The sequence below is a fragment of the Mus musculus genome, chromosome 16 (genome assembly GCF_000001635.26).
Source record: "Mus musculus strain C57BL/6J chromosome 16, GRCm38.p6 C57BL/6J".
In the NCBI taxonomy this organism is placed as follows: domain Eukaryota; kingdom Metazoa; phylum Chordata; class Mammalia; order Rodentia; family Muridae; genus Mus; species Mus musculus.
Window position 1 is genome coordinate 58120465 of NC_000082.6, and position 72089 is coordinate 58192553.

The 72089-nt window shown below is 39.2% G+C and overlaps 1 long non-coding RNA gene across 1 annotated transcript; it reads right to left on the minus strand.

Moving 5' to 3' along the window:
* Window positions 1-26552: 26552 nt before the first annotated feature.
* On the minus strand, window positions 26553-28220 carry Gm41463. Its single transcript, XR_876119.3, has 3 exons — window positions 28122-28220; window positions 27656-27823; window positions 26553-26616 (listed from the first exon to the last, which is right to left on the minus strand). It is a non-coding gene; the product is annotated as a predicted gene, 41463 (long non-coding RNA).
* Window positions 28221-72089: the final 43869 nt, after the last annotated feature.

Here is a 72089-nt window from a genome sequence, read left to right on the forward strand (position 1 = left end):
TTATATGCCCCAGTACAGGGGAACACCAGGGCCAAAAAGGGGGAGTGGGTGGGCAGGGGAGTGGGGGTGGGTGGATATGGGGGACTTTTGGTATACCATTGGAAATGTAAATGAGTTAAATACCTAATAAAAAATGGAAAAAAAATCAAAAAAATGGGTCCAAAGTTGGGAAGGACTTAGAGAAAGAAGTAAGAATTAAAATACGATAAAAATATAAATCTCATGAATGTACAAAATAAATTCTTAATGAATTAATAAGAATATTCTATTAAAAGAATACCAGAAACTGCCTTGGTATTTCCCATTTTCTATCTTCCCTGTTTTTTCCATTGTTTTCATTGAATTTATTTTACATATATTTTTTATTTTCTATCTCCCTTCAATAGGAGACAAAATAACAAATAAAGAAAACTTAAAAAAAAAGAAAACTTTACAAATGAGATCAAGAGTAATTTTTGTTTGTTTGTTGCTTGAACTCAATGTTAAAATATAACCTAATACCTCTAACACTGAAAAAAATTAGCTGGGGGGCTGAAACAGCTCAGGAGAAGGCTGCTTGCCTAATAGTTGTAAGTTAATATTCATTCCCCAGCACTGCAAGAAAAAATGTTTTAATAAGCTGAACTATAAGCATCATATAAAATATTTATTTCTTTTCATCTTTTTTCATTTATTTAAAAGATTAATTTCAAAATTCTAAATGGGCTTTTAATTACCCAAACTTTATTGGTGCTTAATAACTCACATAGCAAATCATTTATGACTTTACAAAAATAATTAACATCCATTTTCTGCATGGAAAGGACAGGATTCAAACTTTGGTTCACTCTCTTGCTAGTCAGTTAATACTTCTGGCAAGTTACTTTTTAATTCCTCAGGGCCTCACTTTTCAAATGTGTTAAAACAGATGAGAATACCAACCTTAGCTGTGAGGATAAATCATATTCATTTAAAGTTTGGACAAAACTGATGGTGTTAGCAGCAGCAGAAGAAGAATTTCTCCTTGAGCCACAGTACAAGATCTTCTTCCTCACAAGACTTTTCAACAGGACATTTCAGTGGGCTTCCCAGGAGCTGAGACCTAAAATAAATAGAGATGGTGAGAAGAGCCTGGTACCAAGACCACTGGAGTGATGGACATCTTGTGAAGATGCAAGCCTTGTTGAAGATGGCCTAGCATGTCACTCTAGTCAAGAAATGGCTAAAAACTACTTAGGAGACCTATTTATTACCACAGTGATTCTAGATGCAACTGGGCTGGATCTGGAAGGTTTTTACCATAGAGTGGGCATACATTTGTGAAGAACCAAGACTATTATTGCCCTCTGGTATTTCCCAGGAGCCTGAACCACCCTTCCTGAATCCTTGCTGACTGCCTTGGGATGTGGAACACAGTATCTGCAAATGTGCCATTGCTCCTCTGCCTTGAGGACCCAAATCTGACATGAAATTCTCCCTTCCCGCGCATATGAGGTAATAAAGTTAGCATCTGTTCAGTCAACTCTTGCATCCTCTCTGTTCCTTATCTTGGTTGCCCTTTCTCCTCCCTTTAAATTTTCATTCTATCAATGAAGAGAAGACTGAAGCCCAGGACCTGATAAAGGTACATTGCTTAGAACTAGGGTTTGCATCTAGTGATGGCCATATGCTGGGATCCATCCCATAATCAGCTTCCAAATGCTGACACCATTGCATACACTAGCAAGATTTTGCTGAAAGGACCCAGATATAGCTCTCTCTTGTGAGACTATGCCGGGGCCTAGCAAACACAGAAGTGGATGATCACAGTCAGCTATTGGATGGGTCACACGGCCCCCAATGGAGGAGCTAGAGAAATTACCCAAGGAGCTAAAGGGAACTGCAACCCTATAGGTGGAACAACAATATGAACTAACCAGTACCCCGGAGCTCTTGTCTCTAGCTGCATATGTATCAAAAGATGGCCTAGTCGGCCATCACTGCAAAGAGAGGCCCATTGGACTTGCAAACTTTATATGCCCCAGTACAGGGGAGCGCCAGGGCCAAAAAGGGGGAGTGGGGGGTAGAGGATTGGGGGGGTGGGTATGAGGGACCTTTGGGATAGCATTGAAAATGTAAACGCGGAAAATACCTAATAGTAATAATAAAAAAGAGTATATATATATATAAAAAAAGAACTAGGGTTTGGAAAGACATGCTGCGAGGTGATATGTCTTAAAGACTTGCAAAAACCTTTATGATTTTCATTTTTAACCTTTCCTTTTCCTTGGAGCAAAGAGCCAGCCTTAGTCTACAGTGTTTATCTGTTCTAATAGAAAAGCCAGAAGGACTCTGGGCAGCCTTATAAAACACTGACTGTACTGTTCAGGGAAAGAGGGCTAACGTGTGTGTGTGTGTGTGTGTGTGTGTGTGTGTGTGTGTGTGTGTGTGTGAATTGACTTCATTTTAGATGGGGTTTGGATATAGGTAGGGAACCAGTAAGCACCATACTGAATATAAATAACTCTGGCGCAGGTCATGCAAACACCGTGGAAGGGCTGACAACTGCTCCCAGCCTCCATAAAGCCAAATTCCCTTTTAGATGAAAAAAAAAGGCAAATGTGATTATAGAATTATGGCTTATGCAGTGAAGCTTCATCTAGCCATCTTACCTCCCCAGGTCAATCACCAAAGGGCCAAACATGTTTTGACTCCAAGGTGGTACAGGACTACCCAGGATCACCCATGTCTGGCTGCCAGACCAAACTTTACCTGGCCAGAATCTTACAAGAATTAATTTTTTTTTTAAACAGAGAGTCACTGGCAGGACCTTAGGAAATGCGATTCCCAAGACTTGGAAAAGTGGTCCAACAGGAGAGATTTCACCCAGGGAAGAGGCACTTCCTTGTCTGGCTGGTGGGATGTGTAGAAGGAACGAAGCCCAGGAGTGCTCAGCTGGTTTTGAAAGTCCTTTATGTGGTTTGAGTTAGGTGAAAGGCTTTTTTTGGTCTCTCATCACTTAGGATTAAATAAATTTCTACATAAATTTCATTTACTTATTTATTCTGTGCTCCAAAGAGGTTTTGTGTGTTTGCTGGAACCTTAGACCAAAGGAAAATGAAAGGAGTGCAAATGGAAAATTCATTGCAAGACTTTGGTTAAGAAGGTAGCGGAGAGCTCTCTCACTAATGGGCAGCAGAAGTGTTTGTTTGTTTGTTCATAGCAATGCCTGACAGGAACCCTGTTTTCAATTAGGTATAGAGTTGCTAGCTAGATGGTAAGGTTTTTTATGAGCTGGGCATTTATCCTCCGGTTTTCTGTAGCTGTTACATTTCCTATAACTGTTTTGGACTTACTTGTTACTCCATATTTCTACCATTGAATGGATGACCTAGTAGCTAGATTAAATCACTATACAGAAAATCTGCCTTTCTGAATATCCTGATATGCAAAAGAAAGAAGGGCATGCCTTCCTTGTTCATTGGTTTAAATGAAGTGTTGAGAGTGCACACTGTTTAAGGCACTGGCATCAAGTTATGAGTTGGACAAGAAGCAAGGAAGGTATGTTTTCTGCTTTGAGAGTTTAGCGTTTGAAGGAGGACGATGGTGAGTGGAAGAGGGAAGGTGGAGGGGGATGGTCATCTAAAACTGTAATGTCGCAAAGGAGAAAGAGCCCAGAGACAGCAAGGATCAGCCAAAACTTCAGAAAGTTTTGCTTGAGAGAACCAACAGCAAAATGTTCATAGTGAAACTAAACTTAAATAGTTAGCATGATTATTAGAAGCATGTACAAGTTTAGAAAACACCCCTCTGTTTTTCTTCCTTACACCAAACTCCGTACTAAAGTGGATTAAAGGAAATGCACCACACCGATCATGCTAAAGGACTGCTGTGCTTCTGAGACAAAGGAGCCATGGCTACTCCTACTTTTTATAGTTCCAATCCACTAAACCTTGTAACATGCCAAGATAGTTCTTGAATTGAGAAATATGTTTAAAAAGTAATTAGTTAGATAATCTTTAATTTGAAATTCTTGTGTCATAAATTACAAAGCCCCAAATAAATCAGTGCAGTTTCTAATTGTGTATTCATTGTCTGCTCCAGTAATAGAGACATGGTCACTGTTCGACCTGGAATGAATGTATTTTATCATATCATTTGTTGACTGCATAAAAGCCTACAGTTCAGTTGACTTCACACATGGGATCCATAGACTTCTAGATCCATCCTGGCATACTACCTGTGCACACAAAACAGATTCGGTGTGCAGCTTGAAGAAATGATTTTAAGATGGAGATCCAAAGTGTAAACATTAGATATCTCAGTATGAAAATGGAACTTACAAAGCTTTGACTCTTCAGTGCCATCAGTTAATGACTTAGTCTGGTATTACTGTAGCAGAGTGAAGAGGTGCAGTTGAATAGAACATGCTAGAATAACAATAATTAAAAAGCGAAAGAAAGGTTGGCCTCGAACTCCAGATCCTCCAGCCTTTGCCTCCTTCAGCAATTACTACCAGTCTGTGCTACCATTCCACAGTCACACCTCTGACCCATGATTGTTCCTGTCTGAAAGAATTACAGGGATGGAAAATGGAGGGGAGCCTGGGGAAAAGAAGGTCCAGCTACAGGTCCAAAGTGGGTTCCAGCTCAAGGAGAGGTCCCAAGGCCTGACACTATTACTGAGGCTATGGAGTGCTCATAAAAAGGGATCTATCATGGCTGCCCTCTGAAAGACCAAAGAAGCAGCTGAAAGAGTCAGATGCAGATATTTGCACCCAACCAATGGGCAGAAGCAGCTGACCCCAGCTGTTGAATTATGGAAGATGGAAAGAAGCTGAGGAGAAGGGCGATCCTGTAGGAGGACCAGCAGTCTAATCTGGACCCCCGGGATCTCTCAAACACTAGACCACCAAACAGCATACACCAGCTGATATGAGGCCCCCAACACACATATTGTAGAGGGCTGCCGGGTCTGTGTTCATTCAGAGATGATCCACCTAACTCTCAAGAGCCTGGAGGCCCCAGGGAGTTTAGAGGTCAGATGGGGAGTTGGGTGAGGCATCCATGTGGAGACCAGGTGGGGCGGGAAGGGGGTGTGGGATGTGGAGCAGTCCAAGGGAGGATGGATGTGGGGGGCAGGGAATGGAATATGGAGTGTAAAAAATAAATTAAAAATAAAAGAAAATTTTTAAAAAGTGAAAGAAAGGAAGAGAGAGAAGGAGTGGGGGAGGCAGGAAGGAAGGAAGGAAGGAAGGAAGGAAGGAAGGAAGAAAGGAGGGAGGGAGGGAGGGAGGGAGGGAGGGAGGGAGGGAGGGAGGGAGGGAGGGAGAGAGGGAGGGAGAGAGGGAGGGAGGAAGGAAGGAAGGAAGGAAGGAAGGAAGGAAGGAAGGAAGGGGGAGGGAGGGAGGAAGGAAGGAAGGAAGGGAGGGAGGAAGGAAGGAAGGAAGGAAGGAAGGAAGGAAGGAAGGAAGGAAGGAAGGAGGCACAGATGGCAGTGTGGAGCATTCTCACTGACTCTGAAATACTCCCAAGTGAACATCACATCAAATAAAGGCCTATATCACTAAGCATGTTCTTTGTTAAGACAATGCTTAGAAGTCTGGCTTTTCTGGAGATGAGCCATGTGGTGCCTCAGAAGCACATGTGACTTTCCAAAAAAAAAATCCATTTCCAATCTAATATTAGTCTACTCACCAGTTTTTAGCAAAAATGAAAATGTATTTGGTTTTATTCTTCTAAAAAAAAAGTCTCCTAAACTTTAGGATTTTAAGACAATACACACTTGTTATAGTGTATCTGCTGTGTTCCAGGGCTCTAGGCCTTGTTGAACTGGATGGCTGTGGCTCAAGGCAGGGAGCCAGGCTCTCTCAAGGCTACAGTTGAGGTTTTGGCAGTAGCTGCTGTCATTTCATGGTTCTACTAAGAGAGAATCACTCACATGGTGGTTGGAAGTTCCTGGACCCTCCACATTGACTGTCAGGTAGAGACATAAGTTCCATATCCTCTGGGCTTGTCCATAAAAATAGCTTGCCATAACGTAATTGGCAACTCTTAGAGAATGAACTCAACTGAAATTGAAGTATATCACACATTTTTCCACAACTGATTTACTATATTAATAGCTAGATTTATTAATAGTAGCTAGATAATTCTCAAAGAGAAATTTTACAGTGACAAATGCTAGGAAAAGAGATCTTAAGGGGAACCTCTAAGAATCTGCCTGCCTGCCATACAGACATCAAAGGAAGACATAGTAACCCTGTTAGCTTATTTTATGAACACATTAGTAGAGTTTATAAATCCATCCACAGCACTGTATCCTCTATCCAGATAGACTTATTGCACCTCCAGGTATATGAGCGCTATTGGCATATAGAGTAGGTATACAGGGAGAAACACGTCTGTCTAGAAGATTAAATGTAGAAGAGTGGAACTTTCTAAGCTGACTTTATATCCACACATTCACCCATAGATTACAACAAATCACCGTTCTAAATGTGAACACAAACAAAACCATTTTCCCTAGCCTTGTGCTTCATATTATTTAAAAAAAAACTGATAAAGAATGTGTACCTTTTAGGGAAAAAATTTATTTTCCAAAGATTCTTGGCCTTTGAGTGTTTGTATCTGACACCTAAATATGAAGCAATTTCAAGTTGTTGCATCCAGTTTCTTTTTTAATGTGCATAGGTGGGAGTTTGGAGGAAAACTTTGTTTTCTTAGTTGTATCATATTTTATTATTCAAACCTCTGCCATTGCTCCTTCTTAGATTCTGGTCACCTCAGTAAGGGTCAAAAAAGCTGAGATTTTATTGTTCTAGTTGAAGCAGAGCTTTGAACATGGCCTCGCTTTCTGAACAAGACCCTTTCCAATGGTAACTGACTTTATTAATAAGTAATAAATTCCTCAATGATAACTCGATGCCTGTGCCATTTCAACTTTTAAACTCTTACCATAAGCCATGCTGCAAGTGTAATTTTAGATCCTTAAACAATCGTAATGAATACTTTCTCACCTGCTTCTAACCCAAACATACTTTAACACATTTGCATCAGTTTTTTTCCAAAAGAAATAAAATTTTGGGCATAACCCACATTACACCATCTCTGCCAAAAAGTTATAGTTCCACAACTTTTTGTAAAAAATTAAAATGAAGTCTGGATGGTCTAGTAGTCTGTACCTCTTTTTGTTTTGTTTTATTCCAAACCAAGAGGTTTGCTCTCAGCTGGACGAACACAGTGGATTCCCAGTCACTTCAAACACCAAAATGAGTCCGTCATCCTCAAATTCACAGGTGACGCCCATCAGGAGAAACTGTTCAATAGTTGTAAATCTTTGGACCTGCTTAATTTATGACTTAAAGAATTCAGAATTCAGATATTTTTGCACACTATATCTTGAGTTCCTTAACTCGAGATTCCTTTTCTGACCCCCCGTTCTTTTGATTACTGTGTTATTATTAGTGACATTTTAAAGCTCCCCTTCATTGTTGTTCAAACCATCAAAATCCAGTTTAATGCCTCCAGGTTCCCTATAGCCAGTCACCTGGAGAGTCAGTCTGTTGACAAACACCTGGAAACTGCTGTTGTTCTGCCTGCCACAACACTGGACTGTTCACGGCTCACACAGGACTATTGAAATGCCCCCTGACTAACTTAATTACCTTGCCTTATGTTCTCTACCCATTCCAGGCTACTCCATATGGCAGACAGACTGATATTTCCCTTACACACAGTTTAGTTCATGTCTCTGATGAATTTTAAAGCCTAGATTTATCTTCCACTGACTAGCAAATAAAAAGCAAACTCTCTCCATCCTAATATTCAAGGTTCAGAAAAATCTAACGTGACAAGGAAAATTCTGTCTTATTTCTTATAATTTAAAAGCATTTTCCCCCTGGTTGACCTGATATACTCTGCAAAATGACAGCTCGACCTCCTTTCTTTATGTTTATGCTATTTCTTCTATCTGAAATAACACAATTTCAATGTGGCAAGATGTTGACCAACTTGGAACCCCCGTTAACTGTTCTTTCATCAGACCTCTGATCAATGCAACAAATCTAAAAAGTAACTCAGATAAATCTGCTGGCACTATTTACCCCTTTTGGAGGCCCTGAGTGCATTCTACTTATTTTAATTGATATATAGCCACTGATGTGCATTTTGCTGTTTTGTATGTCCATAAAGGCCTTTGATTGTTTAGTTATGTGAACCATATTCCCTTTACTAATGTGATTCTTATTCCCAATGGGACTGAATATAGTTTTATTAATTAATAAGATTAATAAGATTACCCTACATATGGAATAGAATACAAATGACAAGACAAATAAAAAGTCAACTTCTTTTTACCTCAAGCATATTCAGAAATACAAAACACTCCATTCATAGCCTTCTTCAAAGGCCTCTTATTGGGATAACTAATGATTCTGATACCTTTATCTTATTCCTGGTCTTACCTATAAGAAGGTATTGAGTTTCCAGATAGGCAGGCCAGCCAGAGGACGAGCTAGAACTGGCACACTATATACTTCTGAATGTTATGATGTAAGTCTTATCAGGGTAGCACTGAAAAGGAGAAGCAGCAAGCTGCTTGGGTTCTCCCAGCTTTGATTTTGTATTTTTAGCACCAAGTAGTTAGTGTGTTCCTTCTACTGTTAATAATCAACTTCCTTCCAAGATCTCTTCCCAGATAATTAATCAATAGGGAAGACCTTCCTATATCCGAATCAGTCTTGATTCCTCTACCCAATCCACATATTCAAATTGACCTCAGTACTGTCTCATGAAATCCAGCTAGTTACTTCCTTTCATTCCACCCACGCAAAAAGCACAATATTAGAGCATCAATCGTTTTAATCTTACGCTTTTTCTTCAGCTTACAAAGAATCATTTTTACCATTCCTTTTTATTTCTCAATTTTGTCATGAAGTCCCACAGATAAAAAAAAAAAAAGTATGAACCATCTCATACATATTTTTTTACAGTAAAAATATGTTAGATATTCTTGTTGGGGGCCAAAAGTTATATCTTGTCAGTAATGCCTTGTGGGAAGACCATCCTGCCAAGCCGCAGGCAAGTCTTTCCACCCCACCCCTCCCCACCCCACGCTCTCAGGCTTCACCTCATTGCATTTGGATTTATTCAAAGTAGAATAACTGAGGTTACACTAACCAGAATGTTACTTGATCCAGTGGGAAGGAAAGAAAATGCATCTTAAGTTAGCACGATTACCTCGATTCAAACATGACCATGACTTGTATCCTAGTGGCCTACTATATTATTGGTCACAATGTAATTAATAGTGGGTGTATCTTGTTAGTCTGGAAAAGAGAACTGTTACTGGAGAATATCCCAACATGACTATTTGCTTTTAAAATACATGGCTGACATCAGCAGAGCCTTTGGGACTGCTCAACAACTCCTTTCATCTTTAAAGTAACACTATATTAAATTACCTGCATATAATAACTGCTGCTCTTGGTTTACTAGCTGGACTACTATGTAGTTGTTATCCCCTATACCATAGCAAATTACCTTACTACTTGTATTTCTATGAGGCTCAAAGCTATTTCGTGTATATACTCTTAACTATAACCTTAACAGGAAAATACTCAAGCTTTCTTTACTAGATATTTGTATCCTCAAATGCTCACTTCTCTGTCTGCTCACCTGGTTGGAACACTCACTTCCAGAAAGAACATTAAAGAGTTAGTGGATAATTTACCATTTCCATCAACTTCGACGCGGGGCACTGCTCAAACCTGCAGCTATTCTTTTGAGCTGAATCTTGAAGCAGAAGCAGAAATACAGCAGAGCCTCCACACTACCCATAATACTCATGGTCTAGAGCAAGAAGTACAGCTTTATGTGCTGGCTTATTAAAGTGTGGTGGTGGGGTACTTCCTTAGCACTAAGGACCTAAGCTTGGAGTGGGATCAAAGAAAAGTAATAGAGTAGGGTGAGTCGACACAGTAAAGAAACTGATAAGACTCGTCATGGTCAACCATCACAATCTTAGAAAGCATCCAAGGGTATAAAGCAAGTGCTTAATCAATGAAAATATTCAGGTTTCAGTACAAGGTTTGGGTGGCTTTTTACCTTAGTTGTGTCTATCTCCTCCTCCCTAGATCAGAGTTAGCCTTAGAGCCAATAGGCAGCATTTCTTGCTACGGTTCCTAGTACCAGTGACCACAGAACAGAATTGATTCTCATAGACTTGTAGTTCATTGTGTTGCTTGCCTGCTGGTTGAGTGATGGACCAACCCAAAGGATTTGTTTCTTTCTTGCCTAATTAAGAAGAACACAGGGCTGAGAATGCTCTGCAGTAGGCATTTGTCAAAACCATTTTAAGACAAATCTATTTGTAGCCACCACCCGGGAAGAAGGATGACAGAGAAAATAATAAACAAACCAAAAAACTTGGCAGAAAAGGCTAAGCAATGAGGTAATTCATGGAAGAAAAAATAAAGAAACCCTAAATAAATGGAAAGGCATATATGTTCATCAAAAGACCCAATATTACTAAAGGGCCAATAGCTTTCAAACTGATCTATAGACCTCAAGCAATTTCTATCAAAAGTCCAGTTCATATTTTGCTGAGATGGAGAGTAGATTGTAAAATCTGTACTGGATCAGAATAAATCTCAAATAGCAAAAAAAAAAAAAAATTTTTTTAAAGAGAACAAAACGTGGAGGAATTACTTCCTAATGTTAAGACTTACTATTGTGACATAGTAGTGAAAAGAGTGACTTCCTGGAATTGGCATAGGTGCATAAAGCAATGAAAAAAATCCAAGAGGCCAGAAGTAATGTTATACACTTCTAGTCAACTAACTTTTGGCCAAGGCCATTCAACAAGGGAAATAGTGGTGTCATTGGATGACTGTAATGAATGGAGTAACCACTTTCAAAGAATGATCTTATGTTCTTAGCTCACATGACTTACTAAAATTAACTCAAAATGAGTCAAAGACTTAAAGGCACAAGAGACAAAATATTTGATTTTCAGAAGAATATATTGGAGTAAGTCTTCAAGACATTGGATCTAACTATGCACAGTTTTTTTCTCTTAAACGTCAATGACCAAAACGTAGACAAATTGGACTTGCTTATAAATAGAATCTTATAGATTGAAATATGCTGTCAATAGAGTGTAAAGACAAGCCACATGATTAAATAAATATTTTAAGTCACTTATCTATTAAGGGCTATTATCCTGAATAAGATATAATTCTTATCACTCCACAGTGAAAAGAACACTAACCCAATTAAAATTGAACTGAGGATTTAAATGATATTTTTCCAAAGAGATATTCAAGTGGCTAATAAGCACAGAGAAAGAGTCTTATCAGCATCAGTCACTGGGGAAATGCAAACCAGAACTACACTAAGAAAAACAACTTTATCTCCACTAAGGAGGTGGCAGTAGTGGCTTCCTCTCCAAAAACCCCCATTCCACTTCCCCTCTCCCTTGCTTCTAAGAGGGTGCTCCCCAAACCACCCATCCATTCCCACCTCCCCTCCCTGGCATTCTCCTACATTGGGGCATTGAGCCTTCTCAGGACCAAGGGCCTCCCCTCCCATTGATGCCCAACAAGGCCATTCTCTGCTATTATGCAGCTGAAGCCATGGGTCTCTCCATGTGTATTCTTTGGTTGGTTTAGTCCCTGGGAGCTCTGGGCAGGCTACCGGGAGAGGGAGTCTGTTTGGTTAATATTGTTGTTCTTTCTATGGGGTTGCAAACCCCTTCAGTTCCTTCAGTCCTCCCCCCTAACTCCTCCATTGGTGTCCCTGTGCTTATGGTTGGCTGCAAGCATCTGCATCTATATTGGTAAGGCTCTGGCAGAGCCTCTTAGGAGACATCCGTATCAGGTTCCTGTCAGCAAGCACTTCTTGGCATCAGCAATAGTGTCAGGGTTTGGTGTCTGCATATGGGATGGATCCCTAGGTGAGGCAGTCTCTAGATGGTCTTTCCTTCAGCCTCAGCTCCACTCTTTGTCCCTGTATTTCCTTTAGATAGGAGCAATTCTGGGTGAAAATTTCGAGACACATGTTGAAAAAAACAGCTATTTATATAGCATTTGCAATGTTAGATATGATAAGTAATCTACTGAGATGATTTAAAGTACACAGGAGAATGTATACAGGTTACATGCAAATATTATATATTTTATATGAGAGACTGAGCAGCTGCAGGATTTGACAGATTCCTAGACCTAATCTACGAAAACTATGAGACAACTCTGCTACTTACTATAGTTCTGAAAGTGGGAGACAAGTTAAACTTTTATTCTCTTCAGCCCCCATAAGTGATCAACCATAAGGTTAAAGCTATATCAGACTTCAAAGTAATGAGCCACATTCAGTATATGCAGAGGTAAACTGAAGTGAGTCCTGATCATGTCTCCGCAAAGTAAGCCCATGGACTACTTGGGAGTGTAGATTTAGGATTTGATTGATCAACTTTGGATTCTCTTACAGTACCACTACTTGAATATAATATCAAAAGTAAGACCAAAGAAGTCAGAAGGTGTTCACAGCGTTCTGGATACTTTAAAAGCACAAAATGGACAAAACAGAAACATTCCTCTGAGAAACTTCATTCAGAGATCTAAACACAAATGCCATACAAGCATTTTCTGTAAATATTCTACAGAAGGGGTCATGACTCACCCAGGCCACCTGTGCTGTGGAACACGTGCGATGTGTCTTGCAGCAACCCGATCCACAGCCTGGTGGAACTGACAGTTAAATGAAGTTGAGGCTAAAAAGGGGGAAATATGTGAACAATAAAAATTGCAAAATGATTATTGCTGTGAAAAACACAAAGTTAGATAAGAAATAGAGGTGGGCAGAGCAGGAGCAGATACATCATGCCATATGATTGGTGAGAGCTGTAGGCATTGACAGTGAATCCTACAGGTGACCAGAAGTCAGCTTTACAAAAGCTTAGCTATAGAGACCCTACAACAGAAGAAAAAAAAACCCTCAGGCCTGTCCTGTGGCTGGGTGTGTGGGAGATGCTATTCTCCATGAAGCAGAGCATCCAGGCACCAGCAAAACAGTAGGACTTTCATTTTCTGGGTGAGAAAGGGTCACTACACATGGCTCCAACTGCATATGTAGCAGAAGATGGCCTTGTCATGCATCAATAGGAGGAGAGGTCCTTGGTCCTAGGAAGGCTCCATAGATGCCCCAGTGCGGGGGAATCTAGGGAGGGCAAGTGGGAGTGGGTAGGTGGGTGGAGGAACACCCTCATAGAAGCAGGGGAAGGGAGGATGTGATAGGGGGCTTCCAGGAGGGAGGGAAACTGGGAATGTACATTTGAAATGTAAATAGAGAAAATATCCAATTAAAAGAAAAAGAAAAGAAAGGGTCACTAGCAGGATCTCCAGACTGAGATGTAGCCACCTCAGCTTTGTGAAACGTATGCTGGCTGCTTGGTGAAAATGAAAAGAAGAGAAGGTGGGGAAACAGCTAATGAGCAAACCAGCTAGAGATGATGGCAGACAAACAGATACAAATGTAAATGTGGGCGTTTGGCCATTCAAGAACCCTCAGCTACCCCACTCTCTACTTCTTCCTGGTGCGTGTTGGTTTTATATTTGTTTGTTTGGTTTTTTTTTGTTTTTTGTTTTTTGTTTTTTTGCTAGACTAAGAAGACACATGCTTTTGCCCTTACTTACTGGACTGAACATTCTCTCCAAACACAAATACCAAAAATTTAAACAAAAAGAGTAACAAAGGGTGTGCCTTGGATTAAATTCCCTTGAGATCTGCTGCAGACTCCTGCAGACCTCGATGCAGGCTGACTTTCATGACTGGACTTTAGTCTCAATAAGGAAAAGCTCACCTATTTGGCAATAGCCTCTTAATTGTAACTTACAATATAAAAGCTATCCTGCAACTGTGGTCATTGTGGTCTTTGCTATATACAGTTGAGAAGAGAACGCGACGACACAAAAATGTCTAATGTTTTCAACAGCTCTGCCATTTGGCAGATTTCTAAGATGTTCAGATTCTAATGTTTGTATTAATTGCTAAAAGCAGACACTTTTCTCATTAATTAATTAAACCTTTCAAGCACCAAGTATAAGACGTTTAAGGTTCCCCCCCATGTTATTGTTCTCATTTTAATCAACATACTTTAATAGTAACTACTTTGAAAAGAAACCCCAGTTAATGACACATATAGATGACCAGTTTATTCATAAAATGTATGTTTCTTTGGTATTAATTTCATAGAAGGAAATAAGAAAGCTGCTATTACAATGTAATTATCCAACAATAGGACAGTGTTTAAACAATCTGTGAATTATTTATATTAGAGAGCACCATGCATCAATATAAGAGGATTCAAAGCACTGACTGAGTGTTAACATAGCAGGAAAATACATACATAACAAACTTTAGGGAACTTTGACAAAGTATCATATGAATTTGCGTGTCCTTTTGCTGTAGACAATGTTCAAATGTACACATAGGCATTTGAAACTGTCAGGGTGGGAAGCAAGATCACAAGACATTGACCCTTTTTGTTGCTTATGTATATTTGCTTTGCCTTCATGGTTTCTTGCTATTTACTGTACCAGGAATGGCTGGGCCACCTGTAGATAAGCATCAGGGGCTGCGCAGCCAGCCGCAAAAGATTCTCCTGCAGGAGGACCTAACTGAAGACTGCCTGAGAAACCAAGGATTGCTGAAGCAAACAGTGCTAGCCAATCGGGAACTGCTGTTTAGAAGAGATGCTCTCTTGGGACCAAGGGGGCACAAGTGGAGTGTGTTAAAGAAGCTTGCAGCAGTGTTCAGATGAGCTCGCTGTGGCATTTCTCACCTGCTCCGGGAGTCTGTGTCATTGACTCTGCGGCCACTTCGCCTCCAACCCCAGAGGGCAGGCAGGGTCAGGCATGAGTAGTCCAGGGAACAGGCAACAATTTACCACATAGCAGTTGTCAACTAAAGAATAGACAGAGAATGGAAGGATGAGTGCTAATAACTAAAGTGGGCAGAAGACTTTAAGAGCATCCTTCCTCAATACTTGAAATCTTGTTCATCAACTTCTTCATGAGTATGAACACCACAAAAGCAAAAGCAACCAAGCCCTCCTATTTAGTGCTAGAGAATTCTTTTATTTACTGAGTACAATTATGGCAGTAAAATAAAGCCAGAAAATAAAAAGCCATAGTTGTCATCTTTTATTGATTATATAAGCATTCTCAATTCAGGTCAATCTCATTTATAATTTTTATGGCTATATAAAACTACAAATGTTGTGTTTGCTTGTATCTATAGATTATTACAGACAACTTTCCCTGGATTTCACTAGTTTCTCCTCTCTGCTTATAAATTCTCTAAGACAAAGCTGAAAGTTTATAGAGAAAAGCTATCCCACTTCATCCAGGTATCCCACTTATTAAAAAATTATTAAAGGTTAATTATTCTTTTTAATTCCAAAAGGCCTGTGTGATAGTTATTCAAAGAAAAGGGAATTGCTTGCAGAAATAAAAACAGAATGACATTTTTCAGAAACACAGATTTGGAAATGTAGCAGCCAGGTGTATATTTGCTATGGAAAGTGGTCTATTGCTTTGGAACCTGCTCGTTTTATGCAGATGGTATTATTTGAAGTCAATAAAGTTGTTGGAACTGGCCTTCTTGTTATTGGTGGATAATTTGTTTGTGATTAAAAACCAGTCACAGCCAATCAAACTTATAAAATCTGAAAGTTCCTTTACACCAGAATGCTGCCTTTAATGATCCATAAAAGTATTTTTATTCTGCTTCTTTGCCTACAGAGCATATATATTAAAATATATAGCCCGTTGAATTTGGAACACTCAGCAGGACACTGTCTTACCATAGCTCCTTACGTACTGAAGCACCATGTCAACCTAGTTCTGAATGTGATCTTACTCACACAAAATGTGATGGATTACTCTAGCTTCTGTGATGATTATTCTAGCTTGTGTGTGACTGTGAAACCTCACTTGTCCTTTCAAAATTCACATAAGTAATATGTTCAAGTATTTGGAATTATAGATGGAAATATATAATCTGAGATAACCTATCCTATCTCTAACTGAAATAAAATTAATAGAATTTCTCTGAACACCAACTTCTCATACGTAAGCTGGCCACAACAATGCTTGCTCCCGAGTGGTAAAAATAAATAAATAATGTTTAGTAACGCCTGGCAGACACGAGGCTCTCCGAGCCTGGTAGTAATTAGTATTCCATCCCTTGCCAGCTTTGCCTTTCTTTATGCTTTGCCAACACACACAAAGGAGTTGCCAGCTTTTCCCATGCAGCTTCTTCATGAAGCAAGCTGTCAATCTTGTCGGTCTCCTAGGAGAGACACGAATGCAGTGGGTCGAGTCAGCACAAGCTTGATGTTCGTTAGGACTGGAGACCTGCAACGTAATGTGACAGTGGTCCTGGTGTTTGGAGGATTCTGACTGCCACCTGAGAATGAATCACTTTCAACATGGTCAAAACCGAAAGGGAGTTTCAAGGGGGCATACCCACTTCTCCAGCTGGCTAGCCACCAACCATTCTTACCTGCCGAGAGGACTAACCAGGAGAAGAGCTAAAATCTTTAACGTCAACAGGGCTCAATTCCAAGAAATGAGAAATGAGTATTTCTTCCTTTCTCTCTTTTTTTATTACTCAGGGAGAAAGCATATGAAGAACGTCTTTGTTTCTACCTCACTGACTGAGGACTAATGCACTACCTGGCTCCAACCGGGTGATGTTGTTTTGCTCACATGAGCCCTGAGGAAAAGCAGGACTCATGTCTCTCTATGGGCGCGCCTTCCCACTCAAAGCAAAACAAAAAAAGAACAGTAAAATCAGTCTACCACAAAGTAAATTTAGGAAGCCAATCTACTTCTATACTTAAATCATTGGCTTATTTGAGGGGTGGGAAAAATTGGTGTGTGCACGCATGTGCGCGCACATATGTTTATATGGAAATTGTACTCTGGGAGGCTTACTTGAATAGATGATATTTATTTCAAAACCCCAGAGAATATTTATAGGAGACATAGAGCAGGAAAAAGCCTAACTGTAGAGAAGAATACTTAATAATAAATGCAAACCTTGATTTACACCAAGGCTTACAATCTACAAATGGACTTTCTAGAAGAAATCTGCAAAGAACTGGGAACCAGACATTTAATTTCTGGGTTGATGGGCCTCTGAATCCTGACCAGTGTCACTCCAAAGCATCGGGATTGGACTGGACTTTTCCCTCTGAGAAGAGTTGTAAATGAAGAAGAGAAAGACCCGGGAGGGGGGTGGTGGGGGGAGATCATCTTTTAATCTCAGCAGCTTCAGAAAAAAATATTAATTCAATATTAATTCTTTGGTGACATTCTTATCTAAGTCCAGAAGAAAATACTCATCACTGACCAAAAACATATGTAAAAGGCTTTCTGTATAATTTAAAAAGGATTTCCTCAAATACTAGGGACAGACTAAGAACAGTCCTTATCGCCACTCTTTCCCAATCAGTACAACAAACGAGAAAAAGATGTCAAGTATATACATATTCAGATTCCATTGGAATGTTTATTATAACTGTCATTGAAAATTTTTGGAAAACTCCCAAGAGGTCCATGGACAAATTACGAGTATTAATAAGAGTGTTCTTTGCAATGTTTTGTAATCCTAGACAGCACTGGCAGTTCATGTGTTTCACATACACAGACAAAGCCTAGGAATACATGTGCCTTGGGGGAATATTCAGACTACACCAACCTCAGCTCTCATTCTGCTCCCAGACCGTCCTTGGACTTGAAATGCAACATCAGCTCTTCCCTAAATTCCCAGCAGGCTGGCATGACTGTTAGCTTTGGGAATCTCAGCCCTCATGGTGGCACACACTTTTAATTCCAACACTTGGGAGGCAGAGACAGGCAGATTTCTGAGTTCGAGGACAGGCTGGTCTATAGAGTGAGTTCCAGAATAGGGCTACACAGAGAAACACTGTCTCAAAAGAATCCAAAAAAAAAAAAAGAAAGAAAGAAAAGAATCAGTTCCTTAAAACATTTATTTCTGTCCCTTCACCGGTTCCTGTTGACCTTTTTTCTCCTGCTGTTTTCCTTTTTCTTTTATGAATTCTTTTCTAATATAGCTGTGATACATAGTATCATGCAGTAATGCATTTGTAATTGACAGAAAAATAAAAGAGATGGTTAAGATTCTAACTTATCCATTAAGAAGAATGGCCAAGTTCCTAATGTAGCCATAATATACCTATAGTATTATCCAAGGGGCATAGCCTAAGGCCATTGCCACATAGCTCCTTCTCAGAGAAAGAAAGCCATAAGACTGAGTGCTACCCCCAGCCCACCTTTGTCTCCCACAGTATGGACTAGGAGGAAAAGTAGTTGTTTGATCCAAGGTCTTCTGTCATCTTCCTTAGGGACCTTGGCTTCTGCATCTTAAAAGCTAATATCTTGAGTTTAAAATTCTCAATGTGTTGAAACAATTCTTTGTCATGATTGATGTTTCATGGCTTATTTTTATGTTAAGAGCTGTGGAGCCATAAATAAAATTATTATTGGGGACAACAGCCATGAAACTCCACACTTCGCTCTATGAAAACATCCCAGCCACAGGCATGGATGGTAGAATTAAGTGGGCAAATGAAGTCTGTCTACTTCACATGTTCCCCCCTACTTCTCCCAATACATCCTTTTATAACATGCCCACGAGTCAAGTTTTGCTCTGTAACCTCACCATCTGCCAAGTTGTCACATTGGCCAGAGTAGGTTGTCAATAAACTACATAATTCAGGCTATTTTTTGCCTTGCTGAAAATATGAGAACAATGTCCAGCAACCAAACCATCAGTGTAAACTTTTGATCTCATAGATTGGACACCATTTCAATTCATGGTGTCCTCTTGTGTTTGCTTATTGAGGTTTCTAGAGAAAACAGAACTTGAGAGGGCCACTTATTTCTCCTCTTACTTTGAAAGGCCAAGTTCAAATACTTCTAAAAACCCTTCAGACCAGTTTCCTGAAGACTCATACTAGGACTGACTCTGCCATCTAAGGACAGGTAGTCAGTTATACCTAAATACTGAGAATCAAGGCTAGAAGAGCCAGTCCATGAAAACTATTAACTCCCCTAAAGAATTGCTATTTTTTATCTTGTCAGCAACATCTTGGCATCTTTCCATCTTTGCATTAATCTCTGAATACTCAATATCATTATAAAACTATTTTAAAATTAAAATGATCTGACAACCTCCTAGTAAATTCTCCACCCCTTTTTTTGTTTTGAAGGGGTATGTGTATGTATACATTTCAAAATTCTGTGCTTATATTTTTTGAAGCAATTACCTTTATTTTATAATTTCATAAATTTAACTTAATATAAGTAATGGTTTATACATATACATAGTATATTCGGCTAGAAAACCCCACCGAGACTATAAATTACAACGCACTTAAAAGTCCATGAGGCCTCCTGATGCAGTTAGTTCCTCCCCATAGTTTCAGTGATCAGCTGTAATTTGAAAGTATTTTCACCCAAGTCTGTTATTTAAAAGGAAAAGGCATGGGTGAGCAACCCATGTGGAACCTTTCTACTTTCCATCATGTTCCCATATCCTGGGAACACTAGAAGTTATGATATACCTATCATAAGACCCTGGTAGACATTTAAGGATTGCAGGTAAGAGGTTTTGGGCTAAATCAACCTACCTTTGAGGCTTGTCCTGTGCTTTTCTTAGAAACTTGGAAGTGGCATGAAGGGAATCTTATGTAGGTAAGATTATGAATGCGGTCATGTTAGAGGTGCCTCTTCTAGATACCGAATTAGTATAAACTTAAAAAAAAAAAGGACCAAAAAAAAAAAAAGACAAAATGAGTGTCCTGTTTGTAACATATATTTTGAAAGCTAATATAATTTCTTCAGTGAACTCTGGCAGAACAAGTTCCTGGGGAGAGTAAACAGAGATGCTCCTCCTCAGACCTGAACGCAAGCATTCTGACATATTTTAATGTTTAGGCTGAGAATTAGCAGTGCCCATCTTTCAATGAAGAGTGGCCTGAAACTTTTGCCTGTGAACTTTGCCCACGCTGTTTTTCCATGGCATGGCGATAGTGGAGGAATTCTCATGAGCAATGTCGGAATCTTACCCTGCTCATCTGGATTTTATGTAATCCCACCCCCCTTTCCTGGCTTTCTCCTTTCCATTCCTTTGGAAAGCACTTGAGACATTTATTTCCGCACAATAAATTGATATGCCAACTATGAGGGTGGTGCTCACGCTTGTGACAGCCTGTCTCTCATATGATTTCTGTTAAAATGAAACCCTTCTACCACCCAGAGTCCTTGCCATGTCTGTGTGCTTTTGCAGGCATTCAGAAGTTCAGGCCAAAATGCGTAACAGTGCACTTCCTGGAGGGCACTTGCTTCTCTCTTTGCTTACTACATGATGAGGAAAAAAGAATATCAAATATCTTTGATTTCAGTCAGGCACAGTCACTGGAAACACAGCAGGACTTAACCTGCCTCCAATAATCTCACAAGGTATAATTTGATGTCAAACAAACTCGTATGCTCAATGGGATGAAAACAGAGCTAGAGGGGACCTTGTAATGTCATGACTCTATGCCACATCTCCACTTCTGTCTCACTTCCTCTAGCAACAGGACTTCCATCGTTAACCTAACATTGTTCCGGTGTTTATTAGGTGACCTTGTCATAACTCCCTTATTGTAAATCTTTCTGAAGGGGTAGAGGGATAAAGATTTCCTACAGTGCCAACATTCGAGTTTATACTTGTCTTAAAAGCTTCATTCTTTGTCAAGTGCATGACACTTGCTTGTTGCAAATTTTATTGGTTATTTTATTTATTTACATTTCAAAGTTATCCTCCTTCCTGGTTTCCCCTCCACAAACCCCCTATCCCATCCCACTCCCTCTATTTCTATGAGGGTGCTTCACACACCCCAAAATGTACCCACTTCCACCTCACTGACCTAGCTTTCCCATACCCTGGGGCATCGAGCCTTCACAGGACCAAGGGTCTCCCTTCCAACTGATGCCAGATAAGGCCATCCTCTGCTACTTATGCAGCTGGGGGCATGGGTCCCTCCATGTGTACTCTTTGGTTGGTGGTTTTTTTTTTTCCCTGGGAGCTCCGGGGGTTCTGGTTGGTTGATATTGTTGTTCTTCTTATGGGATTGCAAACCCCTTCATCTCCTTCAGTCCTTCCCCTAACTCCTCCATTAGGGTGCTATGCTCAGTCCCGTGGTTGGTTGCAAGCATCGGCATCTGTATTGGTCAGTATCTGGCAGATCCTCTCAGGAGACAGCTATATCAGGCTCTTGTCAGCATGCACTTATTGGCATCAGCAATAGTGTCTGCAGATGTGATGGATTCATAGTTGGGGCAGTCTCCTCTGTATGGCCTTTTCTACAGTCTCTGCTCCACTCTTTGTCCTTGTATTTCCTTTAGACAGAAGCAATTCTGGATTAATTTTTTTTTGAGATGGGTGGGTGGCCCTACCCCTCAACCAAGGGCCTTACCTAAGCTCTGGATATGATCTCTACAGGTTCTCTCCCCTTTGTTGGGTATTTTAGCTAATGTCATCCCAGTTGTGTCCTGGGAGCTCCTTGCTTTTCTGGCATCTAGGATTTTCTGGTGGCTACCCCCAGTTCCCCATCCCACATTGCTACACACCTCCACATATGGTCTGTGAGTTGTATAGTGGGTATTCTCGGCTTTTTTGGCTAATATCCACTTATCAGTGAGTACATACCATGTGTACTTAGAATGGTATTTTCTAGCTCCATACATTTGCCTACGAATTTCATGAGGTGATTCTTTTTATGTATTGTATTATTGAGTCTATTACAATCTCATGTTAAAGATGTGTGCAGTTCCTTTATCTCTTTCACAGAAACAACTACAAATAGCATTTAATATTTGAACTCCTTTGTTTATCTTCATGCAAATTATTTTATTTGCATTTACCTAAAACAAGGAGCTTTTAAAAACTAATTTATGAATTTATTCCCTTTGGAAGAAACTGAATTACACTTTCTATAAGGCTGGTGGTGTTTTTTAAAGTACCATGATGGTGATGACACCTTTTCTTCAAGGATCTTTGTTTGTCATCACTCTGGCCTTCTAAGATTCATTATTAACTAAGATGCTGCTGTGTGCTGTGTATTATTCTCAATACTATATAAAGTAAATGGTTTTCTTCATCATGAGTAACTAGAATCAATCCTCTGTAACACAAAATGTATAAAATGCGTAGAATTAATCATAAAAACATAAACAGCTGGGTGTCATGACTGACACCTGTTATCTCAGCTTTCAAGAGGTTGAGGCAAGAAGACTTGTCTGGTTTTGAGGCAGCCTGGGCTACATAATGCATTTCAGGTTGACTCAGTTATGGTTTTACTGCTGTGAAGAGACACCATGACCAAAGCAACTCTTAAAGGACAACATTTAATTGGGACTGGCTTACAGGTTCAGAGGTTCAGTCCATTATCATCAATGCGGGAGAATGGCAGCATCCACACAGATATGATGCTGTAGGAGCTCAGAGTTCTACATCTTCATCTGAAGGCTTCTAGCAGAATATCAATTTCCAGGCAGCTAAAAGGAGGGTATTAAAGGCCATGCCCACAATGACACACCTACCAGCTACCCCTCCTAATAGTACCACTCCCAGGGGCAAGCAGATACAAACCAACAAACAGGACATCCTGGGTATAGTGTGAGACCCTGACACCCCCCCACACACACACCCAAAACAGATAAAAGATGATATAAAAATGTTCTGAGTAAAAACTTGATGACTTAAAATAGCTAATTGGGCCTTGGGATTACTGCTGATGGAACCTTGGGATTCTTAGTTTATGTATTGACCCATTTTAATACGAATACTCATCTACCTGAAATTGTTTTTCTGCTAGTTTAAATTCTCACAGCTTTGAGATTATTGGGACCCCCTAACAAGATTCAGGGTTCTCTGTTGGCTTTCTTGTAAAGCTGCTGAAGAGAAATTTTGAAATTTTGATGAAATGTCTTTGGAAGTGCCAATGACATAGGGAATTTTTCAAGTTGAATGGGAGATGAGTCAAATTAAAAACAAATAAAACGTTTTTGCCAAGACCCCCAAGCCAAAGGCCCCATATCCATGTGGAAACAATAAATAGCACAGTGTATTTCATTTTTTAAATGGTAATTGAACTCACATTGGAGAAGCCTCACTGCCGATGTGCTTTTATGAAGAATTTATTTGAGGACGACCAAAAATGTAGCAACCAAACATGGAGGAACATGTCAAATAAATACACACATTTCTTCTATATGCATTTAGTTAAGGGGTTTCACTATGCATTTGAACGAGATGATCCCTAACTTTAGCGAAGCTTTTGTTTCACGTTTCTGAGTTTGAGTCTCCATGTGCTGCTCATATTTCACACCAGCGTGTTATGATGGGATGCTGTGCAGTATCAGAAGCTCTGAGGATGTTCCATGTGCTTGGAAGCATAATAGAATTGTTTATAGTATTTGGGAAAGGAATGAAAAATATTTGCCTTTGCCACAGTTTGTTTCAAAGTTATGCTTCTACTGTAAGCAGGCACAAAACTGTAGGAAGTAGCATTGCAATTGTCTCTGATACAACCAACCACCAGCATAAGAGTGATTCTTGAGATCACAGAGGACACTGAACTGGAATGGTCTGGAACCTCCAGGGATGCTTACTGTAAGACTTACCTGAAAAGTAAGACAACAAAATCTATGCAATTACAGATTTATAACGTGCATGCTGTCTAGCAGCCAAGAAAGGAAAAAAGGAAGGAAGGAAGGAAGGAAGGAAGGAAGGAAGGAAGGAAGGAAGGAAGGAAGGAAGGAAAGAAGGAAAAGAAAGGAAAGAGAGAGAGAGAGAGAGAGGGAGAGAGAGAGAGAAAGAAAGAAAGAAAGAAAGAAAGAGAAAGAAAGAAAGAAAGAAAGAAAGAAAGAAAGAAAGAAAGAAAGAAAGAAAGAAAGAAAGAACAGAAGGAAGGTAATTTATCTATAGATACAAGAAAAGGATGTAGAAATCAGCAACAAATGTGTAAAAATACAATTAGAATAACTGAAGGCAAATTAAAACCACAATATACATGACAATGAGGGAAAATCAGACTGACAAAATGAAGTGATATCAAGGATTTGAGGCAGTGGGGACATTTTTACAACATCAACAAAAATGTAACAACTCACTTGCTTTAAAAAAAAGAGTTCCTATGAATTATGAGGTATTTACTATGTAACTCAGGATCCTCAGTCATAGGCACCAATTCCCAAATCGAAAATTCATGTGCAAACAGACTCACTCAGAAATAGAAGGGTGACAGCTTTCTATACTAAAAACATCTAATGACTATGACCATGTATCAGTAAAAACGAGGGTCTGAACTTACAGGCTAAAGTAACAACATGGGGAATCTCAAAGCCATCAAGCTGTGAAAGGGAGTGTAAAACAACAGATGCTACACTGTATAACCACCCCCACATATGAGAAAAAATATCTACTCTATCTTGACAGACAATAGATTATTGTTACCTTAGACTATCCTCAGAGGAAGACAACAGAATTAGTTAGGATGAAAAAGTATACTCTGTTTCTTGGACTTTTGAAAGATGGCTCAGTGGGTAAAATGCTTTCTGTGCAAGCATCAGCCACTGAATTTGAATCCTCAGAATCTACAAAAGGCTGTGTCACCCATGCCTGTTTTTCAGTGTTCCTACTGCAAAATGGTAGGTGTATGCTGGAATACCAGGAAGTTCAGGAGCCAGCTAACCTGGCACAGTAAAACAGGGTGAAAACAAAGACTAACACCCTAGGGCGTTCTCCAACTTCCCCATGTGCATTCTATCCTTTGTGCACATTCATTCAACACACACATGCATGCACATGCACGCGCACGTGCACACACACACACACACTTCATTGTAGGAATGGCCACATAAATGCATATGTTTGTTAAAGCTCATTGAAATGTACATATAAACAGACATATTTTGTCTTATATAAAATATAGCTCATTAAAATTGGCTTAAACTCATTTGTGTTACATTTTAAACATATACATTCACAAGTATAGAATATTTCCACACGAAAATGTTGGAGAGTCTTACAGATAAATACTGATACGTTATCATTTCCAGTTTGGGTTTAATCTGAATCCTCCTTTTCTTTTAAGCTAGGCTTTTAGTGATGAACTTACAATGTCTCTGATTTGCCTTCTCTGTGTTTCAAGCTAGTTTCTTCTGGTTTGTGGAGCAGGGGAACATCTCAACTACAGAGATTCCATTGACTCATAGCTATTTCAGCTAGTAACAGTCACACAGAAAAATGTGGGAACATCAGGAGAACATTGTAAAGCCTTCTCATGCTGTCAAATACCTTTTTATTATGACCATGGAATAAGAGAATCATAGCGTATATTGCCAAGATTCCATTTCCAGCTTAATTTGAGGGAAAGTGTGATGGTTTCTAAGGAAAATAGACACTCTGGCAGCCATCATTTCTTGCTGTCTTTTGCTTTAGGTCACATAAAAATCACCTTGTGATTTATATTATTATGATAATAAACATTTCCTCTCAATCCAAATGAATGAGTGCCATGAATACATTACCAAGAATATGTGTGCATCTCTGTGTTATGAGACTCACATGGATGGATATGAGCTTCTTCAATCTGTAACACTTATTACATATATACATATATATGTATACATATAATACATACATATTTACATACATACATACATATTTCTTTCTTCTAAACCTCAATATTTTTGTACTAGAATCAGAAAGGTTTTTTTTTTTTTAATTTGATCTATTCTGTACTTCTCTTGCTGCTATTTCAAACAATTGCCTTATAGGCAGAATGTATTAGGGCTAGGAACAGCTGCTCAGCAGTCTCCAAACTAAGAATGTCATGTTTAAAGACTCATGGTCTGTCAATTTCCAATCGTGCTCTCTCCAAACCAAATAATCCCAATTCCTTTAATCTTTAATCATGTTTCCAATTGCCTAGGCTTCTTCTTAAGCCCCCAAACTTGATATGACATAGTTCTAACCATGTGTTTAGATCAGAGATTGCAATTCCCTTTGACTTTGATTAGAATCAGCTTCTCTAAGGAATACAAATACATTTCCCATGCCTCATGACATAAGATAAATGTTTCTGAAAAGAACAGCGAGCTGCTTCGTCACGCACCCAGCTGTTCTTTTATGACCTAGAGTATAGCCAACAATGAATTAAATTAAACAGTGTCTACCATGCGTTATCTGTGTGAGCATCGTTTGGTGAGGCAAATTCACAATCGTCAAGTCAAGCTTCCCCCTCACTAAGCTGATGAGGTGCAGCTTGGGTTCAGGAATGTACTTTTTTCATCTGTAGTGAATTTCATTCATATTCTTGGAAAGAAATAAAAAAATTTCAAGATAAATAGAATCACATTGGTAACTTTAAATGTTTACGTAAAAATAAACCGCTAGACAGTATTAGTGACAGGGCAAACGTTTATTTGAAAATAAGTTGATCTACGTTTCATGCACTTTGTTCTTCAACAAGGAAGTTCTCCAGGTTCTTTTAAATCAAATAAAAAATCACGTTGTGCTGAAAAACAACAACCGTAAGAAGGAGGCTGGAGGCTGATGCTCGGAAGCCTGGATAAACTGAACTAAAATTCCTCCCCTTTCTGTACACACAAGTTCTTCTTTTTGAAAGTTGAGTTTGTGTTCTGGGGTACCTGTGTTCGTTTGGTTGGTTTTTAGTTCATGTGCCTGTTTGTGTTTTCCTTTCTCAGTTCTAAACACGTGACTATTAAGTTGGCATAGAATTCCTTGCTACTCTAGTGAGATTTACTTACATATTGATCACTCTCATTGAATAGTGAAGCTGATATCTTGCTAATAATTGAAAGGAAGAAAAGATTTGTAGTAAACTTTATAGAAGGTTACTGGCTACGAGCAAGTTGTTCCACATAAATGAGATTACACTAAAATGCATAAATGAGTAGACAGTAAAAAGTTGAATATGTTTGAAAATAGTGAACAAAACACATTTAGCTGAAATAGTTGCCAAAAATAGTTTGTGTCCAATGAAAAAACCATAATATAGCTGAAAGATTTATGAATAAGATATACTTGAAAATGTCATAATAATTACTTCACATTAGACCACGCCTAATAATTAACAGTCAATCTTTAAACAACTACGTCATCTAGGATTATGTACATCAACTTGGTGTTGTGAAGTTCAAGTCTGTGTCTGAGCAAAGGGACCCTTTAGCTGTCTTCTGTGTCAGAGGTGACACTGTCCATACCACTGCATTTTATTCTAATACTTTTTCTTTCTTCTATGATTTTGTTTTGTTTAAAGAATGCGTTTTGAAATGTCTGTCCCCAGCTTGCTGTATTAAAGTAGTCTGTTGCCTCTCTTCTAGTAATTAAGATCTTATGACTTTTATTTCTTCTTGGTGTTTCCCTTAAAACTTTAAATTCTTTCTAAAAAGTAAAGACTTGACTCACATGCTTTCTCTTTTCCTAAGTGATATAGAAATGATCGCTGGCTGGACAGAAGAGCAAGATGTCTTCCAAGAAAAACAAAATGCCTACTCCCCCTCACAGAAAAGATTGAAACAGTGAATACACACTTGTTCTACCACTGGAGCATCCGAAGGAGCATTCAGGGTCCAGTGAAGGTGACAAAGCTACTCTGGATCCGGGAAACTCAGAACGCACAGAGAAGGGAAACAAAATCCTCTGCCGCCACTGCGCCAACTCTTCCATTACAAAGTCCTTGGAACCAAGAAGGATGTCTCCTGAAAGGAAAAAGTAAGTGGAAGGCAACCAAACGGCCTCTATTAAAACTGCAGAGACTTAGAATCTTTGCTCCTGGAGGACCCTGGAGCCTCACAACCCCTGAGTCAAGGCTATGCACTGTGCACATGGTTACTTTGCTCTAAACAAGGAGCCCATGTCCTGTCGCTTCTCTCGAAAGCCACGTGCCCACTGTGGGGTATCATTCTGAGACCCAGACACTGCCAGTGTGTGCTTTCTAGGACTCACCAGTCATATCATGCCCTCTTTCCAGAGACCCCATCACTGTAATTTCCTCACCTATGTAATCGCAATATCCTGAACCTCCACCAGTACGTAGCCAATTAAGATCATTTTGTCTTAGTGAAAGGTAGACCCTCTTAAGTTGTGTTACGTTCTTTCGTGCCTATAGCAACACTCTATTGTTAAGCAAATAGAATCATATCACCTTCTTACCTGTTCTGCTTTGGATATGCAATGTTCCTTCAGAAAACAGATTTGATAGGTCTAATCATTAAGAAGCAATTGAATCAATCACGAACTAATGGATTAACCTGGTGATGAATTCACAATATTGTGACCTTGTAAAGAGTAGAAAGCTTAAGATGTGGGGTTTAGGGAGCAAGTAAGTCCCCTGGGATTATATTCTTGCATGCTATCTCTTGTCCCTGGACATTGTCTTTCTGTCTCTGCATCCTGTTCACCATGAGGCAAGCAACCTCTACCTGATCCCATGATCAAAACAGCAGAGCAAAGTCATCACGTACGGAAACCTCTGAAATTAGGAGCAGAGTAAATCCTTCTCCGTCTGATGAGTTTCTCTAAATCACTTGTCATAGGCGTGGAACTGCGTACTACATTGCATTGTACAGTGTGTCATGTTTCATCTTTTCTTGCAACTTTGAACTTTGTTTCCTACAATTAACACAGCTGGGACTTAACTGTTCAAACAGTCCTGGCTCTGTCCCTTTTGTTAACCCACTCACTCACAGTTGATAAAGCTATTGCAGTTGTCACTGTCCTTTGTCCTTTTAAACATCTCTTCAGCGCTCACTTCGGCAGCACATATACTAAACATCTCTTCAGAGCATGCTGATTGGGCATTCTTGTCTTTATTGCTTCACTGGGACTCTGCAAGTAATTCCTTCTATTATTATATTGCTCTGTATCTATAACCTGTCTACTTAGTATTATTACTAAACCACCTCATGTAGAGCATGGGAGGGATACGAACACACAATTCCACATGCCCTCTTTACCCTATTTGCCATTTTTGTTGGTTATTTTGTCATATGATTTCAAGTATTTTGCTATGTTTTAGGTATCTCTTTATACAGTGCTATTCATTTTGCTTCAATCGTATGCTTTTTTTTTAAAACAATAAAAGCATGCTAAAAGAAAAGCTCTCTTAAATAAAGCTCTGTGACCAGTTCTAGGCTGTGACAACACTTCCTGAAATATCTTTATTTCACCTTCATTTCTCAAGGACATATTTATTGCTGATTTAAAACATTCTAAATGTTTTTTTTTCCCTTTGTCCCTGATTTAGAAAAAATATCTCAGTCCATTAAACTCTGGGTTAGAATGTTTTTCTTGAGAAAAGAATATTGATGTTACCATGGTTACTCTCATATCATTGGAATTTTTTCTCTGATTACTTTTAGGAACATCTCTATAGTTTTAGTTTTCACGCTTACTTGTAACATTGTTACAGGAATCTCCATGGGATGGGCACTCTGATACCAATGAGACTAGAGGAGAGGAAATGGCACCAAAGGAACGAAGCCAGGACAGCTTCTGAAAGTCTCCAGTGTCAGGTCCAGGCTGTGTTCTCATTTTATAGTCTAAAACCACAAGGCAGATGGTGGAGCAAGCAAGATGTTACAGATGTCTACATGGCAGTCAGCAGGTTATTACAGCAATGACCTACTGTTTCAGTGATTCCTCCAGGGCATTCTGTTCCGGGTAGTGAGTGAAGTCGTCTTTGGGTGGAAGGGCAGTGCTTTCAGTAAATCACTAAATAAATCAACCAATCAATAACTAATAATTGTTTTATTCTATGTAATTCTACTCCATCCAATACACTTGTTTGGCATCTTTCTTTCTTGAGATTTGCTGCGCTTCTCGGACTTGAAAGCTTTGAATCCATCCTAAGCTTTAAGTGGTTTTTCCTCCTTCAGTGTTACTGTACACCTTTCTCTTCAGTGTTTACCAATACTTTCTCTCTTTATCTGGGGTGAATCATTTTTGATAATCTCTGTTAATCCATCCTCAAGTTTGCAGAGTCTTTTATGTTATTGACCATCTTTATGTAATGCCAAGTATTAATATCCTTATAAGTAATATATCCTTTCTTAAAATTTTCAATTCTAATGTGAGTTGGTGATTAGTTAGTTTCATGTCTTGGTTGATATTTTCTGTTGTTCACTTCTTTTTGTCTCTTTTCCTGAAAGTCTTTAATGTGGCTGGGACAGCTATTTTGAAGTCCTTGGTTGTCCTCTGTATTGTGTGGTTGTCCCCTTGTACTCTGTGGACATTGTGTTTCCCACAAACAAAATCTACCATAGTTCAAAATCATTTTCACACTCCATGTCTCAAGTTAATGACCTAGCTTTATCTTTCTCAGAGTTGTCAAAGTTTAGAAAAATATTTACAGAGTCCTTTATGATTCTGACTCACCATCTATGTAAAATCTGGCTTTGACTCATATGATCCAAAGGAGCCTCTTGCCCCTTGGTCTTCTGTTTCTTTAAGTGTGTATCTGTTTGCAACCTACACTCAGCTTTGGAGTTGTCCCTGAATGCTACCCTCCACACCAACGAAATTGTATAATTTCTTCTAAAACAGTCTGTCCTTCCTCGTTTCTTAAACTTTTGTTAAATTATTCCTAAATTATTTGTTTTCCAAACAATTTTATATGAGTAAATTTTATTCATGAATATCATATCAATCTTATTAAAATTCAACCCTGTTCATCACATTCTCACTCTAAAAATGACAGAGATTTCCCAGGATCTATAAAATGTATAAATTTACTAGCCACATTTCCAGTCACTAACTACTACATATGTAATATCTCTATTTCTATCTGTCTGTCTGTCTGTTTGGCTGGCTATCTATCTATCTATCTATCTATCTATCTATCGATATATAACACATAGAGATTATATATATACATATACATATATATATATATGATACATGTTATACATATATTTCCTGATTTCACAGATTTTTTCACTATATTGAAATTCTGTGTCAAATAAACTGAATATTAAGTTTTAGTTTATTGTCCCTTTTCAGAATTTAGGCCAGTCTGTTGCTTATGCAAAGAGGGAATATCTTCTGTCTTAATAGTTAAAGATATTTCCTCCATTTTGCTCATTTCCTGTAAGATCCCCTTAACTTTTATCTGCAATAATTTATTACCAATGTGCATTAGAATCATTTTCACTCACATTTACCTCTCCTGCTAGATTCCAACCTCTAGTAGCATTCAGATTTCCTTCATTTACACTTTCTTGTGTTTGTAAGCTCTCAATAGATGTATATTATATCTAATTAGGCTAACAAATAAGAAGCCTACATTATATTCAAGATAAGAAATCTCAGAGAAAAAAAACAGATATATTTTTGGAAGTGGTCAGACAAATGCTATCTAGCAGTTAAGATTGTTAAAGCTGAGTGAAACCTGGCAGTGCAGAATCTCTAGACTTGAATGGAATGAAGCTCCCATCCCTGTGTCTAGTTTTTACTCTTAGCTAAGGAATCTGACTCACTGGTAAACCACGCTATCACACAAACATTTAAAAGTAAGAATAAAGCACAAATACTCCTGTGATAGCATCATCCTTGCTTTGTCCTGCTGCCTAGAAGCTACAAAGAAATATATATCATGACCCTGAAAAAACTATGACACATAAACACAGAGCCTGATGTGTTTCTTAGCAGCTGGAGGGCTTTTTCAAGTAGACTTACTCATGAAAGACTGGAACACTTTAGAGATGATCCAGAAGATGATTAAAGAACTGAAAGCAAAGGCAAGCTGGGAGGGGGGAACTACACAACTTAAGAAACGAAGACCCAAAAGTCATATTGTGCACTCTTTAAATAATCAGAGGGACTTGATTTAATGATTGGTCAACAGCTGCTTCCAAATTTGGGGATGCACAGAATATTTGGCTTAAACCATATTAGTAGGGGCATAATTTTGCTTGGAATAATACCACATGAGCAATAAATACAAAATTAATTTCCTTTCTGCAAAAGATGAATCTCTTCCATATTTGTGGAGTTCATTAGGATGCCACTGGGGCAATGTCTAATGCTAAGTCTCAGGGATTCTTCTCACAGTTCTGTCCTTACAGAACCTTGAGAAATGAGGGTCACCTTTAAGGGAAATTTTACTTCCCTTGGTGGTTTTTTATTTACCCTATCTTCAAGTCGTTTTTAGATATTTTGCATCTGTGAAAAATTTTACTATCACAATGGAAAGCTTACCCTGACAGAGAGGGCTTGCCAGTGCTGTAGGTTAGATTTGCCTTTAAATCATCCAGCCCATCAAAATAGTTCTCTGTATATAATATACTATGGATAAAATATCATTATTGATATTTATACTACATTTTCTTATGACCACTTATCTTTGAACATTGGAATATAATCCAGTTTTGTAAAATTCTGAATTACACACAACAAAATATAAATATATTAAGTGGCTTTTTCTAAGATTCAGGGAACGGATTGAGTAAATAGCTTTATAAAATAAGTGTTAAAAAAAACCCACAAATTCTATTCTGTCCCATCTCTTCTAACAAAAATGACAAAGACAATCTGACTTGACACAGAACTGAAGTGAATGCTCCATTTAAAACATCATGTGCTTTTTTTTTCATGGCATTAAGAAATCTTCAGGAAAATTAATGGAACTGGAAAATATTATATTAAGTGAGGTAACTCCGGCTCAGTAAGACAAACACCACATGTTCCCTCTCACATGCAGATCTTATCCTTGGATTTTTATGTACATGCAATCAAGTGAGAAAGAACATGGAAATAGGTCATGAAACTAGGAAGGGGACCGTGGTAGAGTGAAATGACGTCTGAAGAATGAATGTTGTGATGATCCTAGAATGCATATGACATGAACGTGGGAAGAGAATACTGAGGACAGAAGGCTATAAAGACAGGGGCTGGCTGGGCGGGGTCGGGGGGAGTAGCAAAGCAATGAGGAAAAGGATTGGGCAAAGAAGGATAAAACAAAAAAGGTATTAGAAAAATGTCATAAGAACACCCATTACTGTAGTGGATAACTACAGAGAAACAATATTCTCCAAACCAAAAGGACAGGCACAATATCTGCCCAAGCTCAAGCCAGACAAAATTCCAACATGGAGGAGGGGATATCTATGAACAAAATCCCACCTCTAGCTATTGGTAATTGATCGTAATCATTTTTTAAAGGGTGTGGCAGCTGACAAGTCATCCACTCAATGGGGCAAGAGTTTTGGGTGACACACATTGGACTAGATGTGTTTAGTAGGGAAACAAGGGCTAACCGGAAAGAGTTGGGGGATGGTAACTATGACTAAAACATATTGCACAAAATTCCTAAAGAATTTTGGAAAGGAGACACACACATACAGAGAAAGAGACAGAGACAGGGACAGAGACGACAGACAGAAAGAGAGAGACAGAGAGAAAAGAAAGAGATAGAAACACTCACTGTGCCAGGGCCCACGTGTACAGAGAAAAAGTCACACACACACAAACACACAGAGAGAGACAGAGACAGAGGCAGAGAGAAAAAGACGCTCAAAAGAGGAAGAGAATGGTTAAAAATAGATTCAAATTGATAGAAATACAACATAATCCTAAATGATCTGCATTATGTAGTGCACAGTACTAGAATCACAGTGGCCGGCTCCATCGTGCACTGCAAGGAAATACCATAAGATGTCAGAAGTGTGTGAAATCTCTTCCTGGGAGGCAATTCCCTCCTCTGACTGGCAGCAGGGTTCCAGTCTTTTATGTCTTGTGAAATTTTAATTTTCCTGGATCCTTCATTTCAATAGTCTGGTAGCAAAAGAAAGGGGTACCACTTTTTCTTTAAAATGCCTGCTCTCCTGCCAGGCTAGTAAAACTGCCATCTATAAAGAACAGGGATTTTAAAAAATTTTAATATACCAACATAAAAGCAGTCCAGTAGGAAATGTACAATTTTATTATGTCATTCATTCATTCATTTATTCATTCATTTTGGGGTACCTGTGCCAGGGCCCACATGTGAAGACCAGATGGCATCTTATAGGAATCTATTCTCTCCTTCTGTTGTGTCTATCCACAAGGATTGAACTCAGTTTTACAAGGCTTGGAAACAAGTCCCTTTACCTGCTGAGCCATCTCCCAGGTCCAATTATACATATTTCCTTTTCAAAATATTATAGTGATTCCTATTATATTAAAAGCTTTATTTTACACAGAATATTGCAATCGTTCACCATTTCATTTTCTATTTAAATCATTGAGGCAAAATTATTTCACCAGGAATTCATAAATAAAAGTGTATAGTAAGCTAGAGCAGCACAAAAATGATTTCTGTCCTGACTCTGCCATCAGCACGTATTGACTTATAAACCCAATGCAGTGCTAGGTGAATGTACTTCAGGGCTGGGTTTCCTACCATCCCTTCTTTGCTGCCCTGAATTAGCACCAGTCATCTCTAGAGTCAAGCATGTCTTCCTGAAATCTAACTAAACCTGCTATCCTTAGTACCAGCTTACTTGCTAACCTCATTTAAATTAGTTTTTCTGCTTGAGGCAGAACAGGTTTGAGGTCAACAGAACCTCTGCCTGGTCACTCTAAATCAAATTCTGCTGGTAATTAACAATCAGTTAGGGAATTAGCTCACATTTTCTCTAGGAGTCATTTTAATAATTATTATTATTATAACAACAACAACAACAATAAAACAACAGCAATCCATCTGGTGACCTTTACTTAGCTAACCTAGTCCTCACCCCACTAATCATTCTCACTGTTAATTCTCTGTATTTTTCCCCCGGCAAAATCATCAGAAATATTTTGTTTTGACTCGGCTACAGGCACAGATTCTCATGACAGAATTCTGATCAACCTCCTGAGTCTTGGTAAAGGCCAGAGTCTTACAGTTGCAAATACCTTCCTGCTGTGTATTTCACTGTTTTTAAACTGCTCCCTTAGTGACTTAAAGGGCTAGAGGCTGGGAGAGGAACAAGAGGCATTGCTCCCCCAAACGAGTTCAGATAATGAGGACTGGATTTTGTGGAATTCAGTCCCTTAACATAATGTTGGTTTGGGCGCTGGTGTAAAGATTGTATCTAGAATACAGACATCTGCGCCTAATGAGATAGCAGCACACATGTGGACCTTGCATAAACAATGTTTTTCAACCTAGCTATTGCTGGCTGAGTCAATAAAGAGCTGTCAGCAATAAGGAAAATCATCCCTGACACCTACTGGCCAGCAGTGTCCCCCAAATAGGGCAGATGAAACCACTTTAGAGAACAGTTACATTCATGGGTTATCTTACAGATGAGCTAGAAGAAAAACACAATTTGTAGCTGGAATTTCTCTTCCAAAGCAATGCAATGCACACACATGCTCACATGCGCAAGCGCACACGTGCATACACACACACACACACACACACACACACACACACACACACAGACACATACACACACATACACACACATACACACACACACACACACACACACACACACACACACACACACACACATACACAGAGAGCCTGGGAAGGAACATATAGAGAGGGAGAAGGGAGAAGGAAGGAGGAATTGAGGGAAGGAAAGAGAGAGAATGTGTGTGTGTGTGTGTGTGTGTGTGTGTGTGTGTGTGTGTGTTTTGCATAGAGAATTAGCCTGCTTCTTGTGCTTCACTCATATATAGTAGGATACTGCTGCTCAGCCCTAAATGAGACATCTGAATCATACTCCATCCTCCTGAGACTCAGGCTAACTGTGAAAGAGGATACAGAAAGACTGTACGAGTCAGAGGTGGTGGGTGACTATAATTGTATTTTCCAGACACAAGACAGTTCCACATATGAATTCACAGAGGTAAAACATTTACACATGACTTCCACATGCTCAAGTCTGATAAAACAAGAACATGAAGAGAGGAAGGGGATGTGAAATCCCACCCCTATCTTAGGAGCTATTGACAATTAATGGCTACTCAGAGCAGGAGAGTCAGTTTTTGATAGGGGTGTGACCCCTGGTATGTGGACCACACTCTAGTAGATAGCGACTTACCCAAGCGTAGATAGGCAGTACTAATTGGACTTGAAAGTTAAAAAGGAAGAGCTGGTGAAATGGCTCAGCAGTTAAGAGCACTGACTGCTCTTCTGAAGGTCCTGAGTTCAAATTCTAGCAACCACATGATGGCTCACAGTCATCCGTAATGAGATCTGCCACTCTCTTCTAGTGTGTCTGAAAACAGCTATAATGTACTTACATATAATAATAAATAAGTCTTTTTAAAAAAAAAGTTGCTGGGCAGTGGTGGCACATACCTTTAATCCTAGCACTTGGAAGGCAAAGGCAGGCAGATTTCTGAGTTCAAGGCCAGCCTGGTCTACAGAGTGAGTTCCAGGACAGCCAGGGCTACACAGAGAAACCCTGTCTCGAAAAAAAAAAAAAAAAGTTAAAAAAGGAAAAAAAAAAGGAATGGGAGATTGGATAAGGAGAGAGTTTCAGAGAGGAGAATTAATATCATCAAAATTTATTAATTGAAATATCAAAGAAACAATAGAATAATTTATTTTAAAAAAAAAAGATTATAAAGCCAATGGAAAAACTCCACGATTCCAGGTATTCACTATTACTGAAACCAGGTCTAAGTGTACAATAGATCCTGACCTTAGCAGATGTTTTCTTCTTTGTTAACTCTGATTGTTTGGGTAGAGCCCAGGGAAAAGACTTCGAGAGTACAAGGATGGGAGGAAAGAGCACACATAGGTTTGTTGCTGCCTAGAGGACAACCTAGGAGCTCAGTCAGGAGAGACAGAGGAATGTGGCTGGACTGGCCCAGCTCATGCCTTCACCCAGTCCAAGTGCAATTTTATACAAAGTGCCTCAACTTATCTCTTTTTAGTTTTTAAGGCTGAGAACAACTTTGTATTATCCAAGCTTGAGAATAAAATATTTTGCTCATTCTTTGTACTTAATAGTGAACTTGAGACAATAAATTAAAACTAGGCTTTGTTAATTGTTGTTTTAGGAATATGGAGACCTTTAGTTGAGTAAGATACATGAACCTGCCATCAGGTTCAAATTTAAATCAAGCATGAATGGAAATGGCAAACAAAAGTTACACAGGACTAAAAGCACTGGAAGTCATTCTGAAGTGCCACATAACCCCTTTGGTTGGATGTCATTAAATCCCTCCTTGATGACTGTAACAACAACCAGGTATAGTTGGATATTGCTATACCAACAAATAAACCCACGTAATAACTGAGTCTGTGGTGTTACACAGTCTCCTCGAACACAGGCCACCTGAGCCCCTCAAAGAAGGAAACCAAGGTTGAAAGGGTTTAGATGATTTTCCCAAACCATCATCTCTTTGTCTTGACTGTGATCTAGATTTCCTAAGTCTCAAGCTAATGATTCACAGCCTTCAATTCATAGGACACCCCATGCAAAGATAATAGATATACTTTGGGGCATTCTTCTGCTAAGATACAGTTCTAAATGAGCATATTGGTGTAGATAAACTCAGCAAAGATGTTTTTATTCTGTTGCCCAATTATTAGTATGCCAAAATGCAGAAGATATATGTTCCCTGCCTTCAAGACTGCTAGCTGTTAAAAAAAAAAGAGTACAATTGTAAATCAGTACAATTTCTATTTATATTTATCTGACTCTTTCTACATGCAAAGAAGCACATATGTTTAGATTTCATGTGAGGAGCAGATTTGAGATGACAAAGCATGGTCTCTAAAGGGGTTCACAGAGACTAGGGCAAGTGGTACTGTGGTTTCAAGGTAACAAGAGTGGGAGATGAGAAAGAAAAGCCCTGGGGAAGGTTCATCTCCAGGGCTGGTGACTCCAGCCTTCCCATCCCTCCCTCGTTTCCAGTTGTCCCATGTTTGTCTAGCTTCTCTCTCTCTCACTTGTCAAAGCCGCTTATTGACAATCTTGAGTGTTTGGCTGATTTTTGTGTGCTCTATGTTTTTTCAATTACTTTCTTGTAAGGGGAACCTTTGAACATGCTAGTGCTAGGGGCAGGCTGCTGCTGGTCCCACCACCTTTGTAAGCATGTTGCCCACCTTTGGTATGTCTCCCAACATGGTCTTTATTCAGTCAGCTTCCCAAGGGTTTTTGGGGGGTGTCATGTGATAAAAACATGGTAACATAATCAAAGATGATTCCAAGTAAATTGGGAGAGTCAAGCAGCATTCTCCTGGTTTTTCAACTTACATATACATTTTTACCAAGTGATATTATTCCTGCATTATATCTAAAATTTATAATTTTAGTTTCTTTAAAGTGAGAATTTAAAAATACCTTCAAATTAATATTGATACATAAATCTTGCAATTTTGAGACTATTCTTTCAATCCTTTATAATGTCATTATGGACATTTGTTTTAAAAAGAAAAATTAATTTAGAAATATTGTTTCATCATCGGGGAACTGAATTAAACTTCAATGGCAATAGTTATATTTTAGATATATTTTTCATTAAACTGTATTTCAATTGACGAAACAATTTTAAATGAAGTAAATAACAATAATATAAGGTAACAAAAGTACTAACACTAAGTTTATACCATACCTGATATGAACAGAATATTCAAAGGAGAATAAAGTATATTCTCCATTTTAAGTATTTGAGTCATATGAGCCAAAGTCAATGTGATTTACAGAGAGAAAAATCACACTGATGAATATTAAGAAAAGATAGTTTCGGGTAAGAAAACCTAAAATAACATAGAGTGAGACTGGCAGAATGGGTAAACAGGAAAGAAGTAGATATAGGCACTTCTCAGAATACACACAAAACTAAATTCCAACTGAATGATGTTGAGGCAAACTTATTTCTTCAACCATATAAGAACCAAAAACATGAATGAGTCTTACAATTGATTCATTATTTAAATGAATCAGAAAACCAGACACATCAGGGAACAAAGATGGAGCAGCAGGTAGCTTCTGAGCTGAGGCTGCATCTAGGCCTGGAGATGTTACACCCTGACCCAAGAGCAGAGAATGACATTGAACTAATTGCTACCAATGTTGAACACTTGTTGTTGAGATATTTCTTAGCCACTTTTATTTCTCCTTTTGAGAACTCTGTTCATATAGATAAGCCATTTTAATGGTGTTGTTTATTTTCTTGACTTTTTTTTTTCTTTTTTCTTTTTAGTTCCTTGTATATTCTGGAAATCAGACTTCCATTACAAGTAGAGTGGAAAAGGCCACTCTGTGGGCTTCCTCTGCACTCAACTGATTGTTTCCTGTGCTATACTGAAGCTAAGTTTTATGAGCTCACAATTGTCAACTCTTGACCTTATTTCTTGGGCAAACGGATTCCTGTTCCTGTCTACCTTTTGAACAAGGGTGAATTTAGGGAGAACTGAGGAGTGAACATGATCAAGATACATTTTATGGAATTCTCTAAGAATTAATTAAAATAATGACTATACATAAGAAAAAAACACTGACTGGAGATAAGGTCACTAATGTTAAAGTTGGGACCTCAAAGTCCACGCTAAGTAAAAAAGACTACAATGAGGAAAGAAAGTCCCCCAGCATATGGGAAATAAAGGAAGTTTTTTTTCTAGCCTAGATTTTTAATGGCTAAAATAATAATAATCTCTATGTTGGGCCGCTACCAAACATTGTCTGATTTGGAAGAGAAATGACCATAAAAATTGTTCTTGTAACCATTATACTCCTGAGTCATGGAATAAGAAAACACAAAAATTTGTCTGATAGGAATATTTTCAACTTCAGCTGCACAGGATTCCCATAAAAATGAAAATGTGTTTCCAAGGCAATTATAAAATAAGAGGAAATAGTGTATCATGAATGAGGCAGAACTCACAACAAAGGTTTCTATTCCCAGTAATGTCGGGAAATAGAAAAACATAAAAGAGATCTAAAGTAAATATGGTTAAGGTGATTAAGAAGAAAAAGAAACTTATAGACACAAGGAAAACTGATACAGATGCATGGAAAATCAAATATAGCGATATCTAGAGAGATGTATAGATTGGCTTACCAGATACAGTGAAGTATGGAGCAGGCTGACAACATAGCATTCCTCTGGCTTTTATGAAAAAGCTTTAACAAAATACTGTAATAAGAGCACTTAAATCTAGAATAATTAGATACTAAAAGGAAAGCTTGCTGTGAGACCGTGTTTCTGAGAAATGTCAGAGAAGCTACACCCGTGACATATCACCAATATGGTGACCTAAACACACTTGAGCAAGGCTGACACCAATAAACATGCTAACTTGGAAGAAGGAATGCTCATGAGCCTTCAGTCCTAGATGAAGGATTCAGGCACCTGAGGAATTCTAAGAGCAGGAGAAATAATTTTTCCTGCAGAGAGCTCCTCAATTGTCTATCTAATATAAAACTGTCATCTCTGAAATCATATACACACAAGTAGTGCTATAGCGCTCAGCAAGCTGTACTTAAATATTTAGTACTATGTGTGTGTGTTTATATTAGGACTATATACACACACACACATACATACAAACAGCAATTAAAGAAATAGATGTCATATTTGAGAGAGAGAGCAAGAGGCAGTAACCTGGAGAGGGTAGGAAGGACAAAGGGAAGGAGGGAAGGGGTAAATGATGTAATTATGTTATAATTTCAAAAATGAAAGAATGAAAGAAGCAGGTGGAGGAATACTTGTTTAAGTATAAAGCCTGCATGAGAGCACTGTCCCAAATGTCTCCAGGCATTCCATAGTCATGAAAGTAGCCACAAACTGCAAAGAAGTCATGAGGAGAGCCTCATATCTACTCGAGTTATTCCCTTGTGGACAGGAAAAGCATTTCCATGTAACACTGGATGGAATAAATTAGTTTGCGTACAAACAAAATCTAGCTCACTGCAACATAAAAGCTCAGTTAATCAAACAGAAGTTTAACCTGGAACTATGACAGAGATATCTATGATCGTGTGGTCCCCTAAACACCAGCAGCAGTATCTCAGGGAAAATATTAAAAATGCTAATTTGAGGACACTTTCTCCCTCATCTACTAATCACGTATCACAGAGAGAAATCCCAGCCATCCCTTTCAGTAAGCTCTCGATGAGTCTCCGATGGTCTCTTGAACATCAGAGAATGACTTACTTTAAAGAAACAGTTTCTGATACTTAGTTGCTGACCAAAACCTTATTAATAATAAAAGTAAAACCTAATAGATTTCCTCTGAACGCTAAAATTAATAGTATTATTACTTTTAGGCACTGGAGTGGTTTCCTATTAGTTTTTACTATCTACATGAAGCAATTCTGCTAATGCAACTTTAGTAATACTATTAAAATCACTAAGAAATATCTAGATATAATAGAACATTAATGTACAAAAATATGCAAAATTCAAATGGATTCCTAGGAAGATGAAATAAACATTTTAAAATAATATTGCCTATCTCAGTATCCATCTATCTCTTTATTAGTGTGCATGAGTGTGAGTCTGGTTATGTGTCTGTGTGAGTGCACACAAACATGTGCAGGTGTGTGTACCTGTGCCTTTGCATGGAGGCCAGATGAGGGCATTGGCATTCTCTACCACTCTCTGCCTGCTCCTGAAATAAGGCAGGTTCTTTTTTGGAACCTGATCTAAGTTAGAAACCAGTAAGTCCTAATGATCTTTCTGCCTCTGCCACCCCAATGATGGGGCTTCACAGCTCAGGACTTGTTATGTAAGTGCTCAAATCTGTACTCCACTCCTTGTGATGGCAGATCAAGCACTCCTAACCGCTGAGCCATATCTACAGCCCCGAGCCAAACATTTGCAATAAGTTTTAACCAACTTATAAACAATAAAAGATCAATTAAAATTTTAAATTTAAAATATCAAATTCTACTACAAGCCGTAAAGACTCTTAAACCAGTTGAGAGCTATCTTAACTTACTTAAAAGGGTAAATATTATAAGGATGAAATGTTCTCACAGTGCTGTGCATATATGTATGCATATAATGTGTATATATTTATATTTTATATAAAGTGCATATTATACATGGATGATGCATACAGGTATACTGTAAGTAATATATATTAAATATATATTTAAAATTTTTAATACTTCTAATCCAATTCCAAGGCAGACTTTTAATGTGAGGAATTGTGATGGCTAATTGTTATTTTCAACTAAATTTGATTTAGAATCATCTAGAAGATAGAGGTAGGCACACTTCTAGATGTTCCTGTAAGAGAATTTCCAGAAAAAAAAAAAAACTATTGAGATAGAAATACCTGCTTTAATGTGAGTAGTACCATCCCAAGAACGTCAAAGACAGCAAAAATAGAACGAGGAAAGGAAGACCAGTTTTACACATGGTTTTCTCTTCTCTCTGCCCGCTGCTCTAGCACGAAAGGAACAGTTTCCCTGTGCACTCCTTGCTCCTGCCCAGATGCATAGGGTGAAATGACCAAACCCAAAATCTCCTGGTATCAGAAAACAAAATAAATCTTTCTTTTCCTAAGTTGTTTTTGTCCAAGGACAAGAAAAGCAACTAATGCAGGTGATAATAAAATTCGCACGAAACAGAAAGAACTAGGGATAGCCAAGAACCGTTTGAAAACTAAGCCCTAGTATAACATCGAGATGTGCTGCGATTAGGGTGGAGAGGTGGCACAGTTGTTAAGAGCATTTGTTGCTCTTGCTGTGGACCAGGATTGACTCTATGCACTGACTTGTGGCTCACAACTATCTCCACCTCCAGTTCCAAGGGATCCGATGCCCTCTTCTGACCTCCGTTAGGCACCAGGCACAGACGTACATACAGTTAAAACACTCAAACACACTAAATCATAAAAGAAATCTAAGTCTTTTAGACTTGCTATAATTAAAGCAATGTAATATTAATATGAGAAATGATAAAAAAAGAACAAGGACATGAAGGAGCCTAAAATGGGGTGGGGCACTTGAGAAATGACAGGGCCATTACAGATTGTTAGAGAAAAGTGTGCTGTTCAATATAAGTGTGGCAAGGCGCTAAGCACAGCAAGATAAAATTACATCTCCATGTTGAACTATAATATTGCTATAGTTTGAGTCTAGAATGTTTCCTAATGATTCATGTGTTACAGGCTTAAAAGCGTTGTCTGAGAATACCATTGTGGGAAGAGGTAGAAACTTAAATATGTAAAGCTAATCTGACTATGAAGGGACACCTTCATTGGTGACTGTGGAACCTAGAGCTTATAAATTCTTTTGCTAACGAGTCACTGGGTAAACTGGCTTGCTATTCTGTCTGCATTTGCTGTGATGTCACTTCCTCCAGAGCAATGAAGCAAAAAAAAAAAAAAAAAAAAAAAAACCCACACACACACAATAAAATTTCTCTTTGGAACCAGTTTCTTTTTGTAACTCCCTAGTCTCGTTTATTTGATGGAGTGACAGAAAAGTAACAATCACATATTTGAAAATGAGATTTCAGCCGGGCAGTGGTGGTGCACGCCTTTAATCCCAGCACTTGGGAGACAGAGGCAGAGGCAGTTTTTATTATAGTGCCCATAAAGTATTAACATGTCTTTTTAAGATCTAGAAATTAAGAGAATAATAAGGTGGGTTGATGGTGCTTTCTCAAAAAGCTAAAGATCACTTAACAAAAGCCTCAATACCAAACATGAGAAATCTATTGCTGGAATTTCCAACCCTAATAAGCCTGTATAAAAAACATACATTCTAAATATTTTAGTTATAAGCCATATGTCTAGATTGGGCATTTCTAGTATTATTTTATCATACTCCCCAGCTATAAGACCCCTTGTTACTTGCAGTTTCTCCCAGGCATGTGGGCCTGGCCCATCACAGTTTCTCTCCTTTTTCTCTTTCCTCCCTCCTCCTCTTACTCTACCTGCCACCCTTTCTAGAGCCTCCAATCCCATATTCCCCCCTCCACTGCCCAATCACAGGCTCTATTCTTTCATTAAACAGTTAAAATGGGGAGAAGGTTTACACATATCACCTGAGTACATGATGGTCTGCTTATTGGGGACAACTCCTCTTGAGGAACCAGTATTAGCATTAAAATACAAACAGTGTCCAACTAACCCATCACATTTCCTCCTTTTTGTCCAATTAAAATGGCTCTTTCTCTTATAGTAACAAACAATGCATAGTAGAATCTATTTTGAAACAATTATGAAAAGTACTAAGTATAAATTACATTCAAAAGTCCAGTCGGTTTCTATTTTGTAACTAGATGAGGTACTTTAGGATCAATCCTGTCTTAATGAGTTTACAATTTGTAACTAAGTCATCTTCAATTTAGCTTGTATTATCATCCTAAAACCATCTTTTTAAATCTAGAACACATTTAATGCTAAGCAACTTAAGTTTAATTGTGACAGTATAACTTTCTAATCCTTAATCCCACCAGAGACCTGAGAAGGAAAAAATATTACTTGAATATGCATGAAGTAATGGAACATGGTTTCCAAAAATTAAAATAAATTCATAAATATATGCCAGAGATAGTTGACTGCCTGGACAGTTTCCAACACTTTTTTTTATAATTGTTGGAGGATCTATCTTCAGCCTTCTGACCCAGAATACTACAGAAGCTCTCTTTTGATTTGCTAGGACTTTGTAAGGGACTCCTCAAACATATAGCCTATTGATGTCTTTGCTTGCCCCCTAGCAGTAGAAGGTAAATCAATATTGTTGAAAACACTGTTGACTTCAGAAACAGGGCCCAGAGGCCCCTGAACTGGAATTGACCTGGATGTTCTGTTGTTGAAGACTAGTTTTGTGATACCAGAAGGTGACATTCAAGCATCCAAAGAAGAGAGATAAGCCATGGCCCCACCTAGCTGTGATACCTTGGAACCACACAAGTGACCATCATGGCACAACAATCCTACCAGTTACGTAGGGACACATGTAGTTTGGTTATAACCAATGACTTTCCAATTGGATTTAAGACTGGATTAACAAGAGGAAAAGTATTCCTGATACTAGAAACCTAGCTAACTAATCAGTGCTAGTGAAATCATGATTTTTGGAAGAGAATCTGCAATAGCTAATTTACTAAACCAGCATAATCCTTAATGACAATTTATGAACATTTGTTTTTATACTCACAAATAAATGTAGCCTTCACCTCTCATCAAGAAAACTTTTTGCAACAGACAGAAACCACTACAGAAAATGACAGCAGGCAATCCAAATAAAGTGTTGTGGATCCCAGTCCCAGTAGATACATCTGTGAAACATCCACACCTAAGGCTTAGGGGACATTGCAGAAGAGGGCCAGAAAGATTGTAAGAGCCAGAGAACTAGGGGGATTACCATGAGATTATGTCTTCTGGTGACATGAGGTGCTATATCCACAAAGTTTGAGCAACACAGCTGCCCAAAGATGAGCTGAACAAGAACACCAATGAACACGCCAATATGCATGGGGAAAGCACATGAAAGTTCAACCCATGCAAAAAATTACAGGCAACTGAGGAAAACTGGGAGCAAAGCAGTGAAAAGCACTCCAATAATGTCCACTGCAATACAGTCAGTCCTGAACACATTCATACAAATAACATTATATGGACTCAACAGGTTATACTCGGAAATATATATGTATAAAAATTTACACATCTATATGTATTCACAAAATATGTAAGCAAATATGTCTACAATATATATATATACATATATATATATATATATATATATATATATACATACACACACACACTATATATAGATAGATACACACATTCCATACACACACACACACATATATGTACAGACTAGATCAGGTTTGACTATGCATATTAAACATATATATATATATATATATATATATATATATGCCTACACATGCGTGTACACATGCACACATTCACACACACACACATGTTCACATATATACATACTTCTAAAGTATATAGGTTAGCCAAAATCTGGGAATTTGCATTTCTAAAACCATGGAATTAACATGTTTTTCCTAATTGCCATTATATATACTCTTTGGTGGTAACTAAAAGTAAAAATGTATTCCAACATAATGAAAACATGAATAGAACTATAAAATATGGGGTATGCATTTTAAAAACATTTTAAGCGCCAACCTTTAAAAGCCATGTTGAAACCTAACTTTTCATTTTGTGAATGAAAGAATGAGTGAGGTATTGTAAGTGTTACCTTGGTTGAAGACTTCTTACCACCCAAATATTGAAACAGTTTATAAATTTCTCTTACCTAGGACATCAAGTATAGTAGTATTTGGTAATCATAGCTGTACTAAATGACTATAAATAAACTTTACTGGGCAATATCCTGTTTCGAACTAGCATTGCTACTTGCTCCAGAGAACTCCTTTCTGTGAAAGAATATGCTTCGATGTCACCAGAAGAAATCAAGGGTAACTAAGGATATTTTTGTAGGTGAAAGATAAGCCTAGTAAATCTGGAAAGAGCGTTTTGCTCAAGGAATTGCCTAAGTCAAGTAAGCTGGCTCGCAAGAAAGGGAAGAATTCAGATATATTCCATTATAAGTATCAGTAAAATGAGTGATCACCTTTTTGTATGCCTTAATGGCAATCAACACATGTAATTGATATATGTTAAAATACAGTTAAAAAGAAATTGACTGCTCCATTCTATCCTGAGTCCTAAATATACTCTCTTTGGATGGCTAACAGAGTAGCACATTAGTAAATGACTTTAGACAGCATCTGATTTATAAATGGGAGCTAAGAGCAAGTGTTAAAGACTTCACAGTTATAAAGTTGACTCTTTGTCTCTTCAGATACCAAGGAGAGATTCAAGTCTCTGGCTCTAGACCTTCCTTGGTACCAAAAGTTTGCTTATATGGAGTTTCTGTGTATAGTTTGTACCATTTGCCCTAGTTTCTGTCCTGACTATGCTGAGCATGAACAAGAGAGGGCTGCTGGTGGCCTGAAAGCATCCTCACAGAGATGGCATCCTAAAAGGAGAACAGCTGAAGGGTAAACTCATCATTGCATTTCTCTCCTTCCATTTCCCACTTATCAACTGTGCAAATTAATAACTATAATGCAAAATATATCAGAGTCAAACTTCTTTTACTTATCAAAACAAGACACTTAGCTTGTTTACACCTTTCTGGTGATCACACACTGAGTTTGTAGAACTGAACTGGGACAAATTTTCCCAATTCCTAGTTCTGCTTTAATTAGCGAACATAATCACAAGAAATACTCATATTTTCTCAGTATGAATTTCCTTGCTTTTAATAGATTTTATGATGAATAATTCATATGGAGGGGTAAATGATATCCATATCATGCCATAATTCTACAGGTTTGGCCAACTCCTGACCCTTTACATGTTTTACTGTCATAACCCCAGTGTACAATGGAAAATGATTTTACTGAGTTGCTTCCCTCAAGGGATATTGTATTTCTGTATAGAAGCTTACATATACTAACAGATTCCATTAAAATATACAAATGAATATAGAAGATAAACCTGTGCCAAACACACACTTAGCTGTATCCTATGACTTGGTATGTTTTAAAGTATACTGAAAGTTAAAAAATCATTTTGGAGCTAGCTGAAATTTGTTTTAATCTTTTGAGTGCTAAAGTCCATCTAATTTAGCTGACAATAATTGGCAATCTTGAGTCTATTTTGCTCCAGTGTATGTGGGCCCCATTCTCAGTATGCTGGCTGGCTCAGCTCTACAGGGTATTGCTATCAAGCACTGCCCTGATATTAATAGATCATACCCCTCTCAGCTTGGAGAGTAACAAGGAAAACCAACACCCAGTATCTACTGACTCATAAGCTACTGTGTTTCTTCAGATGATTCTAAATCAGGTCATAAATGTTGCATCTGAAGAACCATTCCTGGAGCTTTGCTAATCTCCTTTATTCTAATTTTTCTTCAACCACAAGTCAGTTTCAATTAAGTTGTAAGGGATCCATTGGTAGCCTTGCAAAAATGCAACCATCCAAAGGGAGAAGGAAAATCAAATCCTGTGTGGTTGTTTAGGCTAGACCATAATCAAATCAGCATTTCTATCACTTATACAATGGGGTCCTACTTTAATATCAAAGATCAAACTCTACCAGTTGTAGCTTCTTCTCTCCCACAAACCTGGCAAGGCAAGCATTGGTGCCATTGGGTTTCTTTAAGAAGTGCCCTCTTTTTATGTCTTCATTTTCATATTTTTCCATCTGTTTTTGAATACCTCAAAAGCCTTGAAGGGGCAAAACTACCCTTTTCATAAACAAAGACTAAAAACAAAATGTGCCTTAGCACAGTGGGCAATTTAGTATATGCTAAGCAAATGACAACTCTAAGGGAAATACTTTTCATCCAAATGACTTGCAACTTATTTGCTAAAAGTATTTTACTGAATCTGAATCCAAATACAACCATCTGAATATTTGGGCAGGGAGTTTGTTGTGAGAATGTAGACAAGTCAGAGAAGCTACAGCCATGAAGTCACACCAACATGGTGGCCTAAATGTCACTTCAGCAAGGATGCCATCACTATTCATGCTAACATGGAAGAGGAAGTGCATGGGAGGCCACTATGTGAGTCAAAGAACTACAGACAGCTAAGAATTTCTGAGAATGAGATAAAAATCTTCCCCAAGGAAAAGTATATATATATACACAAATAGAATAATGCAGAGTGAGCTGGTTGTATTTCTACACTTAGGTGTATGTATGTATGTATGTATGTATGTATGTATGTATGTATGTGTACATATACATAGATATATGTAGCAAAAATTAAAGAACATGAAACCATGAAATGAAAAACCAATGGTGGGGGTTACATGGGGTGGGGGCTTTGGAGGGAGGAAAAGGAAAGGAAAAATTATGTAGGTATATTATAATCTCAAAAATAAAAAAGTATTAAAATACCTGAGAGCCTGTATTATTTGTATTTTCAATGCTGCTTTTCAGGGACAGTGATTGGACCCTTAGAAGTGTTGAATGAGAGAATGGCTGAGAAGCACTTAAAGAAATGTTCATCATTCTTAGTCATCAGGGAAATGCAAATCAAAACAACCCTGAGATTCCACCTCACACCAGTCAGAATGGCTAAGATCAAAAATTCAGGTGACAGCAGATGCTGGCGAGGATGTGGAGAAAGAGGAACACTCCTCCATTGCTGGTGGGATTGCAAGCTTGTACAACCACTCTGGAAATCAATTTGGCAGTTTCTCATATAACATATAACAAGGACACATGCTCCACTATGTTCATAGCAACCTTATTTGTAATATCCAGATGTTCCTCAACAGAAGAATGGATATAGAAAATGTACACTTACACAATGGAGTACTACTCAGCTATTAAAAACAATGACTTCATGAAATTCTTAGGCAAATGGATGGAACTAGGAAATATCCTGATTGAGGAAATTCAGACACAAAGAAAACACATAGTATGTACTCACTGATAAGTGGATATTAGCCCAAAAGCTCATAATGCCCATAATACAACCCACAGACCATATGGAGCTTAGGAAGAAGGAAGACCAAGGTGTCAACACTTCAGTCCTGCATTGAGGTGGGAACAGAATGATCATAGGAGGTGGAGGGAGAGGTGTACTGAGGAGGGAGAAAGGAGGAGAAGGAAATAAGGGTGACAGTACCAGGAACTGGAGGAGATGTGAGAAAGTTACAGAGGGTCAGGAAATCGAACAAAAATATGTAGCAGGGGGGATGCGGAACTGGGAATAGCCACTGGAGGGTCCCAGACAACAAGAAAATGTGAGGTTTCCAGAACCCAATGGGGAAGACTTTAGCCAAAATGCATAAAAAGTAGAGATAGAACCTGTAGAGACCACCTCCAGTAGATAGGCACGGCCCCTGGTCAAGGGTTGTGGCCACCCTCCCATCTCAAAGTTTTTAACACAGAAATGTTCCTGTCCAAAGGATGAACAGAGACAAAAAAATGGAACAGAGACTGAAGGGAGGGTGAACCAGGGACTGCCTCACCTGGGGAATCCATCATGTCTACAGACATCAAACTCAACACTGTTGCCATGATCAAGAGATGCTTGCTGACAGGAACCTGGTGTGGTGGTTCCTTGGGAGGTCCGGCCAGCACCTAACCAGTACAGATGTACACTGGAGCCAACCATCAGACTAAGCTCAGGGAACCTGGTGGGGGAGCTGGCAGAAAGACTGTAGGAGCAGAGGGAAATCGCAACCCCACTGGGAGAACAACATAGTCTGGCCTGACCTCCCAGTTCTCCCAGAGTCTAGATTACCAACCAAGGAGTGTACCTGGAGGGATCCATGGCTCCAGATACATATATAGCAGAGGATGGCCTTGCCTGACAGCAATGGGAGGGGAGGCCCTTGTTCCTGGGGAGGTTGGATGCTCCAGAGTAGAGGGATGCTGGAGCCGTGGGGCAGAAGAGTATGGGTAGGTGGGGGGAGGGCACTCTCATACAGGCAAAGGGGAGGAGTGGTGGATGTGGGATGGGGGGCTGGTGAATTGGGTAACAGGGAAGTGGGATATCATTTGAGATGTAAACAAATGGAATGATTAATTTAACAATTGGCGGGGGGAAAAGGGAAAAAAGGAAGTGTCAAATAAGAAGACCAGCACGAGGAACCCTTCCATCCTTCCTTACTCTGCACAGAAAGGCCCCCTGCTACAGCAGGAGAACCTATGGAAATTGGATTCTGATGTACATGCAAAAACCAACAAACCTCAATCAATCAATCAATCAATCAATCAATCAATCAACCAGACAAACAAAACGCCATTTCCAAAAAGAATAGCTTTCATTTCTTGTTTTTTTGAGAATTTTTGAGGCATATTCTCTTCTAGCACATTTAAACAAGAGTTCTTGCTGTAGTGACTCTATAGGAGCAAAACTCAGCCTAGAAGACAGCGTACATAAAAGAACATGCCAGCGTCTCTTTCTTATTAAGAACAAAAACTAGACCTTTCTCTCCAAAACATCACAGAACACTGCATGGTATTCATGGTGTTTCTCTATGTTTGGCCTAAGTACACACAGCCTTTTTCAGTGACTATGGTCTTCTAGAAGCCAGACCTGTCTAGAATGGAGAGTTTCCATCTCAATGGTGCTCTTTCCCCTGAGGAAAGAGAGGAAAATGCCTTGACATTCTTGTCTCAGAAGGGGGGAAGACAGCCAGGAATGTTCATAGGTAGACTCCTTTAGTCAACTTGGAGAGTTTCTGGAATCAAAATGTGCCTTTGCTAGCCTAGACTAGAATGGGCTGGGTTGGTCTGTGAAAGAGATGTTTGCTCAGTTCTCATGTTAGGGGCAAATGGATGCCCAGAGTAGGAAATGTGAATGTTTGTCCAAGAGGTATGGGAGTGTCTGCCTCCACTTCCTTTCTAGAGCCTTTCTCTCCCCGGGTTGGCGCATCAGGAATTCATTTCCTTATGAAAATGTTGATGTTTATTTAGACTTTCTGAATCCTGACAATAATAATTAGATGCCTGTGGCCACCTCAGTCTCTGGATGAGAAGCTGGCAAGCCTCAGGACCACTGACTGCCTCTAACACAGACTGCCAGATTTCACAGACTGGTCAACGTCAGCTCCAGATAGACAGTAAATGTTTAGTCTGAGGTATTTTTTTTATCTTGGTCTCTTTCTTTGAACAACTTAAACTCCTCAGGTTTGTTGGACCAGCTTTTCTGCTGACAAAATGAAGTATAGACCATTTTTCTTTCTTGGCCTTGAAGAAAGAATAACTCCTTTTTTTTTCTTATGTGATCATGAAAGGATGCTGTTGTTAACCTAGCACCATTGAACTTGGTAGAATGATTTTACCTCATAGGGGGGAAGCAATTCATTCAAAATGCACTGCATGAGATATGACCAGGCAAAACAGTGTAATAGACCAGGCTACTTTATCTATTATCCTTTATCACTTAAACTATAGCTGTCTTACTACAGTCTCTGAAAAAAGCAAGGTGACTGTGTTTATAGCGATGAATAGAGAAAGAAACACCTACATTTGTTTTGAAGATTTTCCTTACGTATTCCACTCTCTCCCTGGATGATTTTTCCCCCTTAGGATCCAGATTATTTGTTCCAGCATTAGGCAAGATAAAAATAAATTCTAAACTCACAACAGTAATGTTTTTAAGCTCTTCTACAAAGCAACACGGATCTGAGTTCAGAGCCCCACCATTCATTTAAAACCCAAGCATGATGGGAGCACAGTGTCTCCAAGAGCAAACCAGGTACGAGGACTTGAGGACAAGCAGCGTCAACCTCTGGTCTTCCCATACCCAGATGTCCATGTACACACACACACACACACACACACACACACACACACACACACACACAGCAAGAATTCTATAGAGTGGATCAGCATGACAGTCATAGAGCATCAGAACAGGGTAAAGTCTAGTCTCAGGGAGCTAGTTTTGAGTTTCAATTCATCAACACAAGAGAGCAAAGATGCAAAGGGGGCCATTGTACTTACCCTCTCTATCCTTCTCAATCCAGAATCAGATGTAAGATCTCCCAGAGTTAAAACATGAGGTATGAAAACATGTTGGATAAGAAATGGTTAATTCTCTTTTTTCTCATTAATTTATTTATTCATTTATTTTACATCTGGACTGGTGCTTCCTCTCCCTCCTTTCCTCCCAGTCCATCCCTCTCACCTCCCTCCTATCCACCTCCTTTTCTCCTCAGAGGAAGGAAAGCCTTCCGTGGTTACCAACCAGTCTTGACAAATCAAGCTGCAGTAGTACTAGAAGCACCTTCTTCTATTGAAACTAGATGAGCCAGCTCAGTTAAAGAGAAGGGATCCAAAGGCAGGCAACAGAGTCAGAGACAGCCCCTGCTCCTGCTGAGAAACAATTATCTCTAAATTACTAAAGACCAGCCTATCAAGGAAGAATGTGACAGGAAATCTCTTCCAATTGTTTACCTTGAACACCAGACAAAACAAAACAAAAACAGACTAAATTTCCATATAGAGGCAATGTTTGCAGTCAGCATTTAGAAGTTTTCTAATAATTGGCGATTTTCGAGCAATTTTTAGCAGTGAACTGACCACAGCTATGGAAACACTTGAACTGTAATTCCAGAAAGGCTGTTGTGAGTAAGGACCTTGTTGTCAAGGCTTTAATTTGAGATGGAAAATGTTTCTTCTGCAAACTAGCAGGTGTTAAGACTAACAGCAGAACCAAGTGGACAAATATCAGCAGGACATTTAAATATAAAATCAACAGTACTTTTTTCTTACTACTGGTGTGTCCAGTACCATGTGTAGCCCCTGATAGAACAGTGCCTACATGCTTCAGTGCTTGGCTAAATAAAGAAAAGACATGTGAATGCACACATGCAAGATTGTATTGCTCTCAAAACAGTGCCAATATAATTTATTCAAGTAATTTGGGAAAGGGATATCAATTTATCTATATATTAGAATTCCTCCAAAGAAGCAGAATATGTTCAGTGTACACATATACCCACAAACACTTATGTAAGGAAAGAGGTTATGGCAAGACCAAAAAATGCAAATAAGATCAGCAGGATAGAAATGTCAAAATTCTGGCAGAAGATGAAGGTACATTCTTGATTCAGTGGCAATCTGTAGGCAGAATTCTTTCCCTTTTGGTTAATCTTGGTTTGTTTTTGTTTTTGTTTTAGCTTTTGTTTTTTTTCCCTTTAGACTTTCAACTGATTGGTTGGTGTACCCTCATGTTATGGTATAATCTAATACTAAAAGTATGCCTACTGACTCCAGTATTAAGTTCATCTAAAATACAGCTTCACTTTAGTATCCTAAACTCCAGCTTCATACAGCAAGTGAGTTCTATTTCCATGTCCTAGTCACAATGTTACACATAAATACTCACAGAACAAAGGATGCTTTTCCTGAAAGCATGACACTTGGGAAATCATTTTCTGACCTTTCTTTGGCTTTACTTCTTAGAATTCTCCAACCCATCTCCCATGAAAGTAGTTACAAGGTTACAAAGGAAATCGAGAGATGGCTCAACCAGTAAAATCACTTGAGCAGGGCGTGGTGGCTCACGCCTTTAATCCCAGCACTTGGGAGGCAGAGGCAGGTGGATTTCTGAGTTCGAGGCCAGCCTGGTCTACAAAGTGAGTTCCAGGACAGCCAGGGCTACACAGAGAAACCCTGTCTCATTAAAAAAAAAAAATCACTTGAAGCTCTTGCAGAGGACCTGGGTTTGGGTTCCAGTGCTGACATGGCAACTCACAACTGTTTATAACTTCAGTTTCTGAGGATCCAATTCCCCATTCTGGCCTTCTCCACCACCAGCTATTTGTGTGGTGCACATATATATTTCAGGTAAGCATTCCTACACATAAAACAAAAATAAATCTAGATAAAACTTGATTAAGTAACCATTTCAGGTTTCATGGCTTTCTCTCCTTGACATTTGTCATAGAAGCTCAGCTGTATCTTTGCGATGAGTGAGGACATGATAACCACTCTGCTTTTCCTATATTTCTATCTCGAGAACAAAGGTACCAGTTCAAGCTGGATTGTGGAAACCCAGAAACCTACAAAGACATAGAGTATGAATGTAGCCTTGATACAAATGATTCCAGGTTTATAGTTCTAGTTGCCATTGGGTCGTTATCTAGGTTATCCTGGGGGGAAAGAGTACCTGGAAGTTAAGCCTACAGACCTATCAAAATGGACAAAGTAACTTGGAATTTAAGTTGACACTCAAAGTACAGTTCTTAAATGATGAAGAAATAAAGAGCTAAGATTCTGCTAAAGCTGAAATGTGTTAGAAATTTTAAAATGTGTGAAAGCTATATTGAAAGTACAATTTCAATCATAGATTGTTTTTTTAGGTTACACTTAACTTCTCTGAGAATCCTGGTCTTTGACTGTTGAGAAGTGTTTGGCTGTAGTAATATTTCTTTTTAAAAATGTAACAGCCCTGGCAATTGAACCCTAAATATTAATGATGAAAAAATATTGCAATGTGATGGAAATTTTCATGTTTACATAAACTTTTAGTTATAAAAGAACATCTAGAATGTTTCTGACCAGAAGGAAATCTGTGGCATGCAGTTATTTGTTGGGATGACCTACAGCCCCACATTGTATGAAGGTGTGTCCCTATGTTTTTCAATTATTGGTTGTGTGGGCAGAGCTAAATGCTGGCAGAACATTTGGTTTGTCCTGTCAATAGTCCATCACAAGCCTTCATATACAAATGCTTGTCCTTTCTTCCCTGCCCAAAAGATGAGTCTCTGAAATTATTAGACTAAAAAAAAGCATACTGCCCCGGTGAAAGTCAACGAGCCCTCAAAGAGAAACACAAAGAAATGGACTGGGGCCCAAAGAAATGTCCTGCCAGTGATTAGTTCAGATTAGAATGTGTCTTTTTGCATAATAAAGAACTTCCATCAGGATCTGCTTCTCACACAACCAATATAAAACTCCTAAATATATTGAATAATTGCAGTTTCACATCAACTGAGGAAAGAGAAATCTTTTACCTTTCATATGACCTATAAACTCTATCATCTAAACGTGAACAGTATATGAAGATAATTCTTTTAGTTACTCAGCTGATTGCTAATGCCATCATTATAATCAAGCTACATTAACACCCAGATTTTCTCAGTGTTTGGAACAAGATGTTTTCTGTCTTTGACATTATTTTACTACCTTGGTTATAAAAAAAAAAAGGAGGCATGATTGCCTCAGTTTTGGCAATCGAGACACCTGATTATTTTTTCTTTCTGTCTGATTAGAAACGAGACATTAGGGCATCCAAAGACCATTGAGTTAAGGACAGAATCAAAGTGGATTCTCCTGGCAACTTCTTCTCAGAAATATTCATTTCATACCTGATATTTTTTGGTGTGCCCGGATCAGTCATTGATGACCAAAGTCTTTGTTCTGGAAAAGTAATAAAATAAAAATATTATTAAGTTCTACTCAGTTCCCAGCTTCATAAAGCTCACCTCATTAAGATATAAACAGAGGCTTCAACAAAGCACCAAAAAAAGACTTTTTTTAAAAGTAGAACTGCCTTCGAATTAGGACACACCTGTTTCTACTTCTTAAATTTTTACTTTGCCAAAACACTTCTCTTTCACGTCGCTGACTCGATGATTCCTTATTTAATATTGATTTTTGAGAGAATGAGTATTTTGTTTCTTTGATGCTTTAGTACTGTGACCTCAGCCTTTTAGAACTATACACACTTATCAATAAAATTGAGCACATATCTAAAATGCATATTTATTCATTTATAGCATAGGAATTATTCTTTTGTATTATGTGTATTATAAAAATATGAGACATAAGTTTAAAGATAGTGTTTCAATTTTTGCTCATGTGTATGTGGGGGCATGCACATAAACACAGGCACCTACAGAGGAGGGCTCTGGATACCCTGAAGCTGACAGTTGTGATCTACACAATGTAGGCGCTGGGTACCCCAACTTATGTCCTCAAGATCAGTATGTACTCTTAACTTCTGGGTCATCTCTGGAGCCCAGATTTAATGCTGCATACTATTCTATGCTTTACCAAGAAACAAGAAGACTTCACCTGGTCTTAGTTTTAGCTTTGTCAAAATCACAATGCCTCCAGACCTTTACTATAGATGCCATTATTTCAAGAAAGATTTCTTCCCCAACAAATATCCCTTAATTTTAATTTTTTGAAAAAAAACTCCACCTTTTCCCAATTCTAACCTCTTTGTTTCTTCCCTAAATAGCCATATTAGTTCAGTTTTATTTTCCTGAGTACCACATAAATCTCTGTGAGTACCAGTACTTGGAATATACCCTTATTTCTGCACTAAGTGGATGGATGTGTTTCAATCAATATGTTACCCTGCTTCAGCACTCAGTTCCATTAACAGTAGCTATAATCTTCTTCAAATGCTTTTCTTCTTTGATTTCAGCCTCAGTAGGAAATTGCTAGTTGCTAAGAATATTCACCTCTCAAGGTAACTTAATGGGCAGAATCCAGAGGTAGGGTTTTCCTATACTTCTGAAGGACAGGGATGAAAAGTGAAAAGCTGTGTCCTAAGTTTCTCTACTGTCTTAGTTACTGTTTCAGTGCTGTGAATAGGTGCTAGACACCATGACCAAGGCTACTTAAAAAATAGTTTTAATTGGGGACTTGCTTACCATTTCAGAGGGTTAGCCCATGATCCTCATGGTGACAGGCAGGCAGTCATAATGTTAGAGCTGGAGCTTAGACCTCACATCTGAACCACAAGTAATAGGCAGAGAGAGAAGAAGGGAGTGCCGGGCCTGGTTTAGGTTTTTGTGCACCCCCAGTGTCATACCTACTCCAACTAGGTCACCCTTAATCCTCCCCAAACTGTTCCACTAACTGAGGGTGGAGCATTAAAGCATGTGAGTCTATGCAGGCCACTCTCATTCAAACCACCACCTCTATCAAGTAGCTCAGGCCCACGACAACCCTCATCTCAAATGTACTGTTTATCTAGAGACTAACTCTTCTACTCTCACACTGCATGACTCTTCCGTATTGTTCACATTCTTCCTTCCTTCCTGGAGTCTTCCACAGCCCTAGCTTCCTCTTGATAATCATGAGTAAAGGTGTTTCCACTAAGATGCTGTCCCTATCTACTGTCTATTCTTCATACTCACTGAATGTTCGTGTAACATTTCAGATCTAGTAATACTCTGGGACTGGATGTTAACATTCCAGAGCCCAAGCACCTAAATATCCCAGCTGATTTCTTCTTTCAGAAATGCCGGTGGGATGGTGACAGTTAGTAAGTAGTCAATTTAGAGCAAAAGCCTCAAAACTTTGCCTTCCTTTGACACCAGCAATGTGGGAATGCTTGCTGAGTGTAGTCCCTTAAAGTTACAGAGAGGAATGAAACACACAGCTTTCATGAGTCTTCACCTTCTTCGTGCTTTCTTAAGTGTATTTTACCACATTTGGATTATAGATTTGTTTCTGAATAGCTTCATAGCGTCTGAATCCAAGCATTATTTACAGAGAGAGGGGGGGAAAGATGCAGAGAGACACAGAGAGAAAAGAGAAAGACAGAGATAAAGAGACAGAGATACAGAGACAGAGACAGAGACAGAGACAGAGACAGAGACAGAGACTGGAGTTTCATATTCATTTACAAAGTTAGACCACCTTTTAAAAAAGCAGGGGCCCGGGGAGACTCCAAAGAAAATGTGGTTGCTTTCCAAGAATTCCACTGTTCATTTAAATACTGATCTTTCTCTCTCTTTTTTTTTCCTGGAAATCTCCTGTTGTTTAAATTGTCTGTGCATGAAGCTTTGTTCTCAGCCTAAGCAGTCGGCAGAAGAGACATGTTCCTATGCATATTTTTCCAGTTTCTTCACATTTTGTTTGAAAGTTGTGATAAATCAACTTAATTTGATTCATTCCATAAGCTCACATATCCCTATAAACCTTCACTTGAATGTAAACCATAAGGATACTGTTTCTCTTTAATCTCGTGTGTGTGTGTGTGTGTGTGTGTGTGTGTGTGTGTGTGTGTGTGTGTGTGCTGTTTCAAGAGCTCAAAATGTGCTTATTTGTGCTATTCTTTTATTCATTCATTTACTCTTTTGGCAAAAGTTTATTGGATGCCTATTGGGTGACAATCCTCATGTTAGAACTTTTAGAAGTACAAAGATAAATAAGGCATAAACTTTATGTTCCAAGAGCTCTTAGCCTATGAGGCAATGAGTATTACTGTGCATTCCAGGGAGCTTTGTAGCTTAAATGCAGTTTAAAATACATCTTCACAATGGAGTACTGTATTTTAGAAGGTACAATTCCTCTGCCCTTTGTTCAGGAATGTGTCTGTCGGGGTCCAGCCTCGACCCAGGATAGGAGTTCTCAACTGGAAGCAGGGGTATCTGGAAGGCGCATAATAAATATACACAGACTACTTTTTGGGTACAAGCTGACAGGCAGTTTTTCAAGGCTTAAAGTTTATCTCTCTTCTCTCTCATTCTCTGCTCTCTTTCTCTCCCTCTCATCTACTCGCAGCTTGAGGGGGCACACACACTGCATTCTCCTGCGCACTCTGCTTTTCTCCTGTGCGCTTTTCTTTTTGCAAACTCCCATACGCATACACGCCTCTGTGCGTTCCCCTTTCACTCACACACACTCTTCACACACATCTCACACACACACACACCACATGCACTCTCCTTTCACTCACTCATACATTCTTCATACACGCCTCACATTCTCTCTTCACTCGCTCTTCACATTCTCTCCTCACTCACTCTTCACATTCTCTCTTCACATTCTTTCTTCATGCTCTCTGCATTCGCTCTCTCACTTGCTCTTCTCATGCTCTCTCTCACTCTTCACTTGCCCTCCACATTCACCTCACATACTCCTCATTTGCTCTCTACTCGCTGCTCTCTAGCCTTTTTCTTGCCCCAGTCTTTTATTGATACTCCAAAAGCAGATTTTAAAAAAGACATTGTATAATCATTGTCAAATCAAATTCCAAAGGATAACCATGTCCCACAAAGAATCAAGAATTACAATTGTTCACCAAAGTTTCAAGCTTCTCTATCCCCAGGTCTATAGCCAAAATAATAATAATTGCAAACTTATCATTATTTAAACTTTAACTTATTCTACTTCAGAGCTCAGAGGTCCAAGGCCAGCTACTTGCATTTTCTTGTGAATCTCTAATGATAGATGGCCTGGGCAAAGCTGCCAGGCAGTGGCCAGAAAGAATCAAGTTAACCCTTAACTCAGTAGTTCTGCTAGCTTTCTGCTTCTGCACATTGCACACAATGACTCTCCCAAGAGTCCCAGTGTTTTGACTTAGTTTTACTAATATAAGGTTTTACATATTCTGTACTTGCTTGTCCAGGAACCACTCTCAAATATTGTGCCAAACTTATTTCATAACTTCAATGTTTTTCTTTTCTTTCTTGGGGTCCCAATGTTGGCTCTATTTCATTTTCTAATAATTTTTTCAAACCTTCTTTGCAAGTCAAGCATTAATCTGGAACTACTATTGTGCAGTTATTGCATTGTTTCCAAGATGAGAACACACAGCATACACCTGGGCCATTAGGCCTGTGCTGTGCTGTGCTGTGCTGCACTGTGCTGTGTGTGCTGTGCTGTGCTGCACTGTGCTGTGCTGTGCTGTGCTGTGTGTGCTGTGCTGTGTGTGCTGTGCTGTGCTGTGTGTGCTGTGCTGTGCTGTGTGTGCTGTGCTGTGCTGCACTGTGCTGTGCTGTGCTGTGCTGTGCTGTGCTATGTGTGCTGTGTGTGCTGTGCTGTGCTGTGTGTGCTGTGTATGCTGTGCTGTGCTGTGTGTGCTGTGCTGTGCTGTGTGTGCTGTGTGTGCTGTGCTGTGCTGTGCTGTGTGTGCTGTGCTGTGTGTGCTGTGCTGTGCTGTGCTGTGCTGTGTGTGCTGTGTGTGCTGGGCTGTGTGTGCTGTGTGTGCTGTGCTGTGTGTGCTGTGTGTGCTGGGCTGTGTGTGCTGTGTGTGCTGGGCTGTGCTGTGCTGTGCTGTGTGTGCTGTGCTGTGCTGTGTGTGCTGTGTGTGCTGGGCTGTGTGTGCTGTGCTGTGTGTGCTGTGCTGTGCTGTGTGTGCTGTGCTGTGCTGTGCTGTGCTGTGCTGTGTGCTGTGCTGTGTGTGCTGTGCTGTGCTGTGTGTGCTGTGCTGTGCTGTGTGTGCTGTGCTGTGTGTGCTGTGTGTGCTGTGCTGTGCTGTGTGTGCTGTGTGTGCTGTGCTGTGCTGTGTGTGCTGTGTGTGCTGTGCTGTGCTGTGCTGTGTGCTGTGCTGTGTGTGCTGTGCTGTGCTGTGTGTGCTGTGTGTGCTGTGTGTGCTGTGTGTGCTGTGTGTGCTGTGCTGTGCTATGCTTTGCTGTGCTGTGCTGTGCTGTGCTGTGCTGTGCTGTGCCCCATGCCTCAATTTTTAATTGTTTAAGAATCATTTCATCAAGTAACATCTAGTTTCACAGAATTCACCAAAACAGAAGAAGAAAGAAGAAAGTCAGATATAATAGAATAATTATACACACCAAGGCCAACTGAAAAGTAGTCATGCACAAATGAAATCTATACAGCCATTGTCCAGGGCTAAGGTTAGGAGAAATGGGAACAACTGCTTTTACAAAGAGCTGCCACTGGCTACTGAGATGTCTCCATCAGGGCCTGCTGCAGGCGGTTCAGTCCCATATTTCAGATGGCAGGTTCCCTGGAGGGATGTGTTTCCTGCTTCTTGGGGTCCCAGATGCCATCCTTTTCTACAAGGAGCTACAAGGAGCTGCTGTGGGCTTCTGAGATGTCTCCATCCTGGCCTACTGCAGGCAGTCCCTGTCATTGTATGCTGCTCCCAGCATCTGCCCAACTTCTAACTATCTAACCTTCTTACAGGTGGGGGAATTTGTTCATTTTTCATTAAGTCCCATTTCACTCTCCAGGATTCTGACAGCGCATTTCAATTGGAATGCAATGAGAATCCACAGAGAACCACAAGACTACCGTCTCAAAATTTTTCATCTTGTTTAGGGTCTTGAGTAGGCATTATTTTAAGTTAACAGGAAGATTCTACTGTGCAGTCAAGGTTGAGAAATAATTCCCAAGCATTTCTGCATCCTACTCAGACCCCAGCATGTTTTAAGTCTTCCCTCTTTTATCCTGGTACTCAGGATGTCTCCCTGAGATGCTATTGTTTTTCATGCCTTCCTCCAAAGTTGAGATTGTACCATAGTTTATATCTGCATGTCTTATTATCAAGGAGAGCTCAAAACTTGTTAAATGAACTTCAACTTGATTACAAAATATTCTTGTTTATATGTAGATTTTCACTACTCTGTGGCTTATCTTCCTGCACTTACAGATACATAAGGATTCTCAAATCAAAATGTACACCAAGCTTAGGTTTTAACTGTAAAATGCTAAGTTCCTCTAAATAGTAAGAGATTTCTGTCTTAATAATAGATCATTGCGCGATGTGTTTCTAATATTATTAAGATTCAAATATGCCCACACTATCTAAGAAATACTAAATTGGGATTTTTATTTTGCAGATAAATTGAAATATCATTGCCTCTAAAATAGCATTGTAGGAATAACATATAAAATGCTTTATACTAGATTAAAACTGCTTATTTGGCTGGGCGGTGGTGGCGCACGCCTTTAATCCCAGCAATTGGGAGGCAGAGGCAGGCAGATTTCTGAGTTCAAGGCCAGCCTGGTCTACAAAGTGATTTCCAGGACAGCCAGGGCTACACAGAGAAACCTGTCTCTAAAAGACAAAAAATAAAATAAAATAAAATAAAATAAAATGTTTATTTGGTTATTATGTCATTTTTTTAAACAGAAGGATACAATTTACTATTACCCTCAAAATACTATTTTGACTATTGAAATTTATATGTATATACTAAATATAGTAGATTTTATATGACCGTAAGTATATATCATGTATGTATAAAATACATGTCTATAGTCTATGTTACATACACCTCCAGTAACATGAGCTGTAGCTGGGTCATTGTACAGTATTTTCGTGCCAGTTACCTGTCACCAAAGGAGGTCCAGTGGTTCACCTTGGCTTTCAGCAGGACTCATATCACAAGACCATACTGAAGGTATTACTCAAGCATATATATGACAGCAGATACTCATTTCCTTCCTTTTCAGAGCAGAAGGAAAGGGGGAAACTTTCACTGTGAATGTAAACAAAAGTAATTTTTTTTTAATCAGTGAAATGCTATCAAGGGCTCCTGGTAGATAAATCTCTGGGAACTTGAACATCTACCTTCCAGGGCTTGCTTGCTAGTCAATTTTATACACTGTAGCATGCAATATGAAACTGTTTGTGGAGAATCACTTCCCCATAAAAACCAGGTAGAAACATTTTTTTGTGGATAACTTGGAACAGTAGGAGTAGCATCTTTCTTTTCTATGGAAGCTAGTATTTCGTGGTTTTCCACAAGTAACATCAGACACAGTGACCGATCTCTGTAATAGTAGCAGGAGCAACGTCATTCCCCATTCTGGATTGTGTTAGCACAATTAACCAAATCTGACAGAAACAAGGTTTACCTTAGTTCTCAGCTTCAGAAGGACTTCAGTTTTTCTGGTGGAGCCTTGGTGAGGGGAGCGTAAGGTGGAGGGGTGTTTACATGGTAGAAGATAGAAAGCAGAGCACAGGGGGCTAGAGAGATGGCTCAGAAGTTGAGAGCGCTGACTGCTCTTCCAGATGTCCTAAGTTCAATTTCCTGCACCCACATGGTGGCTCACAACCATCTGTAGGAACACAATGTCCTCTTCTGGTGTGTCTGAAGACAGCTACAGTGTTACTCGTGAACAAAATAAATAAATAAATAAATAAATAAATAAATAAATAAATAAATCTTTAAAGAGAAAAAAGAAAAAGCAGAGTACAGACCAAACTGGGAGCCAGACAAATGACATTCAAAGACTCACCCATGGTGACCCACTCTAGCTAGCCCAGACCTACAATGTGAAGGACCTAGTTTTCAAAATAATTCCACAAATCGGGGTTCAAGTGTTTAAAAACATGGGCCTATCGGGCATACTTTAGACTCAAATCACAATTTAGTGATTATGAAAAATTAGAAATTCTATTATTTGGAGGCCTAATTGTTAAAAGTTCTAGATAGAGAAGGAAAATGAAGTGTCTTGCATTGTTTACACTAGGTCTGATGACATAGCTCTAGAATCCTCGTGTACAGAAGATTGACACAAGATGATCCCAAGTTTGAGGCTAGCCTGAGCTACCGAGCAAATTCTGCATCAAAAATAAACAGATATAATTGTTCTCATGTTTTGGAAGCGATTTACTTTGTTTTTATCTATTTGAATGAGAATATGCATGTGTGTGCGTGTGCATGTGCGTGTGTGTGTGTGTGTGTGTGTGTGTGTGTGTGTGTGTGTGGTGTGTTTGAGGTTTTTTTTTTTGTAAATACACATTTATTAATTAATTGGACTAATTGTTTTTTACTTCTTCTCTCTTACAACACATTCTGGCTACAGCCTCCTCAGACTCCATTCCCCCTAGTTCCCTCTCACACCTCCACATCTCCCTCCCAATCCACTCCTGCTCCACTTCCCTTCAGAGAAGAGTAAGCTTCCCAGGAATATCAACTGAGCACAACATTCAAGATGAGATGAAACCAGGCACAACCCCTCATGTCGAGGATGACCAGGGAAACCCAGTAGGAAGAACAGTGTTCCAAGAACAGACAATAATCAAAGACATTGCCTCTCCCACTCTTTGTAGTCCCAGAAAAATACCAAACCAAACAACCATAACATGTATGTAGAGGACATTTATAGTTTAGACCCATGCAGGTCCCATGACTGCCACTTCAGTCTCTGTGAGACCCTGTGAACCCTGATTAGCTGATTATGTTCCATGGGCTCTGATGGTCTGTTGTCCTTAAACCCACAAGCACCTATCATCCTTTCTCTCCCTTTTCCAAGGGGTTCCCCAAGTTTCATCTAGACATCCTACACCTGCAGTCTCACTTCTGGACCATGGCACTGCTCCCAAGAGGCCCCTGGAATTAAGGGCAGTGCCCTTGCCCTTATGTCTGCCTGTGGGTCTCTATATTTTCTCCCATCAACATCAGGAGGAAAACCCTCTGATGGTGATGTAGCTAAGGCACCAATATCTGAGTACAACAGAATATCATTAGGAATCATTTCTTGACATGGTATTGTTGTTCCATCATGTTTGGTTCTGGCCTAGGTCTCTAGGCCATCAAGCTTCCAGTTCCTGGCCATCCAGACCCGTAGGAACTCTTGTGACCAGGGCCTTAAGTTAGAACATTCATTGATTGAGCACTCCCTCAAACATATTTTGCATGTGGGACAAAGGTTTTGTGAGTGGGTTGGCTTTCCAGTCCCACAACTGGAGATTTCCCTAGTTACAAAAAAAAAAAAAAATGAATTATGTAGGCTCCATACCCACAAATGCTGGAAACCAATTCATTCCTCTCTCCTCCTTTCTCTGGCTTCCTATCAGTCTGATGACTTTACCATCCGATAAGGTTGTGTCTCATGGCTTTTCTTTCTTTTGTAGCATTCAGTAACCTCTTAATGCTCTGTATATTTAACATTGTAATTATCTGTCCTGGGAAGTTGCTTTTCTGCTACTTTCTATTGGTGTTTGTTTGGTTGGTTGGTTTGGTTTTATTTTTTGTGCTTATTGTGCCTATAGGAGTTTGTCTTTCCAGTTTTTTTTATTTTTTTAAACATAAACATTTTTATTTTCTAGGTATCTTAAAGGTATACAAAAATAAAATGCTACAGTCAATCTGATGTGTGGTGTCTATCTACATGAATGTGTGTGTGTGTGTGTGTGTGTGTGTGTGTGTGTGTGTGTGTGTGAGTGTTTTCCTCTATTCTCTGCAGTTCTAATCTTTTTTTTTTTTTACGTATTTTCCTCAATTACATTTTCAATGCTATCCCAAAAGTCCCCCATACCATCCCCCCCCCACTTTCCTACCCACCCATTCCCATTTTTTTTGGCCCTGATGTTCTCCTGTACTGGGGCATATAAAGTTTGCAAGTCCAATGGGCCTCTCTTTCCAGTGATGGCCGACTAGGCCATCTTTTGATACATATGCAGCTAGAGTCAAGAGCTCCAGGGTACTGGTTAGTTCATATTGTTGTTCCACCTATAGGGTTGCAGATCCTTTTATCTCCTTAGGTACTTTATCTAGCTCCTCCATTGGGAGCCCTGTGATCCATCCAATAGCTGACTGTGAGCATCCACTTCTGTGTTTGCTAGGCCCTGGCATAGTCTCAGAAGAGACAGCTATGTCTGGGTCCTTTCAGCAAATTCTTGCTAGTGTATGCAATGGTGTCAGCATTTGGAAGCAGATTATGGGGTGGATCCCTGGATATGGCAGTCTCTAGATGGTCCATTCTTTTGTCACAGCTCCAAATTTTGTCTCTGTAACTCCTTCCATGGGTGTTTTGTTCCCAATTCTAAGAAGGGGCAAAGTGTCCACACTTTGGTCTTCATTCTTCTTGAGTTTCATGTGTTTAGCAAATTGTATGTTATATCTTGGGTATCCTAAGTTTTTGGGCTAATATCCACTTATCAGTGAGTACATCTTGTGTGAGTTCCTTTGTGGTTGTGTTAACCTCACTCAGATTGATGCCCTCCAGGTCCATCCATTTGCCTAGGAATTTCATAAATTCATTCTTTTTAATAGCTGAGTAGTACTCCATTGTGTAAATGTACCACAGTTTCTGTATCCATTTTTCTGTTGAGGGGCATCTAGGTTCTTTCCAGCTTCTGGCAATTATAAATAAGGCTGCTATGAACATAGTAGAGCATGTGTCCTTCATACCGGTTGGGACATCCTCTGGATATATGCCCAGGAGGGGTATTGCTGGATCCTCTGGTAGTACTATGTCCAATTTTCTAAGGAACCGCCAGACTGATTTCCAGAGTGGTTGTACAAGCTTGCAATCCCACCAAAAATGGAGGAGTGTTCCTCTTTCTACAATTCTCGCCAGCATCTGCTGTCACCTGAATTTTTGATCTTAGCCATTCTGACTGGTGTGAGGTGGAATCTACTTTGGTTGTTTTGATTTGCATTTCCCTGATGATTAAGGATGTTGAACATTTTTTCAGGTGCTTCTCTGCCATTCTGTATTCCTCAGGTGAGAATTCTTTGTTCAGCTCTGAACCCCATGGTTAATGGGGTTATTCGATTTTCTGGAGACCACCTTCTTGATTTCTTTATATATATTGGATATTAGTCCCCTATCCGATTTAGGATAGGTTAAGATCCTTTCCCAATCTGTTGGTGGTCTTTTTGTCTTATTGACGGTGTCTTTTGCCTTGCAGAAGCTTTGCAACTTTATGAGGTCCCATTTAACGATTCTCGATCTTACAGCACAAGCCATTAGTGTTCTACTCAGGAATTTTTCCCCTGTACCCATAACTTCGAGGCTTTTCCCTACTTTCTCCTCTATAAGTTTCAGTGTCTCTGGTTTTATGTGAAGTTCCTTAATCCACTTAGATTTGACCTTAGTAAGAGGAGATAGGAATGGATCAATTCTCATTCTTCTACATGATAACCACCAGTTTTGCCAGCACCATTTGTTGAAAATGCTGTCTTTTTTTCCCTGGATGATTTTAGCTCCCTTGTCAAAGATCAAGTGACCATAGGTGTGTGGGTTCATCTCTGGGTCTTCAATTCTGTTCCATTGGTCTACTTTTGTGTCACTATACCAGTACCATGCAGTTTTTATCACAATTGCTCTGTAGTATAGCTTTAGGTCAGGCATGATGATTCCACCAGAGATTCTTTTATCCTTGAGAAGACTTTTTGCTATCCTAGGTTTTTTGTTATTCCAGATGAATCTGCCGATTGCCCTTTCTAATTCGTTGAAGAATTGAGTTGGAATTTTGATGGGGATTGCATTGAATCTGTAGATTGCTTTTGGCAAGATAGCCATTTTTACAATGTTGATCCTGCCAATCCATGAGCATGGGAGATCTTTCCATCTTCTGAGATCTTCTTTAATTTCTTTCTTCAGAGACTTGAAGTTTTTATCATACAGATCTTTCACTTCCTTAGTTAGAGTCACGCCAAGGTATTTTATATTATTTGTGACTATTGAGAAGGGTGTTGTTTCCTTAATTTCATTCTCAGCCTGTTTATCCTTTGTGTACAGAAAGGCCATTGACTTGTTTGAGTTAATTTTATATCCAGCTAATTGATTGAAGCTGTTTATCAGGCTTAGGAGTTCTCTGGTGGAATTTTTAGGGTCACTTATATATACTATCATATCATCTGCAAAAAGTGATATTTTGACTTCATCTTTTTCAATTTGTATCCCCTTGATCTCCTTTTGTTGTTGAATTGCACTGGCTAGGACTTCAAGTACAATGTTGAATAGGTAGGGAGATAGTGGACAGCCTTATCTAGTCCCTGATTTTAGTGGGATTGCTTCCAGCTTCTCACCATTTACTTTGATGTTGGCTACTGGTTTGCTATAGATTGCTTTTATCATGTTTAGGTATGGGCCTTGAATTCCTGATCTTTCCAAGACTTTTATCATGAATGGGTGTTGGATTTTGTCAAATGCTTTCTCTGCATCTAAACAGATGATCATGTGGTTTTTGTCTTTGAGTTTGTTTATATACTGGATTACGTTGATGGATTTCCATATATTTAACCATTCCTGCATCCCTGGAATGAAACCTGCTTGGTCAGGATGGATGATCGTTTTGATGTGTTCTTGGATTCGGTTAGCAAGAACTTTATTGAGGATTTTTGCATCGATATTCATAAGAGAAATTGGTCTGAAGTTCTCTATCTTCGTTGGGTCTTTTTGTTGTTTAGGTATCAGAGTAATTGTGGCTTCATAGAATGAGTTGGGTAGAGTACCTTCTGTTTCAATTTTGTGGAATAGTTTGTGAAGAACTGGGATTAGATCTTCTTTGAAGGTCTTATCGAACTCTGCACTAAACCCATCTGGTCCTGGGCTTTTTTTGGTTGGGAGACTATTAATGACTGCTACTATTCCTTTAGGAAATATGGGACTGTTTAGATTATTAACCTGATCTTGATTTAACTTTAGTACCTGGTATCTGTCTAGAAACTTGTCCATTTCTTCCAGGTTTTCCAGTTTTGTTGAGTATAGCCTTTTGTAGAAGGATCTGATGGTGTTATGGATTTCTTCAGGATCTGTTGTTATGTCTCCCTTTTCATTTCTGATTTTGTTAATTAGGATGCTTTCCCTGTGTCCTCTAGTGAGTTTGGCTAAGGGTTTATCTATCTTGTTGATTTTCTCAAAGAACCAACTCCTCGATTGGTTGATTCTTTGAATAGTTCTTCTGGTTTCCACTTGGTTGATTTCACCCCTGAGTTTGATTGTTTCCTGCCTTCTACTCCTCTTGGGTGAATTTTCTTCCTTTTATTCTAGAGATTTTACATGTGTTGTCAGGCTGCTAATGTGTACTTTCTCGAGTTTCTTTTTGGAGGCACTCAGAGCTATGAGTCTTCTTCTTAGAAATGCTTTCATTGTGTCCCATAAGTTTGGGTATGTTGTGGCTTCATTTTCATTAAACTCCAAAAAGTCACTAATTTCTTTCTTTATTCCTTCCTTGACTGAGGTATCATTGAGAAGAGTGTTGTTCAGTTTCCACGTGAATGTTAGCTTTCTATTCTTTATGTTGTTATTGAAGATCAGCCTTAGTCCATGGTGGTCTGATAGGATGCATGGGACAATTTCAATATTTTTGTATCTGTTGAGGCCTGTTTTGTGACCAATTATATGGTCAATTTTGGAGAAGGTCCCGTGAGGTGCTGAGAAGAAGGTATATCCTTTTGTTTTAGGATAAAATATTCTGTAGATATCTGTCAAATCCATTTGTTTCATCACTTCTGTTAGTTTCACTGTGTCCCTGTTTAGTTTCTGTTTCCACGATCTGTCCATTGATGAAAGTGATGTGTTGAAGTCTCCCACTGTTGTTGTGTGAGGTGCAATGTGTGCTTTGAGCTTTACTAAAGTGTCTTTAATGAACGTGGCTGCCCTTGCATTTGGATCATAGATATTCAGAATTGAGAGTTCCTCTTGGAGGATTTTACCTTTGATGAGTATGAAGTGTCCCTCCTTGTCTTTTTTGATAACTTTGGGTTGGAAGTCGATTTTATTCAATATTAGAATGGCTACTCCAGCTTGTTTCTTCAGACCATTTGCTTGGAAATTGTTTTCCAGTCTTTCACTCTGAGGTAGTGTCTGTCTTTTTCCCTGAGATGGGTTTCCTGTAAACAGCTGAATGTTGGGTCCTGTTTGTGTATCCAGTCTGTTAGTCTATGTCTTTTTATTGGGGAATTGAGTCCATTGATATTAAGAGATATTAAGGAAAAGGAGTTGTTGCTTCCTTTTATTTTTGTTGTTAGAGCTGGCATTCTGTTCTTGTGGCTGTCTTCTTTTTGATTTGTTGAGGGATTACTTTCTTGCTTTTTCTAGGGCATGATTTCCGTCCTTGTATTGCTTTTTTTTCTGTTATTATCCTTTGAAGGGCTGGATTCTTGGAAAGATAATGTGTGAATTTGGTTTTGTCGTGGAATACTTTGGTTTCTCCATCTATGGTAATTGAGAATTTGGCAGGGTATAGTAGCCTGGGCTGGCATTTTTTGTTCTCTTAGTGTCTGTATAACATCTGTCCAGGCTCTTCTGGCTTTCATAGTCTCTGGTTAAAAGTTTGGTGTAATTCTGATAAGCCTGCCTTTATATGTTACTTGACCTTTCTCCCTTACTGCTTTTAATATTCTATCTTTATTTAGTGCATTTGTTGTTCTCATTATTATGTGTCGGGAGGAATTTCTTTTCTGGTCCAGTCTATTTGGAGTTCTGTAGGCTTCTTATCTGTTCATGGGCATCTCTTTCTTTAGATTTGGGAAGTTTTCTTCTATAATTTTGTTGAAGATATTTGCTGGCACTTTAAATTGAAAATCTTCATTCTCATCAACTCCTATTATCCGTAGGTTTGGTCTTCTCATTGTGTCCTGGATTTCCTGGATGTTTTGATTTAGGATCCTTTTGCATTTTGTATTTTCTTTGATTGTTGTGCTCATGTTCTCTATGGGATCTTCAGCACCTGAGATTCTCTCTTCCATCTCTTGTATTCTGTTGCTGATGCTCACATCTATGGTTCCAGATTTCTTTCCTAGGTTTTCTATCTCCAGCGTTCCCTCACTTTGGGTTTTCTTTATTGTGTCTACTTCCCTTTTTAGGTCTAGTATGATTTTGTTCATTTACATCACCTGTTTGGATGTGTTTTCCTGATTTTCTTTTAGAACTTCTACCTGTTTGGTTGTGTTTTCATGTTTTTCTTTAAGGACTTGTATCTCTTTAGCAATGTTCTCCTGTATTTCTTTAAGTGAGTTATTAAAGTCCTTCTTGATGTCCTCTACCATCATCATGAGATATGCTTTTAAATCTGGTTCTAGCTTTTCGGTTGTGTTGGGGTGCCCAGGACTAGGTAGGATGGGAGAGCTGTGTTCTGATGATGGTGAGTGGTCTTGATTTCTGTTAGTAGGATTCTTACGTTTGCCTTTCGCCATCTGGTATTCTCTGGAGCTAGTTGTTATAGTTGTCTCTGGTTAGAGCTTGTTTCTCAGGTGATTCTATTAGCCTCTATCAGCAGACCTGGGAGACTAGCTCTCTCCTCTGAATTTCAGTGGTCAGAGCACTCTCTGCAGGCAAGCTGTCCTCTTACAGGAAAGGTGCACAGATATCTGGCCTTAGGACCTCCCTCCTGTCCGAAGATGAAGGTCCAAAACAGGACCTGTCCCAAAGCTGAGTTGCTTTGGCCTGTCCCAGAAGCTGTTAGCTTCTGTATTCTATACTCTCACCTGTGCAGAATACTCTCAGAGGAGTCCTGGAACCAAGATGTCTGCAGTTGATGCTCAGGCAAAGCGCTCCTGGGCCGGGCAGATCCCTATCCTTTGGCCAGGAAAGTGGCCAGCTTTCTGGGACCCGAAAAGGGGGCTGCCTTAGAAGCTCTGTGGCTCCCGCCTGTCCCAGAATCTTTTAGCTTCTGTATTCCATACTCTCACCTGTGCAGAATACACTCGGCGGGGTCCCGGAACCAAGATGTTTGCTGCGATGCTCATGCAAAGCGCTCCCGCGCTGGGCGGATCCCTATCCTCTCTGTGTTTGAGTTTTATGTGTACCATTTTCATTAAGGCACCTCAGAAAGCCAGGGAGTGTCAGATCCCCAGGAACTAAAGTTCCAGGCAGCTGGAAGCCACCTGATTGTGTCAGTGCTGGGAAGTGAACCTGGGTCCTCTGCAAGACATGTAAGCCCTGCCAGCTACTAAAGCATCTCTCCAACCCCGAATTTTAATTTTAACAGCCACCAGGGCCCTCCCCTCACTACCTCTTTCTGAAACTGTCCTCATTTCCCATGGGTTTTAAGCTACACTAAGCTACCAAGGAGTCAAATTCATAAATAGATAAAACGTATTCATTTCTCTGACCATTAGCCCCACATCCTCTATTGTCCAAGTCTCCCTAGGCCATTAGCATCATCCTGAAGCAT